The sequence below is a fragment of the Staurois parvus genome, unplaced genomic scaffold (genome assembly GCF_062004578.1).
Source record: "Staurois parvus isolate SC_StPar_1 unplaced genomic scaffold, SC_StPar_1.0 ptg000656l, whole genome shotgun sequence".
Lineage (NCBI taxonomy): Eukaryota > Metazoa > Chordata > Amphibia > Anura > Ranidae > Staurois > Staurois parvus.
The window spans coordinates 2,509,534-2,581,622 of record NW_028318452.1 but is presented as its reverse complement, the minus strand read 5'-3'; the positions used below and the strand labels follow the sequence as shown (position 1 = coordinate 2,581,622).

At 44.9% G+C, this 72,089-nt stretch overlaps 1 long non-coding RNA gene and 1 pseudogene across 1 annotated transcript; both read left to right on the top strand.

Annotated features, from left to right (window-relative positions):
- The first annotated feature begins 20,128 nt into the window (after positions 1–20,128).
- On the top strand, positions 20,129–56,611 carry LOC149448822 (uncharacterized). Its single transcript, XR_016315488.1, has 3 exons — positions 20,129–20,240; positions 22,814–22,859; positions 56,570–56,611. It is a non-coding gene; the product is annotated as an uncharacterized LOC149448822 (long non-coding RNA).
- A 3,910-nt stretch (positions 56,612–60,521) lies between these two features.
- On the top strand, positions 60,522–64,472 carry LOC149448821 (proteinase-activated receptor 1 pseudogene; annotated as a pseudogene).
- Positions 64,473–72,089: the final 7,617 nt, after the last annotated feature.

The following is a 72,089-nucleotide window of genomic DNA, read 5'->3' as shown; positions in this document are numbered from 1 at the left end:
GCTCCCAATGTCAGGGAGACAACCTGTCTCCAGCCATTTCCTTTCAACAGGTTTCCCCAGAAGGTGACAAAATCGTATCAGCACCCAGGTGCCACTTTCAGATGCTAATTGATGACCATTTGTGTCTGAGTACCTCTGACTGAATATTTCTTTACTGACAAGGCATGCAACTGCATTTATGATTACATATTGCTATGGAGTAACTGCCTTTTATTACAACCATTAATAAACAACATTTATATAACAGAAACACAGTATAACATTCGTTTTTCAAGGTCTCCATAGGCTTCAAGAAAACGAATTCCTACGTCCTGCTTAACTAGACCTCCAGCCGCAACACCACCAACTCAGAGACACCACCGCAGATACCCCCACCACAACAACTGGAAGCCGTACCTCAGACGGGTTCCTACAAAGTGCCTTTCTTGTGCCCAGAGTAACCAACGAGGACCTTGCACCTTGCCGGTCATCCCCCAGCACCAACTGGCACAACCACCACCAAGACATACCATAAAACAACGGGTGGGTGGGAGAAAAGTTTGCCTTGTGAAAGCTCTCTTCAGACTGAAGACCCCCTGCCACACCCTGTCAGACCACACCTTGTAGCTCCACCCACTCCCTCCTTAAAACCATTTAGACTTCCCCTTTAGCTAATGGGACTCTCCTCTCCCAACTCCCTTTAACCCCTGTCATGGCTGCCCTTCGTTCAGGTGTTCTTTCTTTCTTTTACTCCAGGCCTTCCTGCCCTCCTCACTCATCTTCATAACATAGGGTAGAATTAGTTCTGTAGTCCACAAAGGTATATAAAAATGATGCACCATACTTTTAAAAAATGAAAACCATTTTCCACAGTTATGGAAATATATGTCCTCATTGTGAACTTCAGCAACTAATTTCTGGGCTTGTTTACATGAGCTTCATACTCTGAAGAGCTACCTGTGGTGGATCACTTTTAAGAGGGCTTCTAATAGGCAGAGAGGAGGTTTTGTGTCGCCTCCTCACTGTCTGTTTTAACTACTAAAAAATACCACCACCGCTCTGCAGTGTAATACATGTGGTTGTGGTGTGGATCCCTTCAGTTGGGGGATCATTTCTGATGGCATATGTACACCCCTATTTGCTGCCTTTGCATCTTAAGAGGGACCGGTTGGGACGAGGTAAGAACCTGGTTCAATCTCATTGTGTTTTACCCCTGCCCCCCCCCCTCCTCCAATCTGAAAGTATACATATAGGGCCTATGTTTAATAAAGACAAAAAACAGAAGGTGGGGGGTAAAGGGAAGGAAGATTTGTGCTGGAAGGGGATTTGGAGGGGAAGAAAACTTATCCTAGAAGGAAAATTTGGGAGGCATCATAGGTTTTGTGCTGGGAGGGATGGAGGATTTGTGTTTAGAGGGGGAATGGGGGGGGGAGTTGTGCTAGAAGAGAAGATTGGGGGGGGGATTTGTGCTGGGAGGAAGGATTTGGCCGGGTACAGGAGGATTTGTGCTTATATTGGGAGGGGGAATTTGGAGAGTGGGAGAGGATTTGTGCTAGAAGGGGGGATTGGAGACATTTGATCTGGGAGTGTACAGTGTTCTTAGGAACGTTGCTTGAGTAGTTATTGCTACGAATTACAGTGAGGTTTCTTTTATGGGACTAATGTTTGATTCTTTTCTTACTCACGCTTACTCAGCCATTTTCTTGGATGTTTACTTGGAGGTGTTCAAGTCTTGTATGCCAAATTCTAAAGTGCACTGATGTGGAGTGCACTCTAAGTTAAAGTGGAGTTCCAGCCAAAAGGTGAAGTTCTGCTTTAATGCTTTGTCCCCCGCTCCCCATTAAGGATTGGCACCTTTGGGGAACGGGGGAGAGCGGGTACCCAAATTTGACAGGTACTGCCTAGGTGATCAGAAGCGGAAGTTGTCCTCCTGCCCCCCATCCCCGTAGTCTTCTGGGACATGTGACAGATCCCAGAAGACTATGGGGCCATCCACGAAGCGCAGCGCTTCTCACGCATGCGCAGTGGGACCCGGCAGCCGGATGCCCCCACTGAAGATGCCGGCGCCAGGGAGAGAAGACGGCCAGTGAAACCAGAGGTGGTGAGGACACTGCTGGACCGAGGGACAGGTAAGTGGCTGTATTTTAAAAGTCAGCAGCTACAGTTTTTGTAGCTGCTGACATTTTGTTTTATTTTTCAGCTGGAACTCCGCTTTAAGTACAATATGTTTTAATAAAAAATAATATTTGGGAAGCAGAGAGCACTATATATTCTCTTTTGTGAGTTTACTATTGCCCTGGTCTGGAGAAGCATGCAGGATGGCACTGAATTGTAAAGTACCTGGAGGCTGGAGTGGAGATTGGTGCTGTGGCTTACAGGAACCCCACTTAAAGGGGCAAGTGCATATGACCTACTATATGTTGGGTTTATGATCAAGGTGAGAGCATTAGCTTTTGTGGTGATAGGACACGCATTGTGACCAAGATATATCATTTAAAGCACCAGTGGTAAGTGGAAAGAGTGGATACATATACATGTGGACAAATTGAATATATGTGGACAGCATATTTGTATGATTATTCTGCAAAAAAAGTGGAGCAAGATAAGGATCTAGCACGGAAACATTTTGGTTCACGTTTAACTTAGTACACATGGACAATCATCATTAGTACATACAGACAATTACCTGATATTGTTGCTCATTTATTTATGCACTTTCAAGGCATATAGTGTTCACCTATACATTGTAGGTAAATATAGAGACACTTTAATGAGATATTGATAATTTAAAGTGATACACTTGGGTAATACCATTGGGACCCGTGGATATGTTTTAAAGTATTTTTGCTGTTTTAATGCCTTTTTTACATTTAAGCATGATTATTATTGCCATTGTCACTGGAGTTGTGCATTTGGTACACGTGGATATTTGCATAGGTACACGTGGACATTTTGCTTCCGGTTTATTTTCCTTTGTTCTTACATTTGAACGCAATTAAGATTGCAAGTATCACTGTGGTTATGTAGACCACATTTAAAGTGCTATTCATGGATATTTGAATAGGTACATGTGGATATTTTTGTTTCCAAACACTATTCACAAGAAGTTTTTTGGAGTATATTTATTTCCTTGAGCACATTTTTTAGAAACACTGGATGAGTTTTGTAATACTGCGTGGAGCTATTCATATATATTGAGCTATTCTTACTGATATTGTGTGGACCAGTGTAGTGGGGCTTAGCCTTATTGAGGGGTAGGTCAGTGGCCATAGGTGAGTAATGTTTTTGGTCATGTTTGCATAGTGGCTGTAGTTTATAGGAAAAATGACTAGAGCAGTTTTGTTCATCTTTTCACAGTGTTGCTGTGACCCATTTAAATGTATGGTTTTGTAAATCCCTTTTTGTGTGCTATTTAAATTTACAGTTATGTATTTTTTTCACCTTTTGTGTGCTAACAGCCTTCACTTCTTTCAGTGTCTTGTATGCATTGGGCCTGATTCACTAAAGAATATGCATGTATGCTGGAATAAGCAAACCATGACATGCACATGCCACACTGTATGTACAATTTATTTTCTTAAGTGTGGTTTGCTATGGGATATACACTTCAGAGCCTGAATGTATGTTGGCTGTGATGTGCCTAAATAAAAATGTGCTTTTTTTTCTAATGTTAAAATAAGTGGCCTTGCAATGCACTAACATGTATATGGTGCACCGCCTTGCGTTGTGTTTACTGCAATGCATAGGATAGTTAAATGAACTATAATAAGGAATTGAAACATCTACAGATTTTATTTCTTTTTTCGGGGGGGGGGGGGGGGGGTTGTGCTCTGTGTTGTTTGTATCTGGGTTGCACTCACACCTCCCAGTCCTGTGGTCTCTAGTCCTGTCAAAGTTTGACAGCCTTGCAGGAGTGGGTGGATAACCCGCAATGCACACTTTCTGTTTTCGGGGCCGTACACCCGCTTTTACGTGCCTGTCGAATTTTGACATTCAGCTGTGTCTGTGCAGCTGCTGTGTCTGCATCCACTTCCATAGGCTGCCTGCACACAGCTATGGGCAGATACACAGACCAAAACAAACACAGCCTGCATGCAGCATGGGCAGGACCATGGATGGTACCACTGGTCCTCCTGTACGGGGCCCAGGCCACTGGTTGAATCCGATGTGGGGTGATCAGCATGGTGGCGTGGGGGGGGGGGGGCAATTACTGGAACTAATCCCCCTGTATGGCTCTCCCCGCAGCAACTGAAAGCTGGCTTCTTTTCCTTTCTCTCCTGCTGGCTTTCAGCTGCTGCAGAGAGAACCATACAAGGGATCAGTTCCAGTAATTGCCCCCTTCCCTGCTGCACCCATCACCCTCCCTATGCACCATACATTTCCCCCTGCTACCCAGGTCCCCCTGTTTGCCCTCACCCCCATACTGCTGCTGGCTTCCCTCCTATCCTCCCTACTGGCAGCTGCAAGCACACAATAATATCCTGCAGGATGGAGAGTGCGGTAAGGGTCAGTTAAATATGTCACATTTACCAGCCTTTCCTATCCTGAATGAACACAATGAGTGATTGGTACTGATCACTCACTGTGTTCATTCATAACTGAAGCATAGAAAACTGTGGATTTTTTTTGGGGGGGGGCCCGGTCAGGTTGGTTGTATGGGGCCCCATGGTTTCTAACAGCGGCCCTGTGTCCACCTGAATTACACTTAAAATGGAGCTCCAGTCTATTCTGAAAAAAATAAAGTCAACAGCTACAAAAACTGTAGCTGCTAACTGCTAAAAAACAGCCACTTATCTGTCCCAGGATCCAGCGGTGTCCTCACTACAACTGGGTTCACAGGCTATCCTCGCTCCCTGGCGCTGGCATCTTAAGTGTGGGCACCTGGCTGTAACAGCTTGCTGCTTCACAGGTGGATGCCCACTGTGCATGCGCGAGTATTGTGAATGGTCCCACAGTGTTCTGGGAGCTGTCACCTGTCTTAGAAGACTGCGGAAGGGGGGGGGGGAGAGGAAAACTTCAGCTTATGATCGCCTAGGCAGTCGGATTGGAAGTGGGAGTGGGTACCTATCAAAATCAGGTACCTGCTCCTCCCATGCTCCCCAAAGGTGCCAATTCTTCATTGGGAGTGGGGGACCAGTACTTAAAGTGGAACTTCCCCTTTTGGGTGGAGCTACACATTAAGGACCTCCAACTAGACAGGACAACATAAAAAAGATACTTCTCATACATTTTTCTGCTTTAGGCATCTCACTATTGACCAGCTCCTGTCTCCATATAAAAAGTGCATATGCCTCCATATCATGATAAGTAGATGACAATGTAAATTTTCATGTATGAGCAGACCCAGCTTTGTTTGCATATAGAACAAAGTGGCCACAGTACAGTATATTTTAATTAACATCTCGCCTATTTTTAGCCTGTTATATTGTAAACTGTTATATAACCATACTCTTCCATGAAATTTACATTTTTTATTATCTCACATGGACATATTAGCAAACTGCTTTAACTAGAAATAGCAAAACCAAAAAAAAAAAAAGCATCAAACTCAAACTGAAACAGCAGATGCATTGTTTTCAAAGGAGTATATGAAACAAAATATTAATTTCTACAGGCAGATTTTGATCTTAAAACTGATCTTGATCTGACTAGCCAATAACTTGATAATTTTGCTTTTAAGGTATTGCCATCTCCTTCTAAAAAATACTAGTTCTCTGGCCATCATACTGATCTTATGGCGTCAATACCATTTAGCCACTTGCCCTCCTGAGGATTTACCCCTCTTCATGACAGGCCATTTTTTGCGTTACGGAGCTGCGTTACTTTAACTGACAATTGCATGGTCATGCAACGCTGCTCCCAAATTAAGTTTACATCCTTTTTTTCCCACAAATTGAGCCTTCTTTCAGTGGTATTCGGTCGCATGTGCATTTTTAATTTTTTGCGCTATAAGCAAAAAAAAACAACAATTTTGAGAAATAAACAATATTTTTGACTTTTTGCTATTAAACATGTCCAGTAAAAAAATGTAAGAAATCAAATTTGTCATAAATTTAGACGAAAATGTATTCTGCTACATGTCTTTGCTAAAAAAAAATCCCAATACATGTAAATAAATTGGTTTACCTGAAAGTTATAACATTTACAAATGGCGGTATAGATAATGGGATTTTTTTTCTACTAGTAATGGCAGCGATCAGCAACTTTTAGTGGGACTGCGACGGATATTCTGACACTGGGGGGAACTAACTTGGTGTCACTGACACCCCAGTGACACCAATACAGTGATCAGTGTTACAAAAAACCACTGACACTGTACTAATGGCACTGGGCAGAAATGGGTTAATGTGGGAGACGATCAAAGGGTTAACTGTGTGCTGGGAATGTTTTACTAGGGGGGGGGGCAGGGGATGTTCTTCACTGTAAGCACACTGATTGGGATGGCTGTACTGTGCACTTCCTCACTACCTATCACAGTTTCAGAGGCCCTGAAATGCCAGGATAGCACCCAACCGACAGAACATGCCGCTACATATGAGGCGATGTCGGAACGGAGAGATGGCCACCAGAATAAACGAGAAATGACCCAGGACAACTGGTTCCTCCCCGGATGACCGGCAGTCTTGGAATTATGGCAGGTACGCAGCAAGCGGGTTCACAATCCCTCAGGTACGAAACATCTACCAGCCGGTCTCTCAGAGGGAGCATCAGTTTAAGCCGCCAAAATCTGCTCCCCAAGGGGAGAAGTCAGGCTGGTACGAATGGCAGCCAGGATCTGATCTGGAGGTATGACCGAGGTCAGCTCAGAGTCCTCCCTGGACAGCTCAGAGTATTGCCGCGACAAGGCATCAGCCCTGACATTCTTGGAGCCAGGCAAATAGGAGACCACATAGGTAAAACGCAACAAGAACAGAGCCCATCTGGCCTGACAGGGCGTCAACCGCTTAGCTTCCGAGAGATATGTCAGGTTCTTGTGGTCAGTGAGAATGAGGACCGGAACCGCAGAACCCTCGAGCAGGTGCCTCCATTCCTTGAGAGCCTGAATAATGGCCAACAACTCCCTGTCTCCAATCTGGTAATTGCATTCTGCGGAGGAAAGCTTCCTGGAGTAGAACCCACAGGGAAGTAGGGGTCCATCGGGCGACCGACGCTGAGACAGGAGGGCGCCTACTCCCGTCTCAGATGCATCAACCTCGAGGACAAAAGGCAACCCAGGATTAGGATGAGATAGTAGCGGAGCCGAAGCGAAGGTGGATTTCAGAGCTTCGAAAGCTAAGATGGCCTTGGATGGCCACTCGTGGGGATTACTGCCTTTCTTGGTCAGATCTGAGAGAGGCTTGGCCAGCGTGGAGAAGTTCCTGATAAACTTACGATAATAGTTGGCGAATCCCAAAAAGCGCTGAATGGACTGAAGACCACTGGGACGAGGCCACTGCAGAATCGCCGAAACCTTCTGAGGGTCCATGGAAAATCCAACAGTGGAAATGATGTAGCCCAAAAAGGCAACCTGGGATCGGTGAAATTCACACTTCTCGAGCTTACAGAAAAGCTCGTTCTCACGTAACCATTGCAGCACCCGCTTAACATCCTGGATATGAGACTCCATAGACGTAGAGTAAACCAGGATGTCGTCCAAGTAAACCACCACACACTGCTGCAACAAGTCACGACAGACATCATTAATGAACTCCTGAAAGACCGCGGGCGCGTTACACAACCCGAAGGGCATAACCAGGGATTCATAGTGGCCGGTTCTGGTGTTGAACGCGGTCTTCCACTCGTCACCCTCCTTGATCCGTACAAGGTTGTACGCAGCCCTAAGGTCAAGTTTAGTAAAGACCGTTGCTCCCTTGAGGCGGTCGAACAACTCGGTAATCAACGGAATTGGGTAAGCATTCTTAATCGTGATTCAATTGAGACCCCTAAAATCAATGCAAGGCCTTAATTCACCGCCCTTCTTTTTCACGAAGAAAAAGCCAGCTCCTGCTGGAGAAGTAGACTTGCGAATGTGCCCCCGGGAAAGTGCATCCGCAATGTACTCCTCCATGGCCTGATTCTCCGCAACTGAAAGAGGATACACCCAGCCACGCGGAGGAGTGGCACCAGGTTGTAAGGTTATGGCACAATCGTATGGACGATGAGGAGGCAGAGCACCGGCGCGCACCTTGTCAAACACGTCCAGGTACTCCCCATAGTCAGTAGGCAACACAAAGTCCGAGGAGGCACACAACACCTTAACAGGTCCACGGATGCAACCGGCCCCACACTGTGGAGACAACGAGAGAATCTCGACCGACCGCCAATCAAAGGTCGGATTGTGCTTCTGAAGCCAGGGATATCCCAAAACCACGGAGTAGTGCAGGGAAGAAATTACCTGGAAACAGGCCAGCTCCCTGTGAACAGCCCCAACAGCTACTTCAACCGGCATGGTCTTGTGGGTAACCTGAAGCGGTTGCATGGGCCTGCCATCTATCGCCTCGAGGACCAATGGAGTAACTCGAGCCTGCAGAGGAATGGAGTACTGGGCAGCAAACGAACTGTCCATAAACAACCCACCAGCACCAGAGTCTACCAACGCCTGGGCTGTCACCGAGCCTTCCACCCAAGAGAGGACAACGGTGATTAGCGGTTTATCTTTGCGGGAAACCGGGGATGAGGAAACTCCACCCAAGATCTGCCCCCGACAGGATCTCAGGTGCGAGCGTTTCCCGGACGGACTGGAGAAGACTGCCGAAAATGCCCACCGAGACCACAGTACAGGCAGGGACCCTTCCGACGCCGTGAGGCCTGCTCCCCCTCGGAAAGGCGAGCAAACCCCAGCTGCATGGGCTCACCGCCAGACAAAGCCATCCCCAGGAGGCGTGGGAGGAGAGGGAGGAAGGGGTGGGACAGAAAACGTAGGCGACAATCGGTTAGGAGGCCTCCGCAGACGCTCCTTAAGTGAAGGCCTCTCCTTGAGCCTGGTGTCAATCAGGATTAGGAAGGAAATGAGTGCTTCGAGCTCCGCAGGCAGTTCTTTGGCAGCAATCTCGTCCTTCAACGTATCTGAGAGACCATGAGAGAAAGCAGCCACCAGAGCCTCATTGTTCCAACCCACCTCTGCCGCCAGGGTACGAAATTCTATGGCGTACTCGGCAACGGTTCGTGAACCCTGATGCATGGACATGAGCAGCTTAGCAGCAGAGGCGGAGTGAGCAGGCACATCAAATACCGTACTGAAGGAGGCAACAAAACCGGCAAACTCGTGAATCACAGGGTTATCGTTCTCCCATAAGGGATTTGCCCAGGCCAAGGCCTTGTCCGAGAGCAGCAATATTAGGAAGCCCACCTTTGACCTCTCCGTAGGAAAAGCATGGGGTATCAATTCAAAATATATGCCCACTTGGTTAAGGAAACCCCGACACTGACTCGGTTCACCCCCAAAGCGCTGTGGAAGTGGGGCTGAACCAGTCAAACCTCTGGGCACCGCAGGTGCGGCAGCAGATGCGGAGGTAGGCGCAACAACCGGAGCAACAGCGGGAGCGACCACAGGAGTGACAACCAGCCTAATAGCACCAGGAGTAAGGTGTGCTGTGCATGCAAGCAGCATCTGCAACGCCTGATGAACTGATCCAACAAGAGATCCTGCTGATCAAGTCTGGCAACCAACATAGGGAGCGAGGGCGTACCTGCACCGTCAGGATTCATGACATTTGTGTAGTGTCAGGGAGCGAGGAGCCAGACACACAAGGAGGTGCAATTAAAGGTAGGTTTATTAATATCAAAATAAGACAAGAGTCTATTCAAGTCCAACAGCGGAAATCGTAGCCAAATCCGGGATCAAGATCCAGGAAGAATCGTCGCCAGAGCCGGGATCAGGAGACAGGAAGAATCATCAACAGAGCCAGGATCAGGAGCCAGGAAGAATCGTCACCAGCGCCGGGATCAGGAGCCAGGAAGAATGGTCGCCAGAGCCGGGGTCAGAAGCCAGGAGGAGTCTTAGCCAAAGCCGAGTCGGTATCCAGGAAAGCAATGAGTAGCTAAACAGGAGCTTGCTGCTGTGCAAGAGACAGGACATGAATGCAATGGACAGCTACAAACGGCAGACTTATATGTGATAAGCCACCACCTCCTGGGGGAGGAGCAGCAGAGGGCTGAAAGCATAAAGGATCCCACAATGCTTTGCGGACACCTAAGATGGATGCCAGCACATGGAGCAGCACAAGCCCTGAGGAAAGGTAGGACCTTGAAAGGATGACACCAAGTCCCAAACTATCTTGCCACTGCTCCCCATGTAATCTGGGCATCCGGGGGGTTCCACGTGACTATCTTTTCCCTTGTAAATCCGAAACTTATATGTATAGTCTGTTGCCCTCTCACAGGTCTTATACATCTTGACCCCATATCTGGCACGCTTGTTTGGGAGAAATTGTTTGAATGCAAGGTGGCCAGGAAACTTAATGAGGGACTCATCAACGTAGATGTTTTTTCTGGGGAGTATAGACATCTGTAAATTTATGGCTAAGGTGATTTATGAGGGGCCGAATTTTGTGGAGATGGTCAAATTCAGGGTCACCCCAAGGACGACAGAGAGTGTTGTCGGTGAAATGCATAAAATGCATTATACTCTCATATCTATGTCTGGCCATGGCAGCAAAGAACATGGACATATTAAATTTGTTGTTTCCACCTGAATTCCGGGTTGGGCAGTGACTGGGGGAAGTGAGGATGCTGCAGAATTTGTGGGCTGCCAATCGGGATTTGCAAGCACGTCCGGAAGGATACTAGAGGCTCTACAGGCCTGTGTGCGAATTCTTGGCGGTTGCGGGATACTTGTGCTCGCCACAGCATCAGCTTGTACTGCACTTATGGACTTGCCACGTCACCAAGTGATACTGCAGTGCTGGTATGTGAAAGACCAGGATGTACTAGACCGCTGGTGCTCGCCAGTTCACCAAAAGGTAGTACTAGTACTGGCATTCTGCTGCATATGGGAGTCATCATGCGACCTGGGAACAGGGTTGGGTACGCCTGACCTTAGCAGGGACTTCTTCATCGTCTATGTGTTAGGGTGCCACGGCTGTCTACAGGTTTGTATTCTGAGGCTGATTATGTCAGGGAGTGTTCCCCCTTTGCTCTCATCTATTTTGGCCACTAAATTCATAGGTATTGTACCTAGTGCAAATCATGGGAAAAAGAGCGCCTGGCTGTCAGGGACTGCTTGAACCACTACAAAAAAATTTACCAGCAAGTGCTAACAGAGGTCAGCCCTGATTCTGCGAACACTGCAGTTTTGTGTGCAATGTATCAACTGACAGTGACAACTGACACTGCACTCGCTGAGGGAGAAGGGGGGGTAAGCGTAGGGGCTAAACGCAGGTGCTGGCAGGTGTCGGGGCTGATCCCACTAACGCTGCATTTTTGGGGATACTATACTAATGTGAACGCTGGTATAGTGCTGAACTGATCAAAGATATTGATCCGTTCAGACACTATACAAGCAATAGAGGTGTATTGTATATGTGAGCATGTTCCTGGCTATCAAGGGGTTAAATGTGATTACTGGTGTACTGACAAGCAATCTGACGCTTTCTGGGAGGGGTGCCAACGCTATCTGAAGTCGCCGGCTAAACACAGGTACAGGACGATCCCTGATAGGACAGGGATGGATCATCCAATTTAGGCTGACCAACACTGGCCTAAATTGGATGATTGATCCCTCGGGGATCAAATCATGGCATCCGCGGGGGCGCGAATCACGTATATATACGTGATTTTGCACACCCGTGCCGCCCTTTAACAGTATTTCTACTAGAGGGTGACGCGGAAGCAGTTAATCCTTATGTTGCTAATATTAGTAAACAGATAGGAAAGTATATTCTATTTATTTGTTTTAAACTTTTTTTTACATTTCTTCAATAACTTCCTAGTTTCCATGCCTAGGCAAATTATGTCATACATCCCAGGAGTCTTTAGGAGGAAGGAGAGGCTTTCTCAGCTAAGCACAGCTCCAGCGTGGGGTAAGGGCAGATAGTTCCAGATTCCAGGAAGTAAATTCATTTGCCCTTACTTAAGATGGACACAGCCAGAAATGCTAGAGGGGTGTTTTGTAAAGTGACTTCTCAGCAAAACAAAGCATGGAGATGGATGGATGGGGGAGTTTGCTTTGAATATTAGACATGAGTTAAATAGCGTTTTTGGAGTGTAGTTCCACTTTAAGTCTGTATTTAAGCATGAGTAAGTAGCTGACTTAAAGCAGTATTAAACCCAAAACCAAAAATTGTATATTTTACAGTTACCAATAATTAGATGTGGTGGCTGCATTAGTTTTCTTTTTTTTTTTAGGCCTTCTTCCCTGTTTTCACCTGGTTATCTGGCCAGTAATAGTCCTCCTGTATTAGTGAGACAAAACTCTGGATGAATAAGCACAGGAAGCACAGCAGACATCAGCACTGTCAGTCTGGGGGGAGGATAGTGGTAAATATATTAGCAGATTTAAATACACTAACACATTGAAACCAAGCTCCAGCTCACACTTTTATAATCAGTTACAGCAACAGTTTTTTTTCCTTTTGGGATAAAGGGTTTACATGAATAAATAAAAGCTGATAATTGTAAGCACCCCTGCCATTGTTAAATGGGTTGTCTCATCTATGTAACTGACACATTCTGCTGGAGAGCTTATGCTTTTGAAAAACAACAGACTTACTGTTTGGATCGCTAGATGAAAATAGCAGAAAGAAAGCCTGAAAAATAAAATGAATGCAGCTATCACATCTAAGAATTGGTAAGCTACAATGTAATAAATGTCTGCTTTTCGGTTTAATACTACTTTAACTATGACTTATTTGATCTGCAAAAAGAATGAAGTTCTTTGACCATTAGTACACAATAAATGTGTTTTCTAAACACAGGCAATGTGAGTATTATTATTATTATACAGCAACAGTTTGCTCAGCGCTTTACATTATAGTGGAAGACAATACAGTAAGAATACAGTTCAATACAAGAGGGAATTGAGGGCCCTGCTCCTTGGAGCTTACAATCTAAGAGGGAGGGGTGAATGGTACAATAGGTAATAACTGTGGGGGATGGAGTGGTTGGAAGAGTAGACGATTCCATTATTAGCTGAGGGCAGGATAGGCTTCCCTGAAGAGGTAGAGTTTCAGAGATTGCGTGAAAGTAAGTAGAGTAGGCGATAGTCTGATAAATTGAGGTGTGGAGTTCCAGAGGATGGGTGACGCCCTGGAGAAGTCTTGGAGACGAGCATGGGAGGAGGAGATAAGGCAGCTAGAGAGCAGGAGGTCTTGCGAGGAGCGGAGAGGACGGTTTGGGTGATATTTGGAGATAAGATCTGTTATGTAAATTGGGGCAGTGTTGTGGATGGCTTTATATGTTATTGTTAATGTTTTGAATTTTATCCGTTGGGCTACTGGAAGCCACTGGTGCGATTGGCAGAGAGGGGTGGCAGATACAGAACGGTTAGTAAGGTGGATGAGTCTGGCAGCAGCATTCATGATAGACTGAAGAGGGGATAGCCTGCGATGAGGTAGGCCAATGAGGAGGGAGTTACAATAGTCGAGGCGTGATATGACAAGGGAGTAAATAAGTTGCTTAGTGGTTTCCGGGGTTAGGAACGGGCATATCTTGGAGATGTTGCGGAGGTGAAGTCTACATGATTTTGTCAGCGATTGGATCTGGGGCTGGAAGTACCTAACTTTGGCTCGATATCAGCCTTTTGTAGTCACTGTACAGTAGAGCTTAGACTGGGAGAGGAAGAAGAAGCACAAGGAGCCAACCAGTTCATGTGCTAGGGAGCATACTGATGGAAGGAAATGAGGATGGAAAGAAGCATGCTGGTAAAAGGATGGAAAGCAGAGTGACAGAAAAATGAGCTCATCACTGTGCATCTTCTCCTATCACTTTCCAGTCACCAGCTGAGGGCGGGGCTATGTCAGTCTGGGCTCAGAGGAAGTGGGTTTAATGATACTGACCTTAATTACACCAAACAGTCTAAGGACATCTAGTGGCAGAAAAGAAGAACTGCATGGAAACAACTAAGGCCTGAAGATGAGTATTGCAGTAAAAACTGTTTGGCCCCGTGTCCAGGGCCAATCACTTGCAGGTGATCCCTGCATAGCAGTTACATGCGAGCGCCTGCAATTAGCTGTGGGAACTGGCAGCCCCCCATTGCTTTCCATGGGGCTGCTTCCTGCAGCTAATTGCTGGGTCCCTCTGCTGTCAGGCCAATAAGCAAGTGTGGATGTAGCCTTAGGCCTCATTCATGCTGCCACTCCTATATTACCCACTTGCCCTCCTGAGGAGTTACCCCTCTTCCTGACCAGGCCATTTTTTGCGATACGGCACTGCATTACTTTAACTGACAATTGCGCGGTCATGCAGCGCTGCACCCAAATGAAATTTAGTTCCTTTTTTCCCACGAGTTGAGCTTTCTTTTGGTGGTATTTGATTGCCTCTGCATTTTTTATTTTTTGTGCTATAAACAAAAAAAGACCGACAATTTTGAAAAAAAAAACTATATTTTTTACTTTTTGCAATGAAACATGTCCAGTAAAAAAATTAAAAAAATCAAATTTCATTATAAATTTAGGCCAAAATGTATACTGCAACGTCTTTGCTAACAAAAATCCCAATACGTGTAAATTAATTAGTTTACGTGAAAGTTAAAGCGTTCACAAATGGCGGTATAGATACTGGATTTTTTTTTTCACTAGTAATGGTGGCGATCAGCTGTGGAACTGCGGTGGGCATTCTGACACTGACTTCCCCAGTGACACCAATACAGTGATCAGTGCAAATAAAAAGCACTGACACTGTACTAATGGCATTGGGTAGGAATGCTGTGTTCTGTTTTACTGTGTTCTGTTTTACTGTGTTCTGTGTGTGTGCTTTACACTGCAAGCACACTGCTTTGTATGGCTCTGCTATGACAGGGGAGAAATTTGTGTTGTTTATACACAGGTCTTTTCCCCGTCAGTGATACTCGGCGATCACCGGGTGCAAGCAGGGAATCACTGGGCAGGACCCGGTGATTGACAGCCGAGGCTGCGAATGGCAGCGCGGGTAGGGCTTGCACACAACCCCTACCCGGAACTGCAAAATCACATATATATATATACGTGTTTTTGCGCAGCCGTGCTGCCCAATATTTCTGCTACAGGGTGGAGCAAAAGCGGTTAAGATGCGTTTAACACAGCAGAAATGATCTGAGAAGTATAAACAACTTTTTTGCTTTACAGACCACATTTTCCTGTGTTAATGTTCCTGCCTCCTGCCCACAGGTACGTCGCAATGGCTATACTAATACAGGGGGCACCTTGTTGAATAAAGATCCCGGTGAATGGGACCCGGTGATCATGTGATCGCTAAGCGATCACATGATCACAATGTTAGCAAAGTTGTTATGAATCAGACTGATTCATAACAGCTCTACTTCTCTTCCAGGTGAGCTGTGATTGGCTCACAGCTGTCACATGATACATGGGCCTAATCACAACACCCTGTACCATGTGACCAGCTATAGCCAATCACAGATCACTATTATATCGAATTGTCATGAACTTAACGCATTCAGGACAGTTCAAAGCAAGCTTTGCATTGCAATGATCTTCATTGCTCATGCAATGCAAACTGTAAGAAAAAAAAAAAATCACCTCCCCAAAGTAGTACAATGTTACTATGGTAATAGTGCATTACTGTGATAAAAGTATTTAAAAAAAATATAAAAATACTGTATTGAGAAATAAAAAAAAAGTTGTTTTTTTTTCTTAACCACTTGCCAACTGCCTGCATGTGAGCAGCGGCTTATGTCGCTTTCTATTTCGGATTGTGAATGCACCTGAGCCCTCCGCTGCCCCCCCCCCCCGTTAGTCCGGGGAGAGAAGAGAACACTTGAGTAAAGGCACTACATTTTATGCACGCATGTTAGATTAGCACCCTTTGATCACCCTGTCACCCAGCCAGTGTCATTAGTACATTGTCAGTATATAGAATTTTTCACTGATTACTGCCACTAACAACATCAGATAGCGTCAAGGTCAGTTAGTGCCCCCCCCCCCCAGCCAGGGTCAGCTAGCGATAGATTGCCGCGCACTATCGCACTCACACTATTGGTCGCTGATAACCTCCATTACTAGTATAGTGTTTGTACGGATCAGTATATTGATCACAAACAGAACTATACTCGTGCCTCCTTTATATAGTGTCCCCAAAAACGCAGTGTTAGCAGGATCAGCCCTGTTCTCTGCCAGCAATAGCGTTTAGCCCCTCCGCTGTTTTTCATGGAAGATTTCTATCATTTGATTGTGGGCCAAAGCAATTTATAAGCACAACAATACATGGCCGCCCACCCAAATTCAGCTTTTGTCAGACAATTTGTATAGAAGGCTATGGTTTCCGAATTTAAAACATTTTTGGGCCTAACCCTCAACATGGGTATTGCAAAAAAGAATGAATTGCGGTCATATTGGTCCACAGACCCGATTCATCATATGCCCGGTGTTCTCTGCTGTTACATATATGCCCAACAAGGAACAACAATGTACTGGTACATTGCTGGACTTTGAGGGGTTATACCTGGATGATGCCTGCAGCTACAGTATCATCCTAGTATTGTTTTTTTCAGCTGGTGGTCAGCTTTCATGTAAAAGCAATCCTAATGGCTAATTAGCTGCTGCATCATTTTTACAATCAGGGAGAAGGGACGTGTCCCTCCCCCCCACCACCTTCCATGGTTTCTTGGGCTCTCCCGCCCCACAGGGGAATCCAAGAATGCAGCTGGCAGTTCCACTGGCTGACCATAGAGTTGATCAGAGACCAGAATGGCTCTAGTTATCTCTATGGTCTAAGAAACCCGAAGCTACGAGCATTTCATAATTTCTGTTTCAACGGATATTAACAGCATCATTTTTAACATGGGAAAGCGACTGATCACACTGATCTTGGTGTGACCAGATGCTTTAAGGGCAGAGGAGGAACCTAGAGTCTAATAGACCTCAGATTTCTCAGAAAAGAATATCTGTCACTGCCTATTGCTATCACAGGGAATATTTAAATTTCCTGCGATAACAATAAAAGTGGTCAAAAAGAGAAAACGAAAAAGAAAGAAAGGGAAAGTGGAAAAATGAATCAAAATTAGAAGTGCAAAAAAAAAATCACCCCCGCTCCACCCCCCTTCCCGTGCTCATGCGCAAAGGCGAACGCAAGTGTCGGTATGTAAACAGAGATTGCAGCATGCATGTGAGGTATCACTGCAAATGTCAGATCAAAGGCTGTAATTCTAACACTAGACCTCTTGTGTAAATATAAAGTGGTGACCTGTAAAGGCTTTTAAAGCGTTGTCAATTGATATTACAAATTTACATAGTTTGTTGTCCTTGCACGGGGATGTGCAATGTTAAAACATGTCATGTTTGGTATCTATTTATTTGGCGAAACATCATCTTTTATACCTTATCAAACAATTGGGCAATATATAGTGTTTTTGTGCATTAAGATTCAAAAAGTGTATTTTTTCCAAAAAATTTGCATTTGAAAAATCCACGCACAAATACTGTGTGGCATAAAAAATTGTAACACTCACCATTGTATTCTCTAGGTCCATTGCTTTAAAAAAATATATAATGTTTGGGGGCTCAAAGAAGTTTTCTAGCAAAAAAATGTTTTTTCATGTAAACAAAAAGTGTCAGAAAAAGGCTTGCTCTTCAAGTGGTTAGAAAAATGGGTGATGTGTGGCAGAAACTTCCATTGTTGGCCTTGAAATGATCCCTTTTTGGAAAGTAGACACTGCAAGATATTTGCTAAGGGGCACAGAGAGTATTTTACAGATCTCAGTTGTTGCCCCAAGTTTTGGAAAATGAAGAAAGAAAACAAAAATATATTTTTTCTTTTCTTTTTTTCTTTTTCAAAACCCTGTGACAAAAAGTATATCTGCAAAATACTCACCATGCCTCTTATCAAATTCCTTGTGGTATCTACTTTCCAAAAAGGGGTCATTTTGGGGGGCTGTTTGTACTATGCTGGCATTTTAGTGCCTCCGAAACTGATAGGTAGTGAGGAAGTGATATGAAGAAACATGCCTTTTGAAAGCCTGAAAATGGTTATTGGATTTTGGAGGCCTGTATGTGGATAGGCTGCCAAAATGTCTCTCACATGTAGTATCCCCATACTCGGGCGAAGTAGTAGAATGTGTTTTGGGGTCTTACTCCATATATACCCACGGCATACGTGAGCAATATATCATTTAACTCACAACTTTGTGTTAAAAAAAATGTAATTTCAAAAATTTGTGGCAAAAAATAAAATCTTTATGGACTCAAAATGCCTCTCAGCAAATTCCTTGGGGTGTCTACTTTCCAAAAAGGGGTCATTTGGGGAATCTTTGTACTGCCCTGGCATTTTAACACCCCAAGAAATGTGATAGGCGGTCAGAAAGTAAAAGCTGTTTAAATTCCAGTATATATACCATAGTTTGTAGACACTATAACTTTCACACAAACCAATTAATATATATGTATTGGGATTTTTTTTGCCACAGACATGTAGTAGAATACATTTTGGCCTAAATTTATGACTAACTTTGAGTTTATTGGATAGTTTTTGTAACCGGAAGTAAAAAAAAATCTTTTTTTTTCAAAATTATCAGTATTTTTTCATTCATATCGCAAAAAATAAAAAACCAAGTGGTGATCAATTACTAGCAAAAGAAAGCTCTATTTGTGTGAAAAAAGGACAAAAATTTTGTTTGGGTACAGCATTGCATGACTGTGCAATTTCCAGTCACCGAATAGCAAAAAATGGCCTGGTCAGGAGTGGGGGAGGGGGTGGGGTTAATCTTCCGGAGGGCAAGTAGTTAAAGCAGGTTTAGATGTATAATAATTAAGTAACTTGTGAGCCACTATCTATATTGAACAAGGTTCGTCAGCACCAAAACACATACTCACTGTGTATACATATAAACCAATTTAAGCAATAGTGCCGCGCTCCTAATTTATAATACAGCATACAATGAAAAATTAATTCATACACTTATAAAGAATGAAATTAATAGTGAAAAACGTCCATTGTGATAATGTGATAAAAATCAGACAAAGTGATCAAGAAAAATCCATAAAGGTGACCAGTCCTTTACTCTTTACTCGTTCCTCAGCATGAAAAAAGAGAGTGGAAACATAGTGCTTTATCCTTAAAACAATTTATTCCCACAATCCAGGTAATACACTCACATTTAAAATGTATAAAAAGCGCTCAGTAACATGAAAGCCTGTGCCAGCCGCCGAGGCATGTTCTTGCCGTCTGCCGTTTGCTCTCTCTCCTTCTGAGTGACGTTGTAGCCCCACCCCTACGCGTTACGCCATAGATCACGTGGCTTCATCAGGGGGTTGTGATAGGACAGTCACTACACTAATGCTGGCTTATATTTGTCATCTCAGCCATTTTCCCAGAGACTCCTAGGAGGCGGCCATGTTTTTGGGGTCAAATACGGCCAGTCTCTCCTCGCACATTGACACATTTGTTTCAACTTAATAAGTAACTACGCTCATCCCGGAAAGATAGATAGACATGACTCCGCGGTCTACACAGGCTTAAATGATCCCTCCTAAATACTTTATACTTTTAAAATAAAAATAAAAAAAACAGAAATAAAAATTAAGTAAATACTTAAAAATTTTATTAATTTAAAATAATATTATAATAAAAATATCATAAATTAAAAATATATATAATAAAATAAATATATAGTCATATTATACATAGAATCCCAGATATTATGCAGTTATAAATTTTTTGGTATGTTATCCATAATTTAAATATCACTAATAAAACATGAAAGGTCAAAATCTTTATTCAATCCTCCTGGTGCTAAACTTCCCAGTTCATAAACCCAAAATGATTCTTTTTTAAGAAATAAATAAGTAGTGTGTTACATCACAGGAGGAATATATTATTTTTGTGGTAATAAGGAGCGCTACATTTATAGGTATATTATATAAACATACACATATTAACTTATGGAGTCACATCACTCTGAATATGGTTTTGCATTTAAATTAGTCGGATATTGTAAATGTAAAGTTTATGGTAGCTATTCTTGGAACTGAAACTTAGATCTTGGTAATGATGGTGAAGAGGCATTGACAGGAAATCCACTGACAAATCTGAGTTGTCTGTAGAAGAGGTGAAAATGTATCTGTTCTTGTTTCTTGGTGTGATCAGTGCATTCTTTACAGCACATTGTGAGGAGGAAGGACTGCAGGAGGAAGGTAAGTGATTTCTGCCTGAGTTTTAGCCTTGGTGCCATAACACCATAACGTCTTATTCCTCCTGTTGCAGCAGAAGGAGCCTCAATGCTTAAAGTGAACATCCAGTAGATAATACTTGAAGCCTAAATGCAAAAAGATCATTGCAGGACTCTCCAGGAGCTATAAGTGGGAAGAGTGATTTCACTTATAATCAGCTACACAAAACTAAAATTTTAAGTTTAACATAAAATATAATGCAATATGCCAATTTGCAGTCATGGCTGTTTCGGTCTTAGTGGTAGATTGTTGTACCGGGCTAGACATCAATTAATACAGAAGGCTTGGAGTTTAGGAGATACTCTTTATATACACTTACCAGCCACTTTATTAGGTATACCTGTTCAATTGCTTGGTAACACAAATTGCTAATCAGGCATTTAGGCATGGTGAAGACGACTTGCTGAAGTTCAAACCGAGCATCAGCATGGGGAAGAAAGGGGATTTCAGTGACTTTGAATGTGGCATGGTTGTTGGTGCCAGACAGGCTGGTCTGAGTATTTCAAAAACTGATGATCTATATATATATATATATACAGCTTACATTACATAAGATCATTCAAAGAGTGTATAAATTCACTTATTCATGAATAGATTGCTAAATATGTTGCGTTTCCATTCACACAACGTGTTTCAGAAATTCAAAACTCCTTCTTCAGGGGTATTGAAGATTCCACATCTAAAGATAACAGCTACTGTGTAAAAGGAAGCCATGAAACATAAAAAAACAAAGGTAGATGTCACCATTCGAACAAGATGGAAAAAGAGGCATGCAGATGACCAAATTTCAAGGGCACCAGGAAGGGGAGAAAGCCCACAAGGACTACTGAAGCCCAGGATGTCAGTCCTGTAAAAAGTTAATTCCTTGAAAAGTATTCATGAAGTTTATAGATATTCTCAAGCTTCAAAGCTATGCAATCTTACTACCTAAGATCATAGTAACAGAAGATAAAGTCTGCGGCCCCTCAAGGTGGAAGATGAACAGTCCCCTGAACAAACAGGAAAGTCATGACAAGCATTGCCCTACGGGTAAATCCCAGATAGGACCGCTCAGACCGCTGCTCCAAGTAATGGACTCCATTACAGAATATGATGTGTATGTAAAATCAAAAGGCAACAAAATAGTGCTCTTTATTTTGCATATCATTTCTATAGGTATCGTGAAAATTGCCTTTAGCTTGCATCCATATTTGGTGATTTTTATCTGTATTACATTTTGGTTTGCGCTGATTGGGTTTGTTTGTGTACATAGGAGACAAGGCATTATGCCTTGTCCATGCAGTGGGACAGTGCTGGAATAGCCACCCAATGCAATACCACCACATGTGGTATGAACATACCCTAAAAGCAGATATATTGGTAAGTAAAAAAAGAAATATGGAAACTCACATTTATTAAGAAGAAAGGAACGTATCATATGGCCTCAGCCAGGCATGATCTCTCTCTCAGGGATGGCAATAGAGGATCCACACCGGAAGTGGAAGAAGTGGCCGCCACTGGCCAGGTATGCCTGAGATGTCAGAAGCTTCAGACATCATAGGAAACAGTGAGGCATGACGTCACTCACCTAGAGGTGTGAGGGGGCACGGCTATATATTTCAAGGCTGATCAGCCTTTTTGTTAGCCTGAGTTAAAAGTGCCATGGCCACAAAGCAAAGCATTATGGCTGTGGCAAATGTAGCAGCATGCATGCCTAGGTGCAAATGCTTCCATTTAGTTTTCCTTCCACACTAAACTGCATCGTATAGCTGTGAACCAGCCCAATAGAATATTTTTGCATTTCTACTTGAAATTTATTTTCAAGCAGCAAAATAAACACTTTTACCAATTAGGTGAATAGGTCCTTAACATTTGTGAATCATCTTTAAAAAAAAAAAGAACATTTTTAGTTGCTGCTTGACTATAAGAATCAGGGTCCATTCCATAGGGCACTAAAAACCTTTTAAAAAATTAAATAAAGGCCAAAAAGTTTTTATTGAATAAGGTTGTGTTTATATGCAGTGCAAAATCTCTGTGTCTGACACTACGTAAAGATATTACTTTGTAAAGATGAACCTTGCAGTGCATACATAGCCAAAGCTTTTGGAAAGTGTAGGGATTATTACAATTCCAGTTATCATATTTTTTGTCATTTGTGTCCCTTTTGGGAGATTTCCCTTTACTTCCTGTGCTAGAGATACAGCAATATAGTGAGAAGAGTTGTCACCAATACCAGTCCCTATTGAAAGTTTTCCTTTCAACTCCTGCTCTGGTGACACCTGTAAAATTTTGGACTTCCCTTCCCTCACCTTTGATCTCAGTGATATTGGACACTAGGACAAATAGAGAGGAGAATCTCCCCAGCTGGGACACAGACAGCAATTAAAACCTAACAGGAGTTCTAATTCTTTCCTACTCTATTCAATAGAAAGAAAAAAGTTTTGGTTATAGATGCACTTTAAAATTGTTCAGAAATCTTTATTAATAGAGGCTGCTTGGTACATGTCAGTAGTTTTTGGACTTGAACTTTAATTCAAATTATTATTGTATTATTAAAGGTTTCATTGAAGTTGAGACCCATTTGAACAGAAGCCTGCACGACAAGTAAGAAATTTTATTGAATTTTCTATTTTTCGAAAGATCCCTCTAGACAATTTACCCCCCTTCCTGGCCAGGCCATTTTTTGCGATACGCCGCTGCGTTACTTTAACTGACAATTACACAGTCATGCAACCCTGCACATAAATGAAATTTATGTCCTTTTTTCCCCCACAAATAGAGCTGTTTTTCAGTGGTATTTGATCACCTGTGTGTTTTTAATTTTTTGCACTATAAACAAAAAAAGACAGACAATTAAAAAAAAACAAAACAGTATTTTTGACTTTTTGCTATAAAACATATCCAATAAAAAAATGTAGGCTAAAATGTATTCTGCTACATGTCTTTGCTCCTAATACGTGTAAATTAATTGGTTTACATGAAAATTTATAGCGTTTGCAAATGGCGGTATAATGGCGGTGATTAGCGACTTATAGCGGGACTGCGGCAGGCATTCTGACACTGGGTGGGAACTGACTGCCACTGACATCCTCAGTGACCCTAATACAGTGATCTGTGCTGATAAAAAACACTGATACTGTACTAAAGACACTGGACAGGAAGGGGTTAACTTTTGGGCGATCAAAGGGTTAACTGTGTACTGTGTGTGTTTTACTGTGTGTGTTGTTTTACTATAGAGACATACTGCTTTGTATTTCTCTGCTGTGCAGAGAAATACAAAGCAGCATGTCCTTTCTGGCAGGAGAGAGATCTGTGTTGTTTACACACAGGTCCCTCCCCTGTCGGTTCTACACGGCGATCGCCGTGGCCGGGACCTGATGATTGACATCCCTAGCCACCAATGACAGTGCCCCCTACCCAGAAAGGCAAATCATGTGTATATATCAATATATATATGTGTAATTTTGCACAGCCCTGCCACCCTGTAGCAGTAATTCTACTATAGAGTGGCAGGCAAGTGGTTAACAAGACTGCAACACATTGACTGCGAAAAATTATGCAGTTTTGTTTGGGTTATTTTTTAAGCTTTGACATGTAGAATAAACACTCATTGAATGCAATTATGACTCACTTATTTCAAGAAGTTGTAGCACTACCCCCTTAGAAGTCGCTAAAGCTTTGGGTCCCCATATAGTCCTGCACAGCCAGGCAATACGCACCTTCCATACAGACTTCCATACAGGAGACAGTAACCAGTCCTTGAGCTTTGGGTTTTTTATTTTATTAGGGTAATTGAACTTGGATGGGGTAAGGGGTGTATGGGATGCCCAAGGAAATGGCAACTGAGGACAAACGTCCGGGAACTATGCACAAGTCTATTTAACAGAAAAAATTCTCTTCTTGGAGAGCTAGCCAGCATCTCCAGATGTACTACCCCAGACCTTAGAGAATCCTCTTCTATCTGTCTGAAGGAATCACTGGGCAGGGGATCCAGTACCTGCCACTTTAAATATAAGACAGTCCCAGGTAGCAAGCTAATCCAGTTTCCCACTAGAGTACTCCTTCCCTTTTCTGGCCCAGAGAGTGTAGGTCTATTCACTCAGTCCTCTGTCTGTGAGCTGATGGGTCAGTGGCTGCTCTCAGGCTTTGCAGTGGTCCGCTCCTTCTCTGTTACACAGATGGTCCTCGATCTCGGGGCCAATGAGGTCCTGAGCTTTTCTACTTTCCAGCTCCTCTGCTGTAGGTGAGCTCCTTCCCATCTGGGCCCCCTCCCAGACTCCTGCTCTCCAGTCTCTCACTTCATCTTCCACCCGAACTCTCCTGCTGCTGAGCAGGCTCGGTCACTCTTAAGGGCTGTCCTGACCCCATGCCAAGCCTCCTGTTGGGGATTAGTCAGGATCCCTCAAGAGTGCAGACCAGCTCCTCCTCACCCTTGACTACTGAATTGTAGAGACTCCTCCAAGTCTCTAGAACAGGGGGAGGTGTCAGGTAACTGTTCTGCAGAGTCTCTCAGCCCTGACCCAAATTTGAACCCTGCTGACTATTTCTCTAGGCTGCTACTCAGCCCTCCTAGCTAAAAATTGGTCTCTATCTCCCCCTAGCTATCTAGAAGGGTGTTACACAGTATTAAATTTATTCTCTTGCAGCTCACCAATTCTCCAATGTGATGGCTGCATTTGTTTACTGTTTTAGGCTTTCTTTCTTTTTTTTTTTCATCTGGTGATCAAGCCAGTAAAGTCTGTTGTTTTTCAACAGAATAAGCTGTCCTGCAAATTTAGCAGTTAGAGGGTTGAAACAAATAATTTAAAACTGACAGAGTACTTACAATGATCAGCTTTTATTTATTCATGTAAAGGTTTTATCCCATAGCAAATAAAATGTCTGTAATTGCTTGTGTAACTGCACTGTGAGTTGGAATTTGGCTTCAGTTTGTTAGGGTATCTAAATCTACTAGTACATATAACACGCCCCTACCCACAGGACTGACAATGCTGCTGTCCAAAGGTGTCCCCTGTGCTCCCTCATACAAGAGGTGTGTTACTGGTCAAATCCTCTGTCTGTCTGTCTGGAGGAATCACTAATAACTGAGGTGGAGGCCTGGAGGACCACCTTTTAACTCTTGGATGGTAACGTGTTTCCTGTGCTGGAGGGAGAAACTCTGTATCTCAGGGGCTGTCCTGGAAGACGACTTGGGAAAGAAAACTAATGCAGTCAACACATCTAATGATTGGTAAGCTGCAATGTATTACATTTTTGGTTTTAGGTTTATTACCGCGTTAGAGTGAACCTTTTATGATAAAAACATGGACATTACCGTTCTTGTATTTTAACAGAAGTTACTAGCTGTCTGGCTGCCATTCCTATTACTGTTTTGTAATTCACTGACCCCAGAAAAGTAAGATGCTAGTTAAAGTGGTATTAAACCCAAAGGCAAACATTTATTATATTGCAGCTTAGATGTGGTGGCTAGTTTTCTTTTTTAGGCTTTCTTACTTCTATTTTCATCTGGTGATACATTCAGTAAGCCTGTTTTCCAAAAGAACAAGCTGCCCTTTAGTTGTATTAGTTATATGGATGAAACAAACCATTTAACCACTGACTGGGGTGCTTACAATGACCAGATTTTATTTATGTATGTAAAACCTAAAAAAAACTGTTGCAGTAACTCCTTTTAAAATGTGAGCTTGAGTTTGGCTTTAATTTGTTCGTGTATCTAAATCTGCTGCTACATCTAACACTTTCCGCCCCCCAGACTGACAATGCTGCTATTCAAATGTAACCCCTGTGCTCCTTTTACAGAGTGTAGGCACTCTAATACAGGAAGTATCCTGTTACTGACCAGATCATCAGGTGAAAACAGAGGGAAAGATCCTAAAAAAAAACTAATATGGCCACCACATCTAATGATTGGTCAGCTGCAATATTTTTCATTTTTGGTTTTGGGTTTAATACAGCTTTAGGTAGTGATTGAAACCTACCGACCTTTATACTTATTCCATATCACAAAGTAATCCCAAATTTTTGATTACAATACATGAAATCAAGGAACAATCCACCCAAATCTGTTTTGGCTTGATTGTGAGTGAATCCCTCATCAGTTTTTATATTCCTTTAAAAGCAGCATTGAAGCCTTAAAAGAGAAGTATGTCCAAAGCTTTTTTTGTCATACTTCCCTTGTTGGCACTTGCTATTGCACTATTATGACCCAGAGTTGGCTTATGGCGGGATACAGCATGCTGTCAGCTGACGTCACCGAGCCGCTTCAGGCTCTGGAAGGATCCTAACCATATTGTCGAGATCCAATCTGCTACCTGATTGACAGCTGGCTATGAATCTCAGCACATGGCTGAGAACCTAAAGCAGCCATGCCCTCTCCTCTCTAGCCCAGCTCTCCAGTGAGCATTGGAGGAGAAGAACGGATCAGTGACTGACAGTCACTGCTCCACACTCCGAGAACACCAAGAAGCGGGTGATCAGCACTCATGTGATCACTTAGTTCTCCTTCTTAGGATCACAGTGATGCTGCAACATAGAGGTGAGTATATGTGTTTGTGAACCCCAAATTTCTCCTTTAAGCTGACCATACGCTGTACAAATTTTGTCTGGTTCCAGATGAACCAACTCAAATGTGCTACTTAGGTGCCCCTATCACCACCCTCTGCCTGGCATTCTTTGATTGAAAAATTGAAGAAGATGAATGAAAAACTATTGGCCGTACAGCGGTTTCATACAATTAGATGCAGCTGCCATTCGGGTATTCTGACAGTAGCAGGTGGCAGCCATCAGAGTACAGTCGCTGGACTGAAGGTAAGTATCAATTTTCTTTAACAAAAACATTTAAAACCAAGTGCACTTATCCTATCTGCCCCTCCAACTTAAAGTGATTCTAAAAGTGGTAAGGTGGTCCTGGCTCCTTCCCCCTGTCAAGTGCCATCAATAGCAAGCCTCTTGCTATAGGGGCATTCAAGCCCAAAACATTACTTCTAGGATTTATAAGATCCTAATGGCGATAGAAGGAACTGATCCTCCGGGGTTCTTGCAAAAATGGGAAAAAGAGCTTGGAACAGAATTGATTGTACAGCAATGGAATAAAGTTTTTAAATGAACACATGAGGTGACAAATATGAACACATTGGAGATGAATTATAAATGATTAACCAGATGGTATATTACACCAAATATAGCTCACAGAAAACAAGTAGACACATCACCTTTGTGTTGGAGAGGATGTGGAGAAAGGGGGCACAATGACACATATATGGTGGAGTTGTCCAAAAATACAGGATTACTGGAGAGAAATAATTCACTATATTCAGGAGATATGTGAGATAATTGTACAGAGAGACCCCTGAAGTTGTTTGTTCTATAACTTTGAGTTCTCAGTGAAATTATATAAAAATATGGTACTTTATCATCTAATTAATGCTGCTAAGAGTTTGATTCCCAAGCTTTGGCAGGTTCCTGAAGCACCAAAAATTAATGAATGGATAAAGAGAGTAGAAAATATCTATAGGATGGAGGAGTTATGTCATATAGAGGAAGATAAAATGGAAAAATTCAGGAAAACGTGGTGTAGTTGGCTGAAATTTAAAACCTCTGAAAGATATTTGGAACTGGTGGGTATAGGTGGAGAAAATTAGATACCAGGAAGGGATCTTAATTATGAGCTTGAAGGAGAGCAATGTTGTAGATAAAGAGATAAGTAGATAAATATGAGAAAGGATATAAATTATTATTATTATTATTCCATCGAGTTTATATAGCGCCAAAGGATTTGCTCAGCGCTGTACAATAGAGGGGGGGATCATATCAGGAAGAGGATATGGAAAGGGGAATAGAGGAGGGGGGAGAAGGGGGAGGGGTGTAAGGGGGAATAATGGAATGGGTATATATGAATATTTTTGTAAAAATATTGTTTTTTTTTACTGAAAATCAAATAAACGTTAAATACAAAAAAAAAAAGCAGTCTCGCTACCGAGCCGCACTGGTGTGAATGGACATTGTCCATTCACAAACAGAATGTGGCTCATTCCCGCTCCTTCTCTCTCCTTATTGGTTCACTGGCTGTGATTGATAGCAGCAGGAGCCAATGGCTCTTGCTGCTGTGTAAGCCAATGAGGAGAGAGAGACTCAGGAGAGCAGCAGCTCTCATGCACATTGCTGGATCGAGATGGGGTTTAGGTAAGTACAAGGGGGGCTGAGGGGGAGCTGCACACAGGTTTTTTACTCTAATGAACCACTTTAAATCAACCCACTGTCTCCAGATGTATGAGTATACATTCAGCAATAATGACCTGCCACAATGTTTACATCCTGCAGCTGAACTCTTCTTCTTGTATACCTGGGAAGCTTTGGATATTGCATTCCCTGAGATAGTAAGAAGGACAGTGGACAGAGGGACAGTGCGTAGGGTAGCGGAGGGGCTAATCACAGTGTGTGTATTGTGCCATAGCAAATCGAAAGTGTGGAAAGTATGCCTTAATTTCACAGCAAGGACAGCTTCACAGTAAAGTGCCAACCATCCGTGCACACCAGGGCATCCATTGTTAGGAGAATGCTTCAATAAAATGATAATTACGCAGCAAAGTTTTTTTTTTGGCGTCTCACCACTTTTCCCACCCAGGATCCCACCCTGGTAAATGCATCCAGGCACCACCAACCCCTCCGGCAGGCTGCAGCATTGTTAGTTAATTTCCAGAAAGTCCATGCCTATGTATCTGTGTATTCGAATTCTATGAAACCATAATTTTAGGTTGGATTGGTGGGAGAGAAAGGATAAGTGGACTACGTCTAAAGGTGCAATTATCCTTCAAAGCTAAAGCCAGCCAGCACTCCCAATACAATACAGCTGCAAACTTGTTTCATTTATTGAAAAAGAAAAAGTAAAACCTGAGCAATTGCTATGAGTAGAGATGAGCGAAGTATTCAAAAATTCGATTCGACTGATTCGGCGAATTCGTGGAAAAATTTTGATTCGAGTCGAATATATTCGCTGCGAATTTAACTTATAAAAGGGTGTTTCTAGGCTTCAGAGAGCCTTTATATTAGTGCAGAACACTGTAACTTTAATTTAAATGCCCTTGGAGTCTGCTGGGGAAGAGAAATAATACTGACAGTCAGTATGACATGCAGATGAGTGCCGTCGATCTTAGAATCACCGCACACTTCACTCATTTGGGCAGTCACGGGGCCAAAACCAGAGTGTGGAGCCACAGTGTGGCGGTGGAGGCAGCAGCAATGGGAGGCCATACAGCACCCTATGACAAAAATGGAAACCACCAGCAGTGTGAGGAGACCTGAAAGTGGCACATGGCAGAGTGTGGCAATGGAGACAGCAGCAATGGGAGGCCGTACAGGGACCCATGAGACACTCTGGACCTGGCAGCAGCATGAGGAGGCGGTACAGGGGCCCATGACAGATTACGGGCCTGGCAGCAGCATGAGGAGTTGGTACGGGGGCCCATGGCAGATTACGGGCCTGGCAGCAGCAATGGGAGGCCGTACAGGGACCCATGACACACTCTGGACCTGGCAGCAGCATGAGGAGGCGGTACAGGGGCGCATGACAGATTACGAGCCTGGCAGCAGCAACTTGGACAGGAGGACGTTCAGCTTCTGCACCGTCGGGTGCGTGCTCGCAAACTGTTGTCTCTTGGAAACGGATTCCAAGAAAGACTGCTGACGGAATCTGTGAAGAGGAGTAGCAGGAGAAGGAGCATCTGAACGAGCGGAATATGCCAACAAGCGACAACAGGGGCCCATGACAGATTACGGGCCTGGCAGCAGCATGAGGAGTCGGTACGGGGGCCCATGGCAGATTAGGGGCCTGGCAGCAGCTATGGGAGGCCCGTAATCTGCCAGCACCCTATGACAAAAAATGAAACCCACCAGCAGTGTGAGGAGACCTGAAAGTGGCACATGGCAGAGTGTGGCGATGGAGACAGCAGCAATGGGAGGCCGTACAGGGACCCATGAGAGACTCTGGACCTGGCAGCAGCATGAGGAGGCGGTATAGGGGCCCATGGCAGATTAGGGGCCTGGCAGCAGCTATGGGAGGCCCGTAATCTGCCAGCACCCTATGACAAAAAATGGAACCCACCAGCAGTGTGAGGAGACCTGAAAGTGGCACATGGCAGAGTGTGGTGATGGAGACAGCAGCAATGGGAGGCTGTACAGGGCCCCATGAGAGACTCTGGACTTGGCAGCAGCATGAGGAGGCGGTATAGGGGCCCATGGCAGATTAGGGGCCTGGCAGCAGCTATGGGAGGCCCGTAATCTGCCAGCACCCTATGACAAAAAATGGAACACACCAGCAGTGTGAGGAGACCTGAAAGTGGCACATGTTTGGGGCATGATTCATGGTGGATTTAGTCAGTTGTGTCAGGAACTGGTGGTTTGAAATCCAGACTAATCCACGCCTGATTCATTTTCACAAACGTGAGTCTCTCCACACTTTGGGTGGACAGTCGTGTCCTCCGCGGAGTTGCAATACCTCCTGCCGCACTAAACACGCGCTCCGATGCCACGCTACTGGCCGGGCATGACAGCCTTTCAAGGGCAAATTCAGCTAGTTGGGGCCAAAGGTCAAGTTTCGTTGCCCAGTAGTCAAGGGGATTGTCTACCTCGGTTGGCAGGGTGCTGTCCAAGTAGGCCTAAGCCTGTTGTTTGAGGTCCTGCTCCAGGTCCACCTGATGCTGCTGCTGCTGCGGCTGGTTAGTAGTTTCCTCACTGCGCTGGTGAAGAAAGCTACTCATCATCGACTGCAGACTGAGGCAGCTGCTGCTGGTGGAGCTGCCACTGCTCCTACCACCCCACCCCTCCCCTGCTGCCATGGCAGCGGAACGCGAGCGCACAGGGCCCACAGTGTCTGAGGATGGACGTTGGCGCAGACAGGCAGAGACCAGCTGACTACATAGGTGGTTTTTATAGTACGTTATTTTGGCCTCCCTCTCAGCAGGTGTGAAAAAAGCCACCATTTTTGAACTGTAGCGAGGGTCCAACAAGGTGGACAGCCAAAAGTCATCCCTCTGTCTGATGGTTATTATTCGGCTGTCGGTACGCAAGCAAGCGAGCATGCTATGGGCCATTTGTGCCAAGGAATGCGAGGGACTCCCTGCCTCCATCTCCACAGCATACTGCCACGGTGCGTCTGGGTCCTCTGTCTCCTCTTCCTCCTCCTCTACCAGATGCTCCTGCTCCTCCACTCCTGTCCGCTGAGTGGAAAAACCACCCATTTCACTCAATAATTCCTGAGCACCAATGTCCTCCTCTACCTCCTCCTCTTCTTCCTGTCCTGCCCCCACAGGGGTCATGTGGCGTTGAGATCTGTGCGCCACGTCTACCGCACCCTGACCAGCCATTGTTAACAGCATTTGTTCCAGGACGTGCAACAGAGGAATGACGTCGTTCATCCCATAGTCCTGCCGACTCACGAATAGCGTGGCCTCCTCAAAGGGCCTGAGCAAGCGCAGGTGTCACGCATGAGCTGCCAATGGCTGACATCTAAGTTACACAGGGAGTACCTTTATCCGCTTTTAACATCAGGAAATCTGTGATGGCCTTTTGCTGTTCGTAAAGGCGGTCTAACATATGTAGGGTTGAATTCCACCTTGTTGCAACGTCACAGCATGAGGAGTCGGTACGGGGGCCCATGACAGATTACGGGCCTGGCAGCAGCAATGGGAGGCCCGTAATCTGCCAGCACCCTATGTCAAAAAATTCAACACACCAGCAGTGTGTGAGGAGACCTGAAAGTGGCACATGGCAGAGTGTGGCGATGGAGACAGCAGCAATGGGAGGCCGTACAGGGACCCATGAGAGACTCTGGACCTGGCAGCAGCATGAGGAGGCGGTATAGGGGCCCATGGCAGATTAGGGGCCTGGCAGCAGCTATAGGAGGCCCGTCATCTGCCAGCACCATATGTCAAAAAATTGAACACACCAGCAGTGTGAGGAGACCTGAAAGTGGCACATGGCATGAGACACTGTGGACCTGGCAGCAGCATGTGGAGGCGGTACAGGGGCCCATGGCAGATTAGGGGCCTGGCAGCAGCTATGGGAGGCCCGTAATCTGCCAGCACCCAATGACAAAAAAATTCAACACACCAGCAGTGTGTGAGGAGACCTGAAAGTGGCACATGGCAGAGTGTGGCGATGGAGACAGCAGCAATGGGAGGCCGTACAGGGACCCATGACAGACTCTGGACTTGGCAGCAGCATGAGGAGGCGGTATAGGGGCCCATGGCAGATTAGGGGCCTGGCAGCAGCTATGGGAGGCCCGTAATCTGCCAGCACCCTATGACAAAAAATGGAACACACCAGCAGTGTGTGAGGAGACCTGAAAGTGGCACATGGCAGAGTGTGGCGATGGAGACAGCAGCAATGGGAGGCCGTACAGGGACCCATGACAGACTCTGGACCTGGCAGCAGCATGAGGAGGCGGTATAGGGGCCCATGGCAGATTAGGGGCCTGGCAGCAGCTGTGGGAGGCCAGTAATCTGCCAGCACCCTATGTCAAAAAATTCAACACACCAGCAGTGTGAGGAGACCTGAAAGTGGCACACGGCATGAGACACTGTGGACCTGGCAGCAGCATGAGGAGGCGGTACAGGGGCCCATGGCAGATTAGGGGCCTGGCAGCAGCTATAGGAGGCCCGTAATCTGCCAGCACCCTATGTCAAAAAATTGAACACACCAGCAGTGTGAGGAGACCTGAAAGTGGCACACGGCATGAGACACTGTGGACCTGGCAGCAGCATGAGGAGGCGGTACAGGGGCCCATGGCAGATTAGGGGCCTGGCAGCAGCTATAGGAGGCCCGTAATCTGCCAGCACCCTATGACAAAAAATGGAACACACCAGCAGTGTGAGGAGACCTGAAAGTGGCACATGGCAGAGTGTGGCGATAGAGACAGCAGCAATGGGAGGCCGTACAGGGACCCATGAGACACTGTGGACCTGGCAGCAGCATGAGGAGGCGGTACAGGGGCCCATGGCAGATTAGGGGCCTGGCAGCAGCAATGGGAGGCCCGTAATCTGCCAGTACCCTATGACAAAAAATGGAACACACCAGCAGTGTGTGAGGAGACCTGAAAGTGGCACATGGCAGAGTGTGGCGATGGAGACAGCAGCAATGGGAGGCCGTACAGGGACCCATGACAGACTCTGGACCTGGCAGAAGCATGAGGAGGCGGTATAGGGGCCCATGGCAGATTAGGGGCCTGGCAGCAGCTATGGGAGGCCCGTAATCTGCCAGCACCCTATGTCAAAAAATTCAACACACCAGCAGTGTGAGGAGACCTGAAAGTGGCACACGGCATGAGACACTGTGGACCTGGCAGCAGCATGAGGAGGCGGTACAGGGGCCCATGGCAGATTAGGGGCCTGGCAGCAGCTATAGGAGGCCCGTAATCTGCCAGCACCCTATGACAAAAAATGGAACACACCAGCAGTGTGAGGAGACCTGAAAGTGGCACATGGCAGAGTGTGGCGATGGAGACAGCAGCAATGGGAGGCCGTACAGGGACCCATGAGACACTGTGGACCTGGCAGCAGCATGAGGAGGCGGTACAGGGGCCCATGGCAGATTAGGGGCCTGGCAGCAGCAATGGGAGGCCCGTAATCTGCCAGCACCCTATGACAAAAAATGGAACACACCAGCAGTGTGTGAGGAGACCTGAAAGTGGCACATGGCAGAGTGTGGCGATGGAGACAGCAGCAATGGGAGGCCGTACAGGGACCCATGACAGACTCTAGACCTGGCAGCAGCATGAGGAGGCGGTATAGGGGCCCATGGCAGATTAGGGGCCTGGCAGCAGCTATGGGAGGCCCATAATCTGCCAGCACCCTATGTCAAAAAATTCAACACACCAGCAGTGTGAGGAGACCTGAAAGTGGCACACGGCATGAGACACTGTGGACCTGGCAGCAGCATGAGGAGGCGGTACAGGGGCCCATGGCAGATTAGGGGCCTGGCAGCAGCTATAGGAGGCCCGTAATCTGCCAGCACCCTATGTCAAAAAATTGAACACACCAGCAGTGTGAGGAGACCTGAAAGTGGCACATGGCATGAGACACTGTGGACCTGGCAGCAGCATGAGGAGGCGGTACAGGGGCCCATGGCAGATTAGGGGCCTGGCAGCAGCTATAGGAGGCCCGTAATCTGCCAGCACCCTATGACAAAAAATGGAACACACCAGCAGTGTGAGGAGACCTGAAAGTGGCACATGGCAGAGTGTGGCGATGGAGACAGCAGCAATGGGAGGCCGTACAGGGACCCATGAGACACTGTGGACCTGGCAGCAGCATGAGGAGGCGGTACAGGGGCCCATGGCAGATTAGGGGCCTGGCAGCAGCAATGGGAGGCCCGTAATCTGCCAGCACCCTATGACAAAAAATGGAACACACCAGCAGTGTGTGAGGAGACCTGAAAGTGGCACATGGCAGAGTGTGGCGATGGAGACAGCAGCAATGGGAGGCCGTACAGGGACCCATGACAGACTCTGGACCTGGCAGCAGCATGAGGAGGCGGTATAGGGGCCCATGGCAGATTAGGGGCCTGGCAGCAGCTATGGGAGGCCCGTAATCTGCCAGCACCCTATGTCAAAAAATTCAACACACCAGCAGTGTGAGGAGACCTGAAAGTGGAACACGGCATGAGACACTGTGGACCTGGCAGCAGCATGAGGAGGCGGTACAGGGGCCCATGGCAGATTAGGGGCCTGGCAGCAGCTATAGGAGGCCCGTAATCTGCCAGCACCCTATGACAAAAAATGGAACACACCAGCAGTGTGAGGAGACCTGAAAGTGGCACATGGCAGAGTGTGGCGATGGAGACAGCAGCAATGGGAGGCCGTACAGGGACCCATGAGAGACTCTGTACCTGGCAGCAGCATGAGGAGGTGGTATAGGGGCCCATGGCAGATTAGGGGCCTGGCAGCAGCTATAGGAGGCCCGTAATCTGCCAGCACCCTATGTCAAAAAATTGAACACACCAGCAGTGTGAGGAGACCTGAAAGTGGCACATGGCATGAGACACTGTGGACCTGGCAGCAGCATGAGGAGGCGGTACAGGGGCCCATGGCAGATTAGGGGCCTGGCAGCAGCTATAGGAGGCCCGTAATCTGCCAGCACCCTATGACAAAAAATGGAACACACCAGCAGTGTGAGGAGACCTGAAAGTGGCACATGGCAGAGTGTGGCGATGGAGACAGCAGCAATGGGAGGCCGTACAGGGACCCATGAGACACTGTGGACCTGGCAGCAGCATGAGGAGGCGGTACAGGGGCCCATGGCAGATTAGGGGCCTGGCAGCAGCAATGGGAGGCCCGTAATCTGCCAGCACCCTATGACAAAAAATGGAACACACCAGCAGTGTGTGAGGAGACCTGAAAGTGGCACATGGCAGAGTGTGGCGATGGAGACAGCAGCAATGGGAGGCCGTACAGGGACCCATGACAGACTCTGGACCTGGCAGCAGCATGAGGAGGCGGTATAGGGGCCCATGGCAGATTAGGGGCCTGGCAGCAGCTATGGGAGGCCCGTAATCTGCCAGCACCCTATGTCAAAAAATTCAACACACCAGCAGTGTGAGGAGACCTGAAAGTGGCACACGGCATGAGACACTGTGGACCTGGCAGCAGCATGAGGAGGCGGTACAGGGGCCCATGGCAGATTAGGGGCCTGGCAGCAGCTATAGGAGGCCCGTAATCTGCCAGCACCCTATGACAAAAAATGGAACACACCAGCAGTGTGAGGAGACCTGAAAGTGGCACATGGCAGAGTGTGGCGATGGAGACAGCAGCAATGGGAGGCCGTACAGGGACCCATGAGAGACTCTGTACCTGGCAGCAGCATGAGGAGGTGGTATAGGGGCCCATGGCAGATTAGGGGCCTGGCAGCAGCTATAGGAGGCCCGTAATCTGCCAGCACCCTATGTCAAAAAATTGAACACACCAGCAGTGTGAGGAGACCTGAAAGTGGCACATGGCAGGGGCATGATTCATGGCGGATTTAGTCAGTTGTGTCAGGAACTGGTGGTTTGAAATCCAGACTAATCCACGCCTGATTCATTTTCACAAACGTGAGTCTCTCCACACTTTGGGTGGACAGTCTTGTCCTCCGCGGAGTTACAATACCTCCTGCCGCACTAAACACGCGCTCCGATGCCACGCTACTGGCCGGGCATGACAGCCTTTCAAGGGCAAATTCAGCTAGTTGGGGCCAAAGGTCAAGTTTCGTTGCCCAGTAGTCAAGGGGATTGTCTACCTCGGTTGGCAGGGTGCTGTCCAAGTAGGCCCAAGCCTGTTGTTTGAGGTCCTGCTCCAGGTCCACCTGATGCTGCTGCTGCTGCGGCAGGTTACTAGTTTCCTCACTGCGCTGGTGAAGAAAGCTACTCATCATCGACTGCAGACTGAGTCAGCCGCTGCTGGTGGAGCTGCCACTGCTCCTACCACCCCACCCCTCCTTTGCTGCCATGGCAGCGGAACGCGAGCGCACAGGGCCCACAGTGTCTGAGGATGGACGTTGGCGCACAAAGGCAGAGACCAACTGACTACATAGGTGGTTTTTATAGTACGTTATTTTGGCCTCCCTCTCAGCAGGTGTGAAAAAGGCCACCATTTTTGAACGGTAGCGAGGGTCCAACAAGGTGGACAGCCAAAAGTCATCCCTCTGTCTGATGGTTCTTATTCGGCTGTCGCTACGCAAGCAACCGAGCATGCTATGGGCCATTTGTGCCAAGGAATGCGAGGGACTCCCTGACTCCATCTCCACAGCATACTGCCACGGTGCTTCTGGGTCCTCTGTCTCCTCCTCCTCTACCAGATGCTCCTGCTCCTCCACTCCTGTCCGCTGAGTGGAAAAACCACCCATTTCACTCAATAATTCCTGAGCACAAATGTCCTCCTCTACCTCCTCCTCTTCTTCCTGTCCTGCCCCCACAGGGGTCATGTGGCGTTGAGATCTGTGCGCCACGTCTACCGCACCCTGACCAGCCATTGTTAACAGCATTTGTTCCAGGACGTGCAACAGAGGAATGACGTCGTTCATCCCATAGTCCTGCCGACTCACGAATAGCGTGGCCTCCTCAAAGGGCCTGAGCAAGCGGCAGGTGTCACGCATGAGCTGCCAATGGCTGACATCGAAGTTACACAGGGGAGTACCTTTATCCGCTTGTAACATCATGAAATCGGTGATGGCCTTTCGCTGTTCGTAAAGGCGGTCTACCATGTGTAGGGTTGAATTCCACCTTGTTGCAACGTCGCAGATCAGGCGATGCTGTGGAATTCCGTTCTGCCGCTGCAGCTCAAGGAGGGTGTGCTTTGCGGTGTAGGAATGGCTGAAATGCATGCAAGGTTTACGTGACATTTTAAGGATGTCTTGCAGTGGAATGGTGGATTTTAGGAACCGCTTGACAACCAGATTGAACACGTGAGCCATGCATGGCGCATGGCACAACCTTCCTTGACGCAGAGCAGACACCATGTTCTTTCCGTTGTCGGTCAACATGGTTCCGATTTTCAGTTTGCGCGGAGACAGCCATCTGTCGATTTCTCTGTTCATTACACTGAGAAGTTCCTCCCCTGTGTGACTACGTTTGCCTGGACCTGGCAGCAGCATGAGGAGGCGCTATAGGGGCCCATGGCAGATTAGGGGCCTGGCAGCAGCTATGGGAGGCCCGTAATCTGCCAGCACCCTATGTCAAAAAAATTGAACACACCAGCAGTGTGTGAGGAGACCTGAAAGTGGCACATGGCAGAGTGTGGCGATGGAGACAGCAGCAATGGGAGGCCGTACAGGGACCCATGAGAGACTCTGGACTTCGCAGCAGCATGAGGAGGCGGTATAGGGGCCCATGGCAGATTAGGGGCCTGGCAGCAGCTATGGGAGGCCCGTAATCTGCCAGCACCCTATGACAAAAAATGGAACACACCAGCAGTGTGTGAGGAGACCTGAAAGTGGCACATGGCATGAGACACTGTGGACCTGGCAGCAGCATGAGGAGGCGGTACAGGGGCCCATGGCAGATTAGGGGCCTGGCAGCAGCTATGGGAGGCCCGTAATCTGCCAGCACCCTATGACAAAAAATGGAACACACCAGCAGTGTGTGAGGAGACCTGAAAGTGGCACATGGCATGAGACACTGTGGACCTGGCAGCAGCATGAGGAGGCGGTACAGGGGCCCATGGCAGATTAGGGGCCTGGCAGCAGCTATGGGAGGCCCGTAATCTGCCAGCACCCTATGACAAAAAATGGAACACACCAGCAGTGTGAGGAGACCTGAAAGTGGCACATGGCAGAGTGTGGCGATGGAGACAGCAGCAATGGGAGGCCGTACAGGGACCCATGAGACACTCTGGACCTGGCAGCAGCATGAGGAGGCGCTATAGGGGCCCATGGCAGATTAGGGGCCTGGCAGCAGCTATGGGAGGCCCGTAATCTGCCAGCACCCTATGTCAAAAAAATTGAACACACCAGCAGTGTGTGAGGAGACCTGAAAGTGGCACATGGCATGAGACACTGTGGACCTGGCAGCAGCATGAGGAGGCGGTACAGGGGCCCATGGCAGATTAGGGGCCTGGCAGCAGCTATGGGAGGCCCGTAATCTGCCAGCACCCTATGACAAAAAATGGAACACACCAGCAGTGTGAGGAGACCTGAACGTGGCACATGGCAGAGTGTGGCGATGGAGACAGCAGCAATGGGAGGCCGTACAGGGACCCATGAGACACTCTGGACCTGGCAGCAGCATGAGGAGGCGCTATAGGGGCCCATGGCAGATTAGGGGCCTGGCAGCAGCTATGGGAGGCCCGTAATCTGCCAGCACCCTATGTCAAAAAAATTGAACACACCAGCAGTGTGTGAGGAGACCTGAAAGTGGCACATGGCAGAGTGTGGCGATGGAGAAAGCAGCATTGGGAGGCCGTACAGGGACCCATGAGAGACTCTGGACTTGGCAGCAGCATGAGGAGGCGGTATAGGGGCCCATGGCAGATTAGGGGCCTGGCAGCAGCTATGGGAGGCCCGTAATCTGCCAGCACCCTATGACAAAAAATGGAACACACCAGCAGTGTGTGAGGAGACCTGAAAGTGGCACATGGCATGAGACACTGTGGACCTGGCAGCAGCATGAGGAGGCAGTACAGGGGCCCATGGCAGATTAGGGGCCTGGCAGCAGCTATGGGAGGCCCGTAATCTGCCAGCACTCTATGACAAAAAATGGAACACACCAGCAGTGTGTGAGGAGACCTGAAAGTGGCACATGGCATGAGACACTGTGGACCTGGCAGCAGCATGAGGAGGCAATACAGGGGCCCATGGCAGATTAGGGGCCTGGCAGCAGCTATGGGAGGCCCGTAATCTGCCAGCACCCTATGACAAAAAATGGAACACACCAGCAGTGTGAGGAGACCTGAAAGTGGCACATGGCAGAGTGTGGCGATGGAGACAGCAGCAATGGGAGGCCGTACAGGGACCCATGAGACACTCTGGACCTGGCAGCAGCATGAGGAGGCGCTATAGGGGCCCATGGCAGATTAGGGGCCTGGCAGCAGCTATGGGAGGCCCGTAATCTGCCAGCACCCTATGTCAAAAAATGGAACACACCAGCAGTGTGTGAGGAGACCTGAAAGTGGCACATGGCAGAGTGTGGCGATGGAGACAGCAGCAATGGGAGGCCGTACAGGGACCCATGAGAGACTCTGGACTTCGCAGCAGCATGAGGAGGCGGTATAGGGGCCCATGGCAGATTAGGGGCCTGGCAGCAGCTATGGGAGGCCCGTAATCTGCCAGCACCCTATGTCAAAAAAATTGAACACACCAGCAGTGTGTGAGGAGACCTGAAAGTGGCACATGGCAGAGTGTGGCGATGGAGACAGCAGCATTGGGAGGCCGTACAGGGACCCATGAGAGACTCTGGACCTGGCAGCAGCATGAGGAGGCGGTACAGGGGCCCATGGCAGATTAGGGGCCTGGCAGCAGCTATGGGAGGCCCGTAATCTGCCAGCACCCTATGACAAAAAATGGAACACACCAGCAGTGTGTGAGGAGACCTGAAAGTGGCACATGGCAGAGTGTGGCGATGGAGACAACCCACCGACTGTTTTGCTCGCTGCCAAGCTGCCACCCTCTTCTCCTGATGATGCGGAAGCAATAGCCTGATGACGACGAGGCTGCCAAGTGCGATCAGCCTCATCATCATCAATTAGGGTCTCCGCCTCACTACTAGCCCCCTCGGCTGCGTGTGGGTCAGGAGACAGACCTGTCTCTAGACCGGCTACCGAGCCACTCTCCTCGCCACTACTTCTTCGCCTGGCTGCTGAAGAGGCGGATGTCTCCCCCCGTTCCTGACCGCCCTCTGTTAGCTCTTCCTCACTGTACTGGATGACACCGGGAGCACTGGCCTCTGGCTGCGAATAGTGCTGCCTCGACCCCTTCCTCTGCTGCCACGTCTGCTCGCTCCTAAAACATTGCCTCCTCTGCCACTCCTCTGCATGTTGTCTGACATACTCTTTAATTCAACGATTCTGTGTCCCTGAGTAACAATTCTGTGTCTGTCCCTGAGTAACAATTCTGTGTCCCTGAGTAACGTTTCTGTGGCCCTAAGTAACAGTTCTGTGGCCCTCAGTAACAATTCTGTGTCCCTCAGTAACAATTCTGTGTCCCTCAGTAACAATTCTGTGTCTGTCCCTGAGTAACAATTCTGTGTCCCTGAGTAACAATTCTGTGTCCCTCAGTAACAATTCTGTGTCCCTCAGTAACAATTCTGTGTCCCTCAGTAACAATTCTGTGTCCCTCAGTAACAATTCTGTGTCTGTCCCTGAGTAAGAATTCTGTGTCTGTCCCTGAGTAACAATTCTGTGTCCCTAAGTAACGTTTCTGTTGCCCTAAGTAACATTTCTGTGGCCCTAAGTAACGTTTCTGTGGCCCTAAGTAACGATTCTGTGGCCCTCAGTAACAATTCTGTGTCCCTCAGTAACAATTCTGTGTCTGTCCCTGAGTAAGAATTCTGTGTCTGTCCCTGATTAACAATTCTGTGTCCCTGAGTAACGTTTCTGTGGCCCTAAGTAACAGTTCTGTGGCCCTAAGTAACAGTTCTGTGTCCCTCAGTAACAATTCTGTGTCCCTCAGTAACAATTCTGTGTCTGTCCCTGAGTAACAATTCTGTGTCTGTCCCTGAGTAACAATTCTGTGTCCCTGAGTAACGTTTCTGTGGCCCTAAGTAACAGTTCTGTGGCCCTCAGTAACAATTCTGTGTCCCTCAGTAACAATTCTGTGTCTGTCCCTGAGTAACAATTCTGTGTCTGTCCCTGAGTAACAATTCTGTGTCCCTGAGTAACGTTTCTGTGGCCCTAAGTAACAGTTCTGTGGCCCTCAGTAACAATTCTGTGTCCCTCAGTAACAATTCTGTGTCTGTCCCTGAGTAACAATTCTGTGTCTGTCCCTGAGTAACAATTCTGTGTCCCTCAGTAACAATTCTGTGTCCCTCAGTAACAATTCTATGTCCCTCAGTAACAATTCTGTGTCCCTCAGTAACAATTCTGTGTCCCTGAGTAAGAATTCTGTGTCTGTCCCTGAGTAACAATTCTGTGTCCCTAAGTAACGTTTCTGTTGCCCTAAGTAACGTTTCTGTGGCCCTAAGTAACGTTTCTGTGGCCCTAAGTAACGATTCTGTGGCCCTCAGTAACAATTCTGTGTCCCTCAGTAACAATTCTGTGTCCCTGAGTAACAATTCTGTGTCTGTCCCTGAGTAAGAATTCTGTGTCTGTCCCTGATTAACAATTCTGTGTCCCTGTGTAACGTTTCTGTGGCCCTAAGTAACAGTTCTGTGGCCCTCAGTAACAATTCTGTGTCCCTCAGTAACAATTCTGTGTCCCTCAGTAACAATTCTGTGTCCCTCAGTAACAATTCTGTGTCCCTCAGTAACAATTCTGTGTCTGTCCCTGAGTAACAATTCTGTGTCTGTCCCTGAGTAACAATTCTGTGTCCCTCAGTAACAATTCTGTGTCCCTCAGTAACAATTCTGTGTCCCTCAGTAACAATTCTGTGTCCCTGAGTAACAATTCTGTGTCCCTCAGTAACAATTCTGTGTCCCTCAGTAACAATTCTGTGTCCCTCAGTAACAATTCTGTGTCCCTGAGTAAGAATTCTGTGTCTGTCCCTGAGTAAGAATTCTGTGTCTGTCCCTGAGTAACGTTTCTGTGGCCCTAAGTAACGTTTCTGTGGCCCTAAGTAACGATTCTGTGGCCCTAAGTAACGTTTCTGTGTCCCTAAGTAACGTTTCTGTGTCCCTAAGTAACGTTTCTGTGTCCCTCAGTAACAATTCTGTATCCCTCAGTAACAATTCTGTGTCTGTCCCTAAGTAACAATTCTGTGGCCCTAAGTAAAGTTTCTGTGGCCCTAAGTAACGTTTCTGTGTCCCTAAGTAACGATTCTGTGGCCCTAAGTAACGATTCTGTGGCCCTAAGTAACGTTTCTGTAGCCCTAAGTAACGTTTCTGTGGCCCTAAGTAACGTTTCTCTGGCCCTAAGTAACGGTTCTGTGGCCCTCAGTAACAATTCTGTGGCCCTCAGTAACAATTCTGTGTCTGTCCCTAAGTAACAATTCTGTGGCCCTAAGTAACGTTTCTGTGGCCCTAAGTAACGATTCTGTGGCCCTAAGTAACGTTTCTCTGGCCCTAAGTAACGTTTCTGTGGCCCTCAGTAACAAATCTGTGTCCCTCAGTAACAATTCTGTGTCTGTCCCTAAGTAACGTTTCTGTGGCCCTAAGTAACGGTTCTGTGGCCCTAAGTAACGGTTCTGTGGCCCTCAGTAACAATTCTGTGTCCCTTAATAACAATTCTGTGTCTGTCCCTAAGTAACAATTCTGTGGCCCTAAGTAACGCTTCTGTGGCCGTAAGTAACGATTCTGTGGCCCTAAGTAACGTTTCTGTGGCCCTAAGTAACGTTTCTGTGGCCCTCAGTAACAAATCTGTTTCCCTCAGTAACAATTCTGTGTTTGTCCCTAAGTAACGTTTCTGTGGCCCTAAGTAACGGTTCTGTGGCCCTAAGTAACGGTTCTGTGGCCCTCAGTAACAATTCTGTGTCCCTCAATAACAATTCTGTGTCTGTCCCTAAGTAACAATTCTGTGGCCCTAAGTAACGTTTCTGTGGCCCTAAGTAACGATTCTGTGGCCCTAAGTAACGTTTCTGTGGCCCTAAGTAACGTTTCTGTGGCCCTCAGTAACAAATCTGTGTCCCTCAGTAACAATTCTGTGTCTGTCCCTAAGTAACGTTTCTGTGGCCCTAAGTAACGGTTCTGTGGCCCTAAGTAACGGTTCTGTGGCCCTCAGTAACAATTCTGTGTCCCTCAATAACAATTCTGTGTCTGTCCCTAAGTAACAATTCTGTGGCCCTAAGTAACGATTCTGTGGCCCTAAGTAACGTTTCTGTGGCCCTAAGTAACGTTTCTGTGGCCCTCAGTAACAATTCTGTGTCCCTCAATAACAATTCTGTGTCTGTCCCTAAGTAACGTTTCTGTGGCCCTAAGTAACGATTCTGTGGCCCTCAGTAACAAATCTGTGTCCCTCAGTAACAATTCTGTGTCTGTCCCTAAGTAACAATTCTGTGGCCCTAAGTAACGTTTCTGTGGCCCTAAGTGACGATTCTGTGGCCCTCAGTAACAATTCTGTATCCCTCAGTAACAATTCTGTCTGTCCCTGAGTAACAATTCTGTGGCCCTAAGTAACGTTTCTGTGGCCCTAAGTAACGATTCTGTGGCCCTAAGTAACGTTTCTGTGGCCCTAAGTAACGTTTCTGTGGCCCTTAGTAACAATTCTGTGTCCCTCAATAACAATTCTGTGTCTGTCCCTAAGTAACAATTCTGTGGCCCTAAGTAACGTTTCTGTGGCCCTAAGTAACGTTTCTGTGGCCCTCAGTAACAATTCTGTGTCCCTCAATAACAATTCTGTGTCTGTCCCTAAGTAACAATTCTGTGGCCCTAAGTAACGATTCTGTGGCCCTCAGTAACAAATCTGTGTCTCTCAGTAACAATTCTGTGTCTGTCCCTAAGTGTCAGGAATGGACTAGCCAGCAATGGTGGGACTCACCTGCCTTTTGATCTGCAGTACCAGGGCTGGCCAGCGGATGCTCCCAGCAATCAGAGACTCAACTTTGCAGCCAGCTAACACCTGGAACTGATTATGCTGGGGTATTTAAGGGATGGCCAGACTTGCAGACTCTGCCTTGGTGTTGTGTTTCTCTTGGGCCCTGTATCCTGTTCCTGCTCTCTGTTCCTGTCTGATTCTCTGCTACCTGTTCTGATCCCTGGCTTGTCTGACCATCCCTCTGCCTGACCCTCTGTACCATGCTGCTTGCTACCTGTTCTGATCCCTGGCTTGTGACCCTGACCATCCCTCTGCCTGACCCTCTGTACTACGCTGCTTGCTACCTGCTGAACCTGGCCTGTGACCCCGACAAATCTCCGCTTGCTCCCCCTGTACCTACCTGCCCAATTGATATTGACCCGGCCTGCCTGACGACGCTTGCTTGTATGTACTGTTATCTGTGGGTGGTTGGTTTGGTTTGTTTGCACTGTATTATGTTTAGTATTGCACTGCGTTTATGTTTGTATTGTTAGTGTTAATAAATTATATTGTTTATCACATATCTGAAGTCTGCGTTTCCCTGCGTCAGTCACACACCTCTGGTCACACCTGGGAGCCCTGACATTACACCAAGGCCAATCCTGACCAGAAGTGGCTGCACAGGGAAGCCATCTTGGCTTGTTGCTGGGAAGGATGGATCTGGATGAGGTTGTGTATTTATATCTGCTAGTGTTTGATGACAGGGAGTATGCTTATCAAACTCTGAAGGAGTATACCCGGGATCAACTACTAGAATGTATACGGCTCGCTCATGTTCTAGTAGATCAGGGCACAGAGTTCTCTGAGGTGCAGCCATTGATTGAGGTTTGTGCTGAGTTGGTTTCATCTGGTTCCCCCGAATGCAGGGATGAATTTTTGCCACCATTTAGTGCAGACCAGGTAGAGTCCCTGGTGTGGTTATTAGAGGATGATGTGGGTTACTTTCTGGAGCGTTATTCCACATGTTCACCACAGACACTAAGAGATTGTATAAACGCAGCACAGTCATTGACCAGACAGGCTTTGTGTAAGCTCAGCTTTGTTCAACCCATACTGCAGACATGGACAGACTTGTTGCACCCAGCCTCAGTCAGCTTACAAAAACCCAGTCCTGCTTCTAACTCTACTCCTGTATTCCCACCAGCTCCTCCAGTTACAGCCCAGTATACTTGGCTATCTACCGCATGTCAGTACCCTGTTCCCACTCGCTGCACCTATCCTGCCTTTAACCCTGTAAAAAAGCCCTCTGTAGCAACTGCTCCCTCTCCTGTTCCATCCTCCAGTTTTTCTCTGTCTCCAGCTGCTCCATTCGTTTGCAGACCTGCGTTTACTTGCAGTGCTCCAGTAGTTAAAACCAGAAAAAAGCGAAAATTCTTTCCAACCAATACCATCCTGCCAGTATCCAAACCGGTGAACCTGCCTTCCGTGACTCAGCCTGAAGCCTCTACTCAGCCTGAATCCTCTACTCAGCCTGATGCCTCTCTTCAGCCTGAAGCCTCTACTCGGCCTGAAGCCTCTACTCAGCCTGAAGCCTCTACTCAGCCTGAAGCCTCTACTCAGCCTGAATCCTCTACTCAGCCTGAAGCCTCTACTCAGTCTGATGCCTGTACTCAGCCTGATGCCTCTCTTCAGCCTGAAGCCTCTACTCAGCCTGAAGCCTCTACTCAGCCTGAAGCCTCTACTCGGCCTGATGCCTGCATTCAGCCTGATGCCGCTACTCAGCATGATGAACTGATCCAGCCCGACGATCCTATTAGGCCAGTTGACTCGATGCCCGCTGTTGATCCAGATGATCCGGTACCTGATCCAGTGCCCGCTGTCGTGCCAATTGACTCAGAGCCCGCTGTCATACCTGGTGACCCGGTGCCCACTGCCTTGCCAGATGACGCGGTGCCCGCTGGCAAGCCAAATGACCTGATGCCTGGTGACCCAGTGCCCGCTGTCATACCTGGTGACCCGATGCCCGCTGTCGAGCCAGACAATCCGATACCTGATGACCCGGTGCCCACTGTCGTGCCTGTTGACTCGGAGCCCACTGTCTTGCCAGACGACTCGGTGCCCGCAGTCTTGCCAGACGACTCGGTGCCCGCAGTCTTGCCAGACGACTCGGTGCCCGCAGTCTTGCCAGACGACTTGGTGCCCGCAGTCTTGCCAGACGACTCGGTGCCCGCAGTCTTGCCAGACGACTCGGTGCCCGCAGTCCTGCCAGACGACTCGGTGCCCGCAGTCTTGCCAGACGACTCGGTGCCCGCTGTTCCGCCAGACGACTCGGTGCCCGCAGTCTTGCCAGACGACTCGGTGCCCGCAGTCTTGCCAGACGACTCGGTGCCCGCAGTCCCGCCAGTTGACTCGGTGCCCGCAGTCCCGCCAGTTGACTCGGTGCCCGCAGTCTTGCCAGATGACTCGGTGCCCGCAGTCTTGCCAGACGACTCGGTGCCCGCTGTTCCGCCAGACGACTCGGTGCCCGCTGTTCCGCCAGTTGACTCGATGCCCGCAGTCTTGCCAGACGACTCGGTGCCCGCAGTCTTGCCAGACGACTCGGTGCCCACTGTCGTGCCTGGTGACTCGGTGCCCGCCGCTTCGTCTGGGGGCCCGAGACCTGTCGCTCCACCTGGGGGTCCGGCGCCCGCCGCTCCGCCTGAGGGCCCGAGACCTGTCGCTCCGCCTGGGGGCCCGAGACCTGTCGCTCCACCTGGGGGTCCGGCGCCCGCCGCTCCGCCTGAGGGCCCGAGACCTGTCGCTCCATCTGGGGGTCCGGCGCCCGCCGCTCCGCCTGAGGGCCCGAGACCTGTCGCTCCGCCTGGGGGCCCGAGACCTGTCACTCCATCTGGGGGTCCGGCGCCCGCCGCTCCGCCTGAGGGCCCGAGACCTGTCGCTCCGCCTGGGGGCCCGATGCCTGTCGCCCCTCCTGGGGGCCCGATGCCTGTCGCCCCTCCTGGGGGCCCGATGCCTGTCGCCCCGCCTGGGAGCCCGATGCCTGTCGCCCTGCCCGGAGGCCCGCTGCCTGCTGCTCCGCACGGGGGCCCGCTGCCTGCTGCTCCGCCCAGGGGCCCGCTGCCTGCTGCTCCGCCCGGGGGCCCGGTGCCTGCTGCTTCGCCTGGTAATCCGATGTGCCTCTGCCCGAAGTCCTGCCCGATGTGCCTCTGCCCTGAGTCCTGCCCTGAGTCCTGCCCGATGTGCCTCTGCCCGGAGTCCAGCCCGATGTGCCTCTGCCCGGAGTCCAGCCCGGTGTGCCTCTGCCCGGAGTCCAGCCCGATGTGCCTCTGCCCGGAGTCCAGCCCGATGTGCCTCTGCCCGGAGTCCAGCCCGATGTGCCTCTGCCCGGAGTCCAGCCCGATGTGCCTCTGCCCGGAGTCCAGCCCGATGTGCCTCTGCCCGGAGTCCTGCCCGATGTGCCTCTGCCCGGAGTCCTGCCCGGTGTGCCTCTGCCCAATGTGCCTCTGCCCGGTGTGCCCCTGCCCGGTGTGCCGCTGCCCGGAGTCCTGCCCGGTGTGCCAGTCTTTGATATCCCGCCAGTTACCAGACCCGGGCGGTGGAACATTTTGCCCAGCTAGGACTGTTTGGAGCGTCCTGAGGCCGCTCCTTGAGGGGGGGGGGTACTGTCAGGAATGGACTAGCCAGCAATGGTGGGACTCACCTGCCTTTTGATCTGCAGTACCAGGGCTGGCCAGCGGATGCTCCCAGCAATCAGAGACTCAACTTTGCAGCCAGCTAACACCTGGAACTGATTATGCTGGGGTATTTAAGGGATGGCCAGACTTGCAGACTCTGCCTTGGTGTTGTGTTTCTCTTGGGCCCTGTATCCTGTTCCTGCTCTCTGTTCCTGTCTGATTCTCTGCTACCTATTCTGATCCCTGGCTTGTCTGACCATCCCTCTGCCTGACCCTCTGTACTACGCTGCCTGCTACCTGTTCTGATCCCTGGCTTGTGACCCTGACCATCCCTCTGCCTGACCCTCTGTACTACGCTGCTTGCTACCTGCTGAACCTGGTCTGTGACCCCGACCAATCTCCGCTTGCTCCCCCTTTACCTACCTGCCCAATTGATATTGACCCGGCCTGCCTGACGACGCTTGCTTGTATGTACTGTTATCTGTGGGTGGTTGGTTTGGTTTGTTTGCACTGTATTATGTTTAGTATTGCACTGCGTTTATGTTTGTATTGTTAGTGTTAATAAATTATATTGTTTATCACATATCTGAAGTCTGCGTTTCCCTGCGTCAGTCACACACCTCTGGTCACACCTGGGAGCCCTGACACTAAGTAACGTTTCTGTGGCCCTAAGTAACGTTTCTGTGGCCCTAAGTAACGGTTCTGTGGCCCTAAGTAACGGTTCTGTGGCCCTCAGTAACAATTCTGTGTCCCTCAATAACAATTCTGTGTCTGTCCCTAAGTAACAATTCTGTGGCCCTAAGTAACGTTTCTGTGGCCCTCAGTAACAATTCTGTGTCTGTCCCTAAGTAACAATTCTGTGGCCCTAAGTAACGTTTCTGTGGCCCTAAGTAACGATTCTGTGGCCCTCAGTAACAATTCTGTGTCTGTCCCTAAGTAACAATTCTGTGTCCCTAAGTAACGTTTCTGTGGCCCTAAGTAACGATTCTGTGGCCCTCAGTAACAAATCTGTGTCCCTCAGTAACAATTCTGTGTCTGTCCCTAAGTAACAATTCTGTGGCCCTAAGTAACGATTCTGTGGCCCTCAGTAACAAATCTGTGTCCCTCAGTAACAATTCTGTGTCTGTCCCTAAGTAACGTTTCTGTGGCCCTAAGTAACGATTCTGTGGCCCTCAGTAACAATTCTGTATCCCTCAGTAACAATTCTGTCTGTCCCTGAGTAACAATTCTGTGTCCCTAAGTAACGTTTCTGTGGCCCTAACTAACGATTCTGTGGCCCTAAGTAAACGTTTCTGTGGCCCTAAGTAACGTTTCTATGGCCCTAAGTAACGATTCTGTGGCCCTAACTAACGTTTCTCTGTCCCTAACTCTCTCCCTGCATACAGCCAGGTCTGCCTCTGTTGAATGACTGGAGGCAAATGGAGAATTCTAAAATGGCCGCTATTTATAGCTCGACCATTACACTGTGCTGGCTGGCTGGCTGCTGATTGGCTAATGCGATCACATGTCATGAATGAATGCATTATGGGTCAGCGCGCCTTGTCTGCGCGCCTTCCCAGACATCCCCGCTCCGTCGCCGCACATGTCGCCGCCATTTTAGGAAAAATTTTGATTCGCGCATCCGAAGTCTGCTTATTTTCGGATTCGACGCGAATCGAAATTTTCCTAATATTCGAAACGAATTCCACTTCGCCTACTTCGATTCGCTCATCTCTAGCTATGAGTAATAGGTCAATGTTTTCACCAATTTTAAATTCATTCCAATAGTAAAACACAAGGAAGACACAGGTAGATAGATCCTCTCAAATCTTCCCATCTAGTGGTCTGAACTACAGCTGCAAAATCTTTAAAAATATAGAGCAGATGCGTCATATGCAGAGGGCAACCTGATACACTAAAACCACACAACAGGCTAGGTTCACACCTATGCAGTTTGCATTTGATCCGCTTCTGCATTGTGTTTTGCGCTGTGTTTTGCGTTTTTGTATATGCGTTTTTGATGCATTTTGTTTTTTTTGTTGTTGCTAGGCAGATTTAAAACGCAAACACTGCAAAAACACACTACATGCTTTTCTGCAGCATTTCCATTGAAGTCTATAGAATCAAAAACGCAACGTTTTTGCGTTGAAAAAAGTCCCTGAGCCTTTCCAAAAAACGCACCAGGTGAAAACGCGGAGATGTGAATGTTTCCCATAGGAAATCATGTTAAATGGACTGTAGTGCGTTTCTGCAAAACACAAAATGCAGTGGAAAACACTTAGGTATGAACCTAGGATAAGTAAAGACTTTCAATGTGCTTCCAGGAATGCATATAGAATGCATGCAGTTGCTGGGCACACATTTTGGTATTCTGGCAGGGATCCTGGGAGAGTGATGCATGTAGGGTTGCCACCTCATACCTTTAAAACCAAACTCATATTACTTACACAGTTTTTGTGGCTGATTAAGGTGGTAATTAAACTCATTAGTGCCTTATCTGCATTAAATTAGCCCCAGAACCTGTTTAATGAATATGTGTTAAATTTTAAAGGGATGAGGTGGCAACCCTAGATGCATGGAGACTGCTATTTACAGATCCATTATATATATCGTCAGGGAGCAAGTGAGTGTAGGGGCCAGTTTTGTGTATCTGTGATATCTCTGTTGATGGTGATACCGTTCATCATCCATCTACACCAGTGTTTCTCAACCTTATTTCAGTCAAGACATCCTTTAAAATTATGGACAGTCCCGAGGCACCCTTTAAAATTATAGACAGTCTTGAGGTACCCCATTCTAAAATGGGGTGCCTCAAGACTGTCCATAAGTGTAAAATGGTACCCCATTCTAAAATGTGAAAAACTATTTTTTTTCAATAAAAATATTTTATTAATTTTCAAATTTCTACATATTTCATACATTAGTAATCAACTATCATATCACTACATCAAAGTATAAAAATAGAAATACAAAATACCAATTTTTACCTTCCCCACTCGAACCACACCAATCCCAGTCCACCTCCCCACCTCCCTCCACCCCCACCTTTTCCCCCTAGCTCCACGTTCTTCACAGCTCATAGGAATCTTTAGGCTTTCCTCCCCTTTTTATCTAATTTCTACCTTTAATTATTCACATCCTTCAACTCAACATATTTATTTGATCTCTTAAACTCTTCCCATTTTTCCCACCTTTTATGGAATCTCTCCATTTTATCTTCATCCATATGATAAAGTTCCTCCATTCTATACATATAATCCACCCTTCCTATCCAATCCTTTATTTTTGGTACCTCTTGTTCCTTCCAGAACTTGGGTATCAGTCCTTTTGCTGCATTTATGAGATAGAATAACCCCGAGTTTTTAAATTTTTCCACTATAAGCTCAGTTCCATGAAGTAAGCAGACCCCTGGGTCTTTTGGAATTTTAACCCCAGTTATCTCCTGAATCTGGTGGATTATTCCCTCCCAATACTCCTGAATTTTAGGACATTCCCACCAAATATGTGCCATTGTGCATCTTTCACCACATCCAAGCCAACACAAAAATGAATTATCTCCATATTGCTTGTGTGCTGCACTCGGTGTAATATACCTCCTCGCTAAACATTTAAAATTTATTTCCACCACCTTCATATTTAGAGGCCCATGTGCTAATCCAGGGCTTGAAAAAGCCGCTCTCCCGCTCGCCAAATGCAAGGAGAAATTCTCTAGCGGCGAGCACAGATGATGGAGCGGCTGCGCTCCAAGCCTCATTGTGAAGCTGAGTTACGGTTTCCAACTTCCGGTTTCCGGCTTCTTCGGCACCGCCGCTGAGGGGACAGGTGCAGGAGAGCTCCGCTCTCCTCCTCTGAGAGGAGACACCCTCTCCACCGCCGCGGGGGACTCAAGGAGTAAGTACTGTATATATGTCATATCCCTATAATGTATGTCATATAACTCAGTAATGTATATCCCAGCTCCCCTGTACTCCATTATAGTGATATGACATGTATACAGTAATGATTACTGTATACATGTCATATCACTATAATGGAGTACAGGGGAGCTGGGATATACATACTGTATACATGTCATATCGCTATAATGGAGTACAGGGGAGCTGGGATATACATACTGTATACATGTCATATTGCTATAATGGAGTACAGGGGAGCTGGGATATACATTACTGTATACATGTCATATCGCTATAACAGAGTACAGGGGAGCTGGGATATACATACTGTATACATGTCATATCACTATAATGGAGTACAGGGGAGCTGGGATATACATTACTGTATACATGTCATATCACTATAATGGAGTACAGGGGAGGGGGATATACATTACTGTATACATGTCATATCACTATAACGGAGTACAGGGGAGCTGGGATATACATTACTGTATACATGTCATATCACTATAATGGAGTACAGGGGAGCTGGGATATACATTACTGTATACATGTCATATCGCTATAACGGAGTACAGGGGAGCTGGGATATACATACTGTATACATGTCATATCACTATAATGGAGTACATGGGAGCTGGGATATACATTACTGTATACATGTCATATCGCTATAACGGAGTACAGGGGAGCTGGGATATACATTACTGTATACATGTCATATCACTATAATGGAGTACAGGGGAGCTGGGATATACTGTATACATGTCATATCACTATAATGGAGTACAGGGGAGCTGGGATATACATTACTGTGTACATGTCATATCACTATAATGGAGTACAGGGGAGGGGGATATACATTACTGTATACATGTCATATCACTATAACGGAGTACAGGGGAGCTGGGATATACATTACTGTATACATGTCATATCACTATAACGGAGTACAGGGGAGCTGGGATATACATACTGTATACATGTCATATCACTATAATGGAGTACAGGGGAGCTGGGATATACATTACTGTATACATGTCATATCACTATAATGGAGTACAGGGGAGGGGGGATATACATTACTGTATACATGTCATATCACTATAATGGAGTACAGGAGAGCTGGGATATACATTACTGTGTACATGTCATATCGCTATAATGGAGTACAGGGGAGCTGGGATATACATTACTGTATACATGTCATATCACTATAATGGAGTACAGGGGAGGGGGGATATACATACTGTATACATGTCATATCATTATAATGGAGTACAGGGGAGGGGGGATATACATACTGTATACATGTCATATCACTATAATGGAGTACAGGGGAGGGGGGATATACATACTGTATACATGTCATATCACTATAATGGAGTACAGGGGAGCTGGGATATACATTACTGTATACATGTCATATCACTATAACGGAGTACAGGGGAGCTGGGATATACATTACTGTGTACATGTCATATCACTATAACGGAGTACAGGGGAGGGGGATATACATTACTGTATACATGTCATATCACTATAATGGAGTACAGGGGAGGGGGGATATACATACTGTATACATGTCATATCACTATAATGGAGTACAGGGGAGGGGGGATATACATACTGTATACATGTCATATCACTATAATGGAGTACAGGGGAGGGGGGATATACATACTGTATATATGTCATATCACTATAATGGAGTACAGGGGAGGGGGGATATACATACTGTATACATGTCATATCACTATAATGGAGTACAGGGGAGCTGGGATATACATTGCTGTATACATGTCATATCACTATAATGGAGTACAGGGGAGCTGGGATATACATTACTGTATACATGTCATATCACTATAATGGAGTACAGGGGAGGGGGGATATACATTACTGTATACATGTCATATCACTATAATGGAGTACAGGGGAGCTGGGATATACATTACTGTCTACATGTCATATCACTATAATGGAGTACAAGGGAGCTGGGATATACATTACTGTATACATGTCATATCACTATAATGGAGTACAGGGGAGGGGGGATATACATTACTGTATACATGTCATATCACTATAATGGAGTACAGGGGAGGGGGGATATACATTACTGTATACATGTCATATCACTATAATGGAGTACAGGGTAGCTGGGATATACATTACTCAGAATCACGCTTCTGTCTGGCAATCCGATAGTGTCTGCGTTTGGTGGTTGCCAGGAAAATTGTACTTTCCTGTCTACGTTGTGCCAAGTGTAAAGTTTGGTGGAGGGGGGTTTATGGTGTGGGGTTGTTTTTCAGGGGCTGAGCTTGGCCCTTTAGTTCCAGTGAAGGGAACTCTTAAGGCGTCAGCATACCAAGACATTTTGGACAATTTCATGCTCCCAACTTTGTGGGAACAGTTTGGGGATGTCCCCTTCCTGTTCCAACATGACTGCGCACCTGTGCACAAAGCAAGGTCCATAAAGACATGGATGAGCGAGTTTGGGGTGGAGGAACTTGCCTGGCTGTTCTATCGGGTTGAGTCCTGACCTCAACCCGATAGAACACCTTTGGGATGAATTAGAGTGGAGACTGCGAGCCAGGCCTTCTCATCCGACATCAGTGCCTGACCTCAAAAATGTGCTTCTGGAAGAATGGTCAAACATTCCCATAGACACCCTCCTAAACCTTGTGTACAGCCTTCCCAGAAGAGTTGAAGCTGTTATAGCTGCAAAGGGCGGGCCAACTCAGTATTGAACCCTACGGACTAAGACTGGGATGCCATTAAAGTTCATGTGAGTGTAAAGGCAGGCCGACCAATACTTTTGGCAATATTAGTGTATATCACAGATCACATGACCAGGTAGCACTAGACGTGCAGAACAAAAAAAATTGTTTTGTTTCGGATTGATTTGAATTTGTAACGAAATTCCTTTTCTTTTGTTTATTCGTTTCTGACCAGATTCAGATTTTTCCAATGGATTCAAAGTACTTGTATCAAATTCGATTAAACATCAAATCGATCCAAATCATTGTGAAGAATAGCTGGTTCTATTCTATTAGAAATTTTAATTTCGAAAGACGGTTATATTCTTTCTATTTTACTCTAATCTATTCTATTTTTCTATTCTATTCTTTTATTTTCTATTCTATTATTTTCTATTCTATTCTGTTTACTCTATTCTTTTCTGTTATATTTTTTTATTCTATTCTATTCTTTTTGAAATTCGAATTTGAATTGCTGCCTATATTCTTTCAATTTTATTCTGTTCTATTTTTTCTATTTTATTCTATTCTATTCTTTTATTTTCTATTATATTCTTTTCTGTTATATTCCTTTATTTTCTATTATATTTTATTCTATTATTTTACAGTTTTTTCTATTCTGTTCTGTTTTACTCTTTTCTATTCTATTCTATTTTGTTTTATGCTTTTCTTTTCTAATTTTGAATTTCGGAAGATGGCTATATGCTATTTTAATCTATTCTCTTCTGTTCTATTTTTATTTTTTTCTATTCTATTCTTTTTTATTATGTTCTATTTTTTGATTTTCTATTCTAGTCTATGCTTTTCTATTCTATCCTATTCTTTTCTTTTCTGTTTTATTCCTTTATTTCCTATTCTTTTCTTTTATTTTCTATTATTTTCTATTCCATTCTTTTCTATTTTATTATAACTATTGTATCCCTTCCTTTATTTTCTATTCTGTTCTATTCTTTTACTTTCTGTTCAATTCTGTTTTATTCTATTCTTTTCAAAATTTGAATTTTGGAAGACTGCTATATTCTAACACTAATACACATAGTGTATAAAGGAAATCAGCAATAGTCAGCAATATGTTTATTTAAAGAGCCGATGCTTAGGGAAGGGGAAGCAGGGTAGGTGAGCTGCCTGAAAACAGGACTCCAACAACTGCAGTGCTTCTGTTGTAAACTTAAAGGTCTCATGCACACTGATCAGTTTTCCTGCTGCTCCTAGGAGCTGCTCCTAGGCGTTTTTGTTTCCTGCCTCTAAATGCCCTGTATGTTAGCCTATGTGTCCATGCACACCTATGCGTTTAAAGGAGTTTAGAGGCACAAGCTTTTGGAGGCAGGAAAAAACCCACTGCCAGTGTGTCCAAGAGCAGCAGAGATTTGGCAGAAAAAACGATTGACGCACCTAAACACCTCTACGTGCTAGGCGCATTTATCACTGCAGCATTAATTCATTTTAATGGTCAGAATAAATTATTATTCTGGCCAATGAAATGAATTAACATCCAAGTGCCTACAAGCGTCAAATGTTTTTTCTGCCAAAACTCTGCTGCTAGGAGAATGGGAATCTAGGAGAGTTAGCAATGCGTCCAATGTGCATGAGGCCTAAGGATGAATTGCTCCACAGTGCCTGCAGCTACAAAGGTCAACTACCCCAGCACTGTGTAGGAGCATCTTCTCACAAGATTTGATTCACATTGTTCTCATGACCTTGGTGATAGCTCAGTGTTGTCACCCCCACCTAGGTACCACAGGCATAAGATAAGTACTGTATATTTGTTTCTCTTCCAGAGGTGTTTTTTAATGCACAGTTTTTTACATTGGGCATCCTGATTAATAATTTTTTGATTCAAGATATGCTATATGCAAATTTAAAAACGTCAATGTTCGTAGCCTTGCTAAACATTCACTTTCATTAACTCTACCATTGCGAATGTCTCCATTTTTTATCTTAGTGATGCCAAGTCACGAGTCAAGCGAATCGTGGGAATGCCTGGTAAGCATGTGTGAGAATGATTTTTTTAATAAACTGACTAAAGTTGTGCCCTTTGTTAGACATTCTGTATATAGCCCTACACAACAGACAGTGCACAGTCCACCTGTGTTTATCTGCTGCTTCTCTGCAAACAGGAAACAGGAAAAGACAGAGTTTTATGGATAGATGCAGCTAAAAACTTGTAAACGCTGCCATCTACTGGTTGAAAAATATATCTCTGATGAATACTAAAGTGATTCTAAAGGCTTTTTTTTATGCCCTTTTCACACAAATACAGCTTTCCTTTGGTAGTATTTGATCACAACTGGGTTTTTTATTTTTTGTGATATAAACAAAAAAAGACCCCTTTTAAAAAAGTAGACAACCCAAGGAATTTGATAAGAGGCATGGTGAGTATTTTTCAGATATCATTTCTTTTTTTTTTTTACATAGTCTGGTTGAAAAAAAGACAAAAGTCCATGCAGTTCAACTATTAAAACTAAAAAAGTTATAAACCTGCACCCACAGTTGATCCAGAGGAAGGCAAAAAAACCCAGCAAAGCATGATCCAATTTGCTCCTGCAGGGGGAAAAAATTCCTTCCTGATCCCCGGAGAGGCAATCGGATATTACCTGGATCAACTTTACCTATAAATGTTAGATACACAGAATATTACTGGATACTAAGAAAGAATCCAGGCCTTTTTTAAAGCAATCCACTGAGCTGGCCAAAACCAACTCTTGAGGAAGTGTATTCCACATTTTCACAACTCTTACTGTGAAGAAACCTTTCCGTGTTTAGAGATTAAATTTCTTTTCCTCCAGACGTAAAGAGTGCCCCTTTGTCCTCTGTGTTGACCTCATGGTGAATAGCCCTATACCGAGTTCACTATATGATCTATCCAGGGCCAACATTAGAAGCTTATGCCACACATCACTCACTCTTCTAGCCTTTTCTGACACTGTTTCTGAAAAAACTTTGAACCCCCAAACATTATATATTTTTTAAAGACGATGCCCTAGAAAATAAATTGGTGGTTGTTGAAATTTTTTATGTCACACAGTATTTGCACAGCAATTTGTCAAACACATTTTTTGGGAAAAAATACACTTTTTAGAACTTTAATGCATAAAAACACAAAATATGGCATTACACTGAGTAAATGGATAACAAACATGACATGCTTTAAAATTGCACATGTCTGTGCAACAGTGACAAACTACATAAATGTGTAATACCCATAGACGACGCTTTAAAAGCCTTTACAGGTCACCATTTTAGATTTACACAGGAAGTCTAGTGCTACAATTACTGCTCTTGATCTGACGTTTGTGGTGATACCTCACATGCATGGTGCAATCTCTGTTTACATATCGCTGCTTGCGTTTGCCTATGCACGTGAGCACGGGGGTGGGGGTGAAAAAATTTTTTTAATCATTTATTTTGCTTTTTTTTTAATTTTTACACTGCCCCTTTCATATTTTGTTTATCACTTTTATTGTTATCAAAGGGAATGTAAATATCCCCTGTGATAGCAATAGGCAGTGACAGGTACTCTTTTCTGAGAAATCTGGGGTATATTAGACTCTAGGATTTCTCCCCTGCCCTAAAGCATCTGATCACACCAAGATCTGTGTGATCAGATGCTTTCCCAATTTTAAAATGGCGTTGTTGATATCCGGCAAAACGGAAATGATAAAATGCTCGTAGCTTCCGTTCTCTTAGACCAGGGGTGTCCAAACTATGGCCCTCCAGATGTTGAGGAACTGCAAGTCCCATGAGGCCTTGCAAGACTCTGACATCCAGAGGCAAGACACCCAGAGACAGTGGCATGATGGGACTTGTAGTACTTCAACAGCTTGAGGACCATAGTTTGGACACCCCTGTCTTAGACCATAGAGATGACTGGAGGCATTCTGGTATCCATCAGCTCTATGGTCAGCCAGCGGAACTGCCGGATGCATTCTTGGGTTCCCCGGTGGAATTGAAGAGCCCAAGAAAACCGTGGAAGGCGGGAGTGAGTCCCTTCCCTCTGCTTGTAAAAGCAATCCAGCAGCTAATTATGAAGATTATGAAGATTTACATTTACTTCCTGTCCCATAGCCAAAACTGGAAGTGAGAGGAAATCCTTCTAATTAAGGGAATCCCTTCGCCCCCCCCCCCCAGGTCACCAGAAATAGTGTCCTCATTGGAAGATTTTCCCTCTTATAAAAATATGGGATTTTCTTTTATTATCACTATCAATGATACTGGTAAACAGGACAAAAAAGTCGAATCTCATACCTCCCAACTGTCCCTGATTTTGAGGGACTGTCCCTCATTTGGAACAAAGTCCCTCTGTCCTTCATTCCTCCTGATTTGTCCCTCATTTTGGTCTGATCTATATGGTTGTATAAAAAATGTACTATTTATTTTTGCTAAACTTTTCATCCAATTTCTAAATTGCTGAATTTGTAGACTTCAAATGACAGTATAAAGGAATAGTACTGGTTAAAAAGCACTTGTGGATTTAACTAATCTTTTTTTGTAAAATTCTCCTTTTAAGGGGATATGGCATGGGGTGTGTCCTATGCCTACATACATTTGCTGATAGGTGTCACATCTCAAAAAGTTGGGAGGTAAGCAAATCTTCCCAATGGGGACACAGGAAGCAATAAAAACTGAAAGGTGTTCTAATCCCTGTCCACTCCAAAAGTCCACTTCCAAAACTTTAGTTTTAATTTAACACTTTTACATGGTTACATAGTTAATCTGGTTGAAAAAAAGACACAAGTCCATCCAGTTCAACCAACAGAAAAAAAAACAACAACACTCTATCCAATACCCACAGTTGATCCAGAGGAAGGCAAAAAACCTCAGCAAAGCATGATCCAATTTGCTCCAGCAGGGAAAAATTCCTTCCTGATCCCCTGAGAGGAAATTGGATATTCCCTGGATCAACTTTACCTATAAATGTAAGTATCCTGTTATATTCTGTGTTTCTAGAAAATAATCCAGGCTTTTCTTAAAACAGTCTTTTAATTTGAAAATGTTCAATTTCTTCATAAATGATATTGTGTATTGCAATATATTACATCTTGCATATTTAGTGTATGCAGTAATACAACAAATATACAGTACTTGGGAGAGAAATGTGATTGAGATGCACTGGCCACCAAAAATATTAACAGCAACAGGGAACATATAGTTTCCCAGGTGAACTGGTCAACCTCTCAAGCAGCATATTATCAGAAAACATAACATGCTTTTAGACATGGGAGCTGCTAGGCCCTTGTTCTTGAAGCAGGACCCTAGATCTCCAGCCACGTAGCCTAGATCCTAGGACTAGAGAGGGCAAGATTGCTAATAGTTTGTGTCTAGGTGTGAACTATCTTTCTTCATGATGGACATACAGACACCTTTTTATGCTGTTTAAAGTAGAACTCCGGGTAGGCATAAGATCACCCATTAGTACACCCTCCTACACAAAACATTAAACAGTTAATACAGTTTTGAAAATCCTTACCATTTTGTAGAAAAGTCTATTTGAATTTGACCTCATCTCTATAATTCAAAAGATAACAGCATCTGCTCTGCCAAGGAGGAAGTGTAACAGCAGGGATTACATCATATCCTCTCCTCTCTCTCTCTGTGCATTAAAAGGAAACTACAGTTCCCATCATCCACAGGGAATTGTAGTGAATGGGGGAGGGTACACTAGGCCTACACATGTTCAATGTGTGAGAGTTTCGGTCTGCCCACCACTGCAAGTGGGGCTGATTTACATCACTGCTTCCACAGAAAGAACTACAGAAGGGATGTGCTAAGACCAGTGGCTGGGGAAATAGGAGGCATAGCAGCCACTGGTCTTACAAACCGGAAACAAAAAAAAATTACTGGTTTGATCTGAAATGAATAGGCTATTTCAGAGCATCTACTGAGTGAACCAGAAGATGGATGACATATTTGGTAAAGGTAGGAAATTAGCAACAAAGACATGTAAAGAAGTTTGTAATACACAATGTACTAAGGGGCGCTGATGGGACAGCAAAGAGAGAATAGAAAGAAACAGAGATGGATTGAGGAAGAACATGGCCCTCATCTTTGTGTAATAGGCAAATGAAGCCAACCCAACCCAGCTTTAACCATTCATGATTTCTGCTTGGTTTACTGCAGGAATATGAAGGTTGTAGCTGGGACCCTTGGACACCCACGGGTTCTAGGCTCCTGCCTAGGTTGCCTTGTGGACAATGCACTTCTTGGATTAAAATACATAAGCATCAGGACTGCATGGTCAATGTGCATGATCACTGTGGCAATCTTTAATTTTTTTTAAGGTACTTAAGGGTGCCTTAGGACTTTTAGGGCCTTAGTAAAGCCTCAGATATTAGTCATCAATGAACGCATACATTTTTTTCATTTGTTTGGCTGGTTCCTCTAGTTTATAAATAGTCTTCAGTGTAGCTAGTGCTTAAAGCGAAGTTCCACCCAAAAGTGGAAGCTGCACTTTTCTGCCTCCTCCCCCCTCCACTGCCACATTTGGCACCTTTTAGGGGGGAGGGGGGAGCAGGTACCTAGTACCCACTCCCACTTCCTTCTCAGTTCACTGCAGCAAACTGAGCCAGAAATTCGACACCCCCCGCAGCCCTTTGGGACACTTCCAAGGTCCCGGAGGATTGCAGCCCATTCACAAAGCACAGCATGCTTCATGCATGCTCACTAGGAAACCTCAAGGCTTCACTGCCAGTTTCCCTTAGTCAAGATGGAGGCGCCAGAACCCGACAGCCGACTAAAGAATCGCCTCGGAGTGAGGACACCGCTGGATGCCTGGACAGGTAAGTGTCGTAATATTAAAATTCAGCAGCCACAGCATTTGTCAACCTTTTAATTGCTATTTTTGTTATTGTTTTCAGGAGCAGTAATTATCAAAAGCGACGGCACCAAACTGTATGTCAGTTTTCAGAACAATCCATACAAAAGAGTTCCAAAGGAAGTAAAACAACTTCTCCACAGCGAATGGTTGACCAAGTTTGTGCCAGGGGTGTACACGGCAGTGTTCTGTTTGTCCCTCCCTCTGAATATTGCAGCAGCTTTGATATTCTTGATTAAGATAAAAGTTAAAAAGCCAGCAGTGGTGTACATGCTAAATCTGACAATTGCAGATTTGCTATTTGTTTGTATGATGCCTTTCAATATTCTGTATAGATTTTCTGGAAATAACTGGCGGGCTGGAGAAGCGTTATGCCATATTGTCATTGCAGCATTTTATTTCAACATGTATAGCTCTATCCTGCTTATTACAAGTATGAGTGTGGACAAGTTCTTGGCTGTCATTTATCCAATACAGTCCCTCTCCTGGCGTTCTATGACTAGGGCATGGATAATATGTTTCTTTATCTGGCTGATATCCATAGCAAGCACCGTGCCACTTTTTATAACTCAACAAATCTTCTACATTGATATCTTGGCTATTACCACTTGCCATGATGTGCGAAATGACAAGGAAGTGGGCAGCTTCTATCGGTACTATTTCAGCACTTTTACGGCACTTTTCTTTTTCTTACCTCTTATCATCACAGCTTTTTGTTATGCTGCAACCATCAAAAGATTAAGTTCTTCCAAAATGGGTAACACAGATAGGAAAAAACAAGCTGTTGTTTTAGCCATTATTGTCCTTTGTATATTTGTAATTTGTTTTGGGCCAGCAAATCTCATTTTTTTTGTTCATAATCTCCAAATTGCTAATACGCCTGCTTCTAAGCTGTATTTAGCTTACTTAGTATGTACCGCCATTAGCAGCGTCAGTACCACTCTTAATCCTCTGTTGTATTTTGTTGCATCATCAAAGTTCCAGAGTATTCTGTGTTGCAAAAAAGATTCTGATGTACAACAATCAAGTACAAAGGAGTAAATAGCGACATCATTTTGTTTTGTCATCCAAGGCTAGCCATCCATTGGTCTTTGAAGACTGCTGGTCTTTGAGTCTTCTCAGAGAAATTCCAGAATTTGTCATCCTGTTGCAGTCAATATATAACTAATCAAAGCATCCTCTATCCCTTCCCGCTAATGCCTCCTAGCCCTTTAAGAGTTTTCAGATGCCAGGAAACCTAGGAGGGCATTTGGTCATGTGGCCGCCATTATTGGCTGTCACAGTGGTCACATGATCGGAAAGCTCACGATCGTAAGTAGAGATCGGGAGCTTTTCATTACCCACCAGTAATTAGCTCTCGGCAGAGCATCATTTACGTTTTGCTATGAATATATGCAGCCTCTCTGCGTTAAGGCCCACCCACCGAGAGGCCACATATATAGCGGAAAGAGGTCAAAGGCTAAGTTGACCTTTTCAGGCAGAATTTCGCTTTTCATAATCAATAGAAGCCTCTTCTAATGTCTTTTTTGCCCATGTCATCCCAATGTGCTTATCTCTAACTTACCTAGTCCATGGCAGCTTTGAATCTTCACCCCTGTGTTCAAAATGTGAAAAAATGAATTCTGAGCCCTGACTTCCTGTACCATCATGTGACCTTCCAAGAAACTTCTTATCACATCATTCACTACCATACTGCATCACAGAATAGGGTGTGTTTTACCATTTTGGAGCACACCTCTTTCATCAATGTACCACCTCTTTTTTATTTCCACCAGCTTTCCCACTTCTTCCTGTATAAAGTTGGTCATACACTGTACCATCTGTTTGTAAAATCTCTTTAGATCTACCATCAGATATGTAGTGCATGGGCATGCCTGATTTGATGCAAATTGAATGGATTGTACAAGTAGGTCTCTCTAGTACATAGTTTTGGTAAATCTAAAGGAATTGTACAATCAGATTGCATAATGTATGACCAGCTTTATACAAGTACATGGGAGAAGTAGACAGAGATACTCAGCTGCCATTGTTCTTGTGAAAACATACCAATTTCACTTTTTCACGCCCCATTCAAATCTAATGTAGTGGAAGCGCATGTTTTTCCCATGACACACACAGGGCAGCTCAATGATTTCAAAGGGCTACCCTACATGCAACAAATGCGGCAAAGTAGCCCATTTTGGTGTTGCAGTTTGCATGCTTTTTACAGCATGCACGCAGCAAAATGTGTTTGCTTTTGTGTTTGGGGTGCCATTACCAACAATGGCACCAAAAGCATGACTAGTTCATTTTATGTGTATAAAGACAGATCTTTTTTTCAGTGGGAATACGGGGGAATACAGTTCCGGCACCTCCAGCACTGACTGTGAGTAATGGCAAGGGGTGCTGGGGTGCGCTGTAGAGTCTTATTGATGATGGCTGCTGGGGGATCTATTGTTGCTGGAGGATCTGTTGTTGCTGGGGGTGGGTCTTATTTTTCCAGGTGGTCAGTTGTAGCTGGGAGGGATATACTGTTGTGTGAGGGGGTCTATTGATACTGGCTGCAACGAGATCTGTGGATGCTGTCAGGGGTCTATTTTTGCTGGGGAAGTATTTTGTTGTAAGTGGTCCATTGTTGCTTGGGGGTCTATTGCTGATGGCTGCACGGGATCTATTTTACTGCTTTTCTTGTTATCGTTAACACATTCCATACATATTATTTAGCTCCACATGTGATCGCTCAGCTCCTGCACACTCTGCCAAATGAACTACCTATACAAGAAAAAAATAAGGTACAACTCAAGGAAGACACTGGTTGTGTATTCCGGGAGAACGGTGCACACTGACAATGTCTGCATGTGAGCACAGAAATAGGGGGAAGCAATCTCCTGGAGGGGGAGGGCAGGTGCAGGATGTGTGTTAATGAGGTCAGCTGCTGAACTACTTCCTGAGTCTTGACAGTTTTCATGTCCCTAATATCAGGATGATTACCAGGAAGTAAAGGAGGCATTTTCTACAGAAGACAATGGAGGCCTAGATTATGCCCACTCTAGAATATAAGGAAAGTTTTTCTTTTTTTATATGTTAAAAAAATCTGAAAAATATATTTAAAAAAATATATTTTTAAAAATATATTTTTTTAAAATATATTATTCAGATTTTTTATTAACATATAAAAAAGTAATTTTAACATATATCTTTACATATATTTGTAAATGCATTCCAAAAATGTAGATTTGTACTTTTTAAAGACATACCGTATATTTGAAATGTATTTTTACAAATATTTTTCATATATTTTCTAATAAAAACGCATTTCAACATGCAATATATATATATATGTATAGATATATATATATATTTATTGAAATATATTTTGAAATATATTGAATATGGTAATATATTTGGGAAGAATATTTTTTAAAATATATTTCAAATATATTTTTCTTCCATGTGGGCAGGGGCACACAATTGCCCCATACAAATGTAACGCTTGACTGTGTGGTTACCAGCATACAGCCGCAGCCTGACATTAATTTGTAGACGTCCTGTATGCAACACCTGTCACTCCCAGGCACCTCCCTACCACATAAACAAATGCCTTTTTATTATTATTATTATTATTATTATTATACAGGATTTATGTAGTGCTAACAGTTTGCTCAGCGCTTTACAATATAACGGGAGACAATACAGCAAAGATACAGTTCAATACAAGAGGGTTAGGAGCTTACAATCTAAGAGACTTCTTCATGCTGTACAGATCTCTGTGCATTTGTGAATGTGCCGAATACAAAAAATAAGAATTATATTCCACGTGTTTATTTCTTGCAGTGTTAAATGAATAGCAGGCTTCTGTCCCATAGTAAATCAGACACTCCAGCTATATATATGTCCTATAACTACAACTGCTGACTGACAGATACCAACCATTTTATGCCTGCCTTTATTTTTATAACACAAATTAAGTATACTGTCCCATGTATACATGAACCATTTCCTTCCCAATATCTGTATATTAACATTCCTCAGCATGATTCCCTGTTGTAAAGGCTTATTAATAAACATTCTCCCTTTTTGAGTCACAAACCAACACTTTGGATTTTATTTACTAAAGCTGGAGAGTGCAAACTCAGGCTCAAATCTACCTAGAAACCAATCAAATTCTATCTTCAGCTTGTTCAATTACGTTTTGACAATAAAACCTGGAAGCTGATTGGTTTCTAAGCAGAAGTGAGCCTGATTTTGCACTCTCCAACTTTAGTAAATAAACCGAACTGTGTGGCTGGTGGATCTCAATCTCAGCTGTCACTGACAGCGTCAAATCCCAATGATGGTCAGGAATTGATCAGAGGGGATCTCCAGGTCCTGTGATCACTGTTTCAGTCAGTTTGGAGGCTTCATAGGCCTGCAGCCTATAGATGACTCTGCAGATGCCACCGCACTCTATTGTCAGATACAATTACAGTTTTAAAAATAATTTATTCATTTTTTTAAAAAACTTTTTTAATCTTAATTTTTTAGTTTTTACACATTTGTCAGCCAATAATAAAATTGAGCAGGGTTTTTATTAAAACATTATACCAAATAAAAGCCTTATACGGACATACCTCGGTTTATGAACATCTCGGTTAATGTAATTTTTGGTTTATGAATGAAATTCCATTGAAAATAATGCCTCAGTTTACAAATTTTTTTCGCAATACAAACAAATTAATTGGTTTTCAATGCATTTATGAATTGTTTTTAAATCATGTCCCTGTACAGTACTATGCCTTTATAAAGAGCTTTGAACAGAAAACTTTTTTTGACTTTTTTCTGAACTCCGGAAAGGATTAATTGGTTTTCAATGCATTTACGAAATTTTTTTTATCATGTCCCTGTACTGTACTATACCTTTAAAGTGCACTTTATAAAGAGTTTTGAACAGATAAGACTTACTTTTTTACTTTTTTCTGACCTCCGGAACGGATTAATTGGTTTTCAATGCATTCCAATGGGAAACCACATTTCAGTTTTAGAAATCTTTTGCAATCCGAAAAGTCCCGCAGAATGAATTAAATTCATAAACCGATGTACGCCTGTATTTCCTTAAAAATGTTTAGTTAGACAAAATAGTCCTAGAGTTATTGTCAAATTAACTATCATATGCTGACGCTGCTAAATTTGGCCAGGCCATCTAGGCATGAATGACCACAAAAAAGGGTTAAGTCAAAGTGACAAAAATAATTTTCATACTGTTTTAGTTGTAATGCATTTAGCTTTCATGTTTCAGGTATTCTACAGTGAGCTGCAAAGGCAATCAAGCATTCAAGTGTTCTTCTTGCTTAGTGGTTTTCCATAGTGCTTTTGCTTTACTACTCCTTTTATGTTGCTGCATGTAAGTGGTTCATCTGAGAGAGATATTTGTGCTTATTCGCTGAAAGAATGAAAGTGTCAGCAATATAGAATTTTGTATTTTTCTGGGGTTAGCAGTTGGTTACTGTTATTTTTTTCTTTAATTATGTCTGTACACTGTGAAGTGGAACTAATACTGTTCATACCCATGTTTTTCTTTATTGTCAAAAATGAATTTTGGCTATGACTGTGCCTGTAATATTATTTGGTACAGACATAATAAACTTGGCGTTAAAATAAAAAAAAATTAAGTATCAAAGTGCTCTAAAGCAGCCAATCAAAATTTGTCTTGTACCTATAGTATATTCCCGTCAAATGAAGTCTGATTGAAAACAATAGGTTATCGTACTTCATTGTGCACTTTGATCCTTACCTGTATACTGTTTATTGAATCTGTCTGGATGATTTACTGAACATATTAAAACCTTCAGTTGGCTTGTTATTGATTTTATCTAAGCAATAATCCACCAAAGATAGCAAGGTATGACATACAGACAGCAACTATAGGAAAAACCATGCAATAGCTTTCAGCAGACCATTTACAATAATAAATCAAAATCTGCAATCACTAATCATAAAAAAATAGATTAATGTTTCATTTTAGAAAAAGTAACACAGAAACAAATTAAATCGACACTATTCATTAAGAGTATCTATAGTCAAAATGTAAAACCATATGTAGTGCTACTCCCGTAGGATGAACAAGAGCCAGGCGCTGTGTAGTTTTGTGATAAAAGTAATACACCTTTAATAATGCATATGGTAAAAAATAGATAACCAGCCTGTGGCTTTAAGAAGCCAGATTTCAAGATGGACGGCTCGTCCGCTCAGAGGGAAGCAGTGGAGAGTAGAATGCCTGTCAGGACGCTGGGACGTTGGATACACGTGGTCCCTGCACTGACAGGCATTCTACTCTCCACTGCTTCCCTCTGAGCTACATCCGTGCTTGAATCAAACTGTGGACTTCAGCTTTAAGCAGCAGCAACAAGTAGTAGCAGTAATAGCAGTATCTCCTTTAGAGCTCAAGAGCAATGTTCCTTTAGGTATTACTGGACAAATGGACAAAGCTTTTCGGAAAACCAGCTGGTGTCACCTTTGCTAAACTTGACTTCTTAGCACCAGAGGGGGTTAAACAGTACTTAGTCTATAAGATCCTTTAGGGATGTCTGTACTCACAATGCCCGAGAACAACTGGACACTTTCCTCCGTGATACCAGACCAGATCATCAGGAAGAGCCCCTCAGTCAACGTAGCAGAACTCCGGTCTCCGCAATTCAGGCTTTTAGGTCACCCACCTGAGGCCAACGACAGCAGCTCCCAGGCTTGGGCAATCCTAACCAGACCCAGAGCCCTGTGTGCACTGAATATATACAGTTACCCAGCATGCCTTAGAGCTCCTCTCTCTGGGATAGGCTGAGCCTGTATCCATATTCAAACTGCTATCTGAATAACTCCACATCCATCATCCAGAAACTTTTACAGTCGCCTGGACAGAGAGGAAGCTAGGAAGACTAGTAGAACCTGAGCACACAGAGCAGACCTAACTAGATGATCACAATTCACTCAGTACAGTGAGCTGACTATACTTTTACCTAGCAATAATTATACCCACTCTGCCTACAGAATGACAATTAAATTTATCTATCAAAAGCATAACTAATCATATCTATTTAATCCTAGCACCTACCTAGGAGGGTGCTACACATTCAGTGCTCAGCATAAATGAGTACACCCCAACAAATTTGTCAGTAAACCTTTATTTTCCTTTCAGAATCAACATTTGCTGTGGGACACTCTACTACAAAATACTACCACAAATGCGGGCCATTGATTGCAAACAAGATGTGTTAATTTGCACACACAAAAAAGTTTTTTTTCTAACAAATTCACTTAAGACAATGTTGCAAAAATTAATACACCCCAATGAGTCTTAGGAGCAAAGCTGAATTTTAGACAACAAAATCCTAATTAACAAGAATTCAACTACAGGTGACTCTATTCATTAAACAGGTGTCCAGCAGACAGTTGATTATAAAAGGACCTTACTTAACAAAGAACACCCCTTCCCATTTCATGCTGTCAGCAATGGCACCACATGGAAGAGAAATGTCACAAGGCCTGAGAAAGAAAATAATTTCTTTACACAAGAAAGGCAAAGACTACAAGAAGATCAGCAAAGCTTTACTTATCAATCAGAATACTGTAGCAAAAGTGAAACAAAAATGGAACAAAGATGGAACTGCAACCATCTCATAGAGACGTCCACACCGTCCATGGAAGTTAACACTTCGACAGAACCATCTTCTGACGAGAAGGGTTGAAGAAAATCACCATGCAAGTTCACTGCAGTTAGCTAAAGAAGTAGAATGCCAAACGGATGATTTGTAGAGGAATGGCATGCATGAATGTCATCCACGAAGGAAGCCTCTCCAAAAGTCCATGCACAAAAAAGCCCTCCTTGAATTTGCCAGGGCCCATGCTGAAAAAGAACAAGGCTACTGGGGCTCTGTACTCTGGAGTGATGAGACCAAGATAAATGTTTTTGAAACTGATGGCTTCAAAACTGTATGGCGTCGCAAAGGTGAGGAGTAAATAGAAAAATGCATGGTACCTACAGTGAAACATGGTGGTGGCAGTGTCCTTCTGTGGGGCTGCATGAGCATTGCTGGTGACGGGGAGCTGCATTTCATTGATGCTATCATGGCTTCACAGATGTACTGCTCTATATTGAAGAGAAGATGCTACCATCACACTTTTCCAACCTGAAAATGATCCACAACACACATCTAAGACCACTGTTGCATCTCTGAAGAAGAGCAGGGTGAAAGTGATTCAGTGGCCAAGTATGTCTCCTGATCTGAACCCAATCGAACTCCTATAGGGAATTCTGAAGAGACAAGTTGAGCATCACTCTGCATCCAGCATCCAGGCTCTAAAAGAGGTCGTTCTTGAAGAATGGAAAAAGATTGATGTAGCAATATGTTGCCAACTTGTTCATTCTATGCCTAGAAGACTTGGTGCTGTCCTTACAAATCATGGAGGTCATACAAAATACCAGATGTAGTAGTTTTTCTTGTGGGGTGTATTCATTTTTGCATCAACTAATTTGAGTAAAACTGAAGATTTTGTAATCTAAGTTTTATTATTAACCTTACTTTCATGTAATGAGCTAAACAAATGTTCTATAAAACTCAGTTTTGTCAAACGTTTGGAAATTGTTCTTGTGTTCATTGAGATATTGATTAAAATCTTACTTTTCAAAAGGGGTGTATTCATTTATGCTACGTACTGTGTATTTGTTTCCACATTGTATTTCAATCATTTCTAGTCTACTCCTAATAATCTGAATAGTCTTAACGTTTGTAAATTCACTTCCTCCTTGAATTCTGTGATACGTATTCACTATGCCATGTGAGTAGACACTGAGGCCCTGTTCACATTAAGCGGTTTGGATTCCAAATCGCAGAAAAACACACAACATGCCTTTGAGAGCCATTATTCTTAATGGAACCCCAAACGTGGTGCGATTCTGCCATGATTGACACACAACAGAATCATGCAGCAATTGTGGCAAAACACATGTTTAAAAATCTTACTAAGCTTGTCACCCAAAAAGGAGCAGGAGCGTGCATAGAGAAGCCTTTGGAAGTGAATGGGCTGCATAATGCGTGACATGCAGAAACGCGTGTAAATCGCTCTTTCGGGATCACAAGCAGGAATGCTTATTCTCGCAATGTGATATCTGAACGGGGCTTGATGTGTCACAGACTTCACAGATCCTGTCTTCTGAACTACAGAGGTTAGTGAGAGGAGGAGTTGCAGTTTGTAAAAATTATTGTGTGTATTACTGTTACAATGCTGATATTATAAAATGAAAGTGTATGTCGTACTCATTGAAACTATTTTGTGTTCAATTATCATCTACATTTTTTATTGTGTATATAGAGTGCTATATATGTGTTATACTTAGTGATATAGAAAAATTGGGGGGGCATTTATCAAGCAAATTGGTGTCAATTAGATGCAAAGCATGCTGCTTTGTCTCTACAACAGTTTTACTTTGTTTTTTTTTAACCCTGTGCTTGTATTCCTTGGCAGATTTGTAATGTCCTGAGACATTTTTGTCACTGAAGATGAGACACATTTTCACTTTAAACAGACACAGTGGGGTTGATTTACTAAAGGCCAACAGTTTGTTCACTTTGCAGGGAAATTTTCCTTTAAAGTGTTACTAAACCCATGGCCCCAAATTCACTATATCTGGTCTCCCACAGTACACAGGACATGGAAATGCAATTATTTTAGTAAATATAAACAGCTAAATACCTTTTCTCATCAGCAGTTAGAGCAGTCTTGTAACTTCTATCAGTGTCCAGCCGAGTACATGTTAAATCCTAGATTTTAAGCTCCAAGGAGCAGGGCCCTCGAACCCCTCATGTATCGCATTGTATTGTTATTGTACTGTCTCATGTATTGTCTCCCATTGTAATCTACAGCGCTGAGCGAACTGTTGGCGCTGTATAAATACTGTATAATAATAATAATAATAAAGCTTGTAGGAGGAGTTTTCTTTCTGCTCTAAGAGGATGAAGAACCCCTGATCTCTGTCTGGACAGTGCTGATTGGCCCTGTGATGATCACATGCACTCTCCCAAGAAAAAAAAAATCTCTCTAGCAATACACACAATATGTCTTATTAGGAGATAAGAGGGAGACACTGGAAGAAGGGGAGGATCAGAGAAGTCAGGATCAAACAGCGTTTTTACACAATGCAGAGGATTAACCCCTTAGGTTCCACAGTGAGAATAACAAGCATGCTTTACTGCATATACAGACTGATTTTACTGTTGTGGGTTTAGTAACACTTTAACTTAGTGAATGAGCTGAAGCTATGCTGACGTCTATCGTTCGTCCATTTTTTCCTTACACATTAGATATTATTTGCAAAGTGAATTTTCACCGTATTCACTAAGCTAAATATTCCCTTACAAAGCGAATAACCTGTTTGCCTTCAGTAAATCAACCCCCTAATGAAGAAATGGTCAGGGTCAGGTTTCATTCAGTCAGAGCTACTTTACAGCAGCTGAGGGAGGAATTCATGACTCAAGCTGTAACCTTGTAGTAAAACTATCTCATCGCTCCTGTTGAGCATTGGCTTCCTGTGCAACAGAATTGATAAATGCCCTCCATAGTATTTTATCTTAACGTTCTTCTCATTCTTGTTAAACAGTGGTATACGTAGTAACTACAAATGTATGTAGCTGTATATATTTCA